Source organism: Chrysochloris asiatica, unplaced genomic scaffold (genome assembly GCF_000296735.1).
Source record: "Chrysochloris asiatica unplaced genomic scaffold, ChrAsi1.0 scaffold00076, whole genome shotgun sequence".
Lineage (NCBI taxonomy): Eukaryota > Metazoa > Chordata > Mammalia > Afrosoricida > Chrysochloridae > Chrysochloris > Chrysochloris asiatica.
In genome coordinates this window covers 3,025,580-3,087,671 of record NW_006408594.1, presented here as the reverse complement: position 1 = coordinate 3,087,671, position 62,092 = coordinate 3,025,580, and the positions used below count along the sequence as shown (strand labels likewise).

General features: G+C 51.7%; 2 protein-coding genes across 2 annotated transcripts in view; one reads left to right on the top strand and one right to left on the bottom strand.

The window, feature by feature from the left end:
- Window positions 1-14,438: 14,438 nt before the first annotated feature.
- KCNJ4 (potassium inwardly-rectifying channel, subfamily J, member 4) lies at window positions 14,439-45,194 on the bottom strand. The gene is made up of 2 exons (XM_006865187.1): window positions 44,977-45,194; window positions 14,439-15,812 (listed from the first exon to the last, which is right to left on the bottom strand). The coding sequence occupies exon 2, from the start codon at window positions 15,771-15,773 to the stop codon at window positions 14,439-14,441; it is 1,335 nt and encodes a 444-aa protein (XP_006865249.1). The 5' UTR covers window positions 15,774-15,812; window positions 44,977-45,194.
- Window positions 45,195-58,094: 12,900 nt separating this feature from the next.
- Window positions 58,095-62,092, top strand: part of KDELR3 (KDEL (Lys-Asp-Glu-Leu) endoplasmic reticulum protein retention receptor 3) — an 11,719-nt gene continuing 7,721 nt past the window's right edge. The window contains exon 1 of the mRNA XM_006865186.1: window positions 58,095-58,351. Within this exon, the coding sequence (XP_006865248.1) occupies window positions 58,261-58,351 (91 nt within the window). The 5' untranslated portion in view covers window positions 58,095-58,260. The remainder of the gene's footprint in view (window positions 58,352-62,092) is intronic.

The window sequence follows — 62,092 nt, the reverse complement described above, 5'->3', positions numbered from 1 at the left end:
AAAAAAAAAAAAAAAGAATAACGAAGCAAGAGATCAGGCTTATCACACAAGCAAAGAATTTATTAGTAGGAGTGATGGTACCCTGGCAAGGGGAGACACAACAACTCAACACAGGATTCACTTTAGCAAGTTTTAAACAGTTAAACTCTTTACTACGATAATGGGAGAGTGAGGGAACAAAGAAACTAGTCAGCTCTTTCTGAAATTTGCCCAGTTGGAAGGGTTATGGTAAGTGAATGTGTGCACAGCCTTTTTGCAAGATGGGTTCTGTTGTAGAGGCTTCTGGGATGCTGATCACCACTCATTATGGGATGTATTTGACAGGATCCTCTGCTGGGATGTTATATCTTGGTCAGGGTTGGAGATTCTGCACATGCAAAATGATCAGATTCAAGTTTGTTCTGTCTTCATAAGCTTCTGAAAGACAATTTGAAGGTAGTTTTACGTGAGGACAATGGATATGACAACAGTGGTCCAGGATGCAGGCTCCAGGATGTGGGCAGGTGGTTTTGTGAGACATTCTCCCCACCTGGGAAAGTCTCTGTGTCTACAGCAGTTGTCTATTTCACTTTGTTCTAGCAGACCTGCTGGGCATACTGTTTTCACTCTGGGTTCCTTATTTTAATTAATTTCTTTTTCTGGTGATTTTCAGTGACTTCTACCCTGCTTCACCGCCTTTCATAAGGCCCTGATTCTACATATGCTGGCCACTTGGGATGCTTCCAGAGTGTCGAATCCCAGCTGGAGATGAAGGAGACGGACCTTCCGGGCAGGGAAACCACAGGTGTGAAGACTCAGATAGGAGGCAGGGAGAAGTTTCTGTGGAATTGCCCACATTAGGCTGAGGGTTTGGCCCCACTGCAGCCGTTACCAGCTCCGTCTGTCTGCCCCCTGGAAGAGCTTCCATTCCTCTGGGTTGGGATTGTGGAGAGGGGAACTGGCTGGCATGGGGGTCCAGGAGACCTCATTTGAACAACACATGGAGAATTCCGAGATCCTGATTTGCATGGTTGTCCTGGTCCGATGGGAGAAACGGTGTCCATGTAGAATTAATAGCTTGAGCCCAAACCAGGAGGAGCGGGCAGCCCAGCCTCAGTGGAGGGCCCAGGATAGGAGGCAAGTGAGGCTTGGCAGAATGGCCCTGGGAGGGTGGGTGACGGTGAGTGGTGCAGACCTTCAGCAGCCAAACGCCTTCGCATCATGGAGGAGCTAGAAGCTAAAATAGAAGCTGGAACCGCTACCCTGCCAGACGGGAGAGGCTGTCTCAGTGTCTTCAAGGCTAGGCTCCTCACCCACACAGAGCAGCAAGGTGTGGGCCCTGGTGGTGGGCTGCGAGACAGAGGGCACAGGCCGAAAGGACAGCAGCTGCTGAGGGCACTGGAAGCCTTATGACACATATGTTAGCTCCCTCAACTCTCACAGCCACCCTGGGAGGTGGGAGCTGGTAGCTGGGTTTTCCCTATGTTACAGAGAAACAGACTGAGGTTCAGAGAGGCCAAGCTACCTATCCAGAGTCACTTAGCCGCTAGTGGCAGTGCCAGGATTTGACCCAGGTTTGGGTGGCACCAGAGACTGTGCATCCCAGCCTCCCAGATAAACCAGAGGAGCGGCTTTTTCCTGAGTTCTGGCAGGAGGCTGTTGGCATCCCCATTTCACAGACTTAAGGTGAAGAAGAGTCAGGCTAGGCTGTTCTGGCCCCATTTGGGCGTCTGAGTTACTGCACAACTTGGGTAAGCCCTGGTCTTCGCTGGACCTCAGTTAGCCCATCTGTAATCCCAGAAGCCAGGTCCCACAGAGCCTGCAATTCTGAAGCTGGTGACATATCTTCCTGGAAGGTCTATAATGAACTGGGGACCTGGTGGTTAGAATGACAGACACGTTTCCTGACTGTCCTCGTCCTGGCCACTCGGCCAGCAGCAAACTCACTCTCCAGGCCTGGAAGTCGCCCCCCTCTCTTCCCCCAGGGCCTCGGGAAGAGAAGGAAGGTGTGGACCTGAACTCTTCCTGATGATACACCCACTGAGGGCTCTCCATCCAGGAAGCCATTAGCCTGTGGGCCTCAGCAGGAGGACCTGTTGTTACCCAAAGCTTTGACAAGGAGGCCCAGCATTACCCAGGGAGGAAGGGACACGTGGGACAGGCCAGGGCATTCCTTGGCCTGCTGCTGATTTCTAGTCTCCTGAGTGTGGTTCTTTGGCAGCCAGGCAGCAGTAAGTCCCCGCCTCACTTCTCCTCTCCTGCAGAGCCTGGGCCATAAATAGCCCTGTCCACTTGCTGCAGGTCCCCACCTTGCCATCACCGTGCTCAATTGCCTGTGTCCTCCCTCCTCTCACCTGTCATCAAGAGGAACCACTTCATCCTCCCATTTTCAGTCACTAATCTGTCCCCGAGCTGCCCCCTCTGCTGTGGCTCAGGGTCGCCTGCCTTATTACTGAACCCAGAAGGCAGTCCCTCCTCCGCTGGGGCCCCAGAGGCCTCAGTGGTCTCATGATCCCACAGAGGCAAGGCTGCAGGAAGGCCCAGCCCTCTCCTGGCTTCCCTGCTCACCTACTCTCCACCAGCCCACTCAGACTCCAGAATGCCACCTCCATCACTTACTCCTCTGTCCTAACACCACCCGTGGCTCCCTACTTACTTACTACCTGAAGGACAGAACTCTGGCTCTCCCAAACAGCTGCCCTCACCGCCTCACTGGCCCACCCCCACACCTATCACTCGTGTCCCTCCTCCTCCACCACACACACCATGTACCCCCTCCCCCAGCCTCACTCTCTGATCCACGAACCTCCGCTGACACTCAGAAGTTGAAACCCCATCAGCCAGAATTCCTCCGGTAAAACACTAGTTCTGATGTAGATTTCCTGTGTGATTTGACATGTTTCTGAGCCCCCTAATCTGTAAAATGGGGTGATGATAGAATCTACCTCACAGGGTTGATGAGAAATCAAAAGTGAAGGGTCTTAAAACAGCAATGAAGTGGCGAGCTAAGCCCTACAATGTGGAGAGTGAAGCGTTCAGCTGATAAAAAAAGAGGGCATATGCTCAAGAACACACACACTTGCAGACACTACCCACTTGACCTGGCTTCAATGACCGGATGATCAGAGCTCAACCAGAAGAAGAAAGAAGAGGAAAAAAAGAGTAATCTGATACAATTTGATGAACTTGACCTACACCTATGGATGCAGTAACTCAACAGAGGGAACAAATCTTTACAGCAAGGATCACTCCCACCCCCTCCACACACAGAGTTGACAGGGATGGGCAACGTGGACATTGGCTACCCAAAATGGGGGAGGGGGGGAGAGCTACAAAGGCAAGTTTACAAGCTTTCAAGAGGGAACCTAGAGCCAGGGAGCATGGAGGAAGGCAGAATCTCCAGTGAGTACTATCCAATCTGTCTAGGCGGAGCTGATGAAATGAAATGCAGACGGGTCTCTTGTGACACAATAGTGAATAATTGTGATCAGGACTAATTGTGAGGGTTGGAAATGTAAAGGTAGACGTTTTATAGCAAGGAAGGGAGTGATTAACTTTCCAGTCTAGAATCGGAGGTCCCTAGGACCATCAATGGAGAAGAGGCGAGAGTGGGACCCTACCCAGAGAAGCAGTGATGCCTGAGATGGAGGCAGAGACAATGACGTGGAGCGATGGAGCAACTGGGGACTTTAGATCCAGAGAGGGAGAGCGACTGTGTGCTGAAGACCTGGGGCAGGGGTGGGGTGGTGGTAATGTAGGAGGCAGGCTTGTAGGGTATACCGTTTGGTTGGTTGATGATGCATGGAGGGGATTGTAACCATGACAATGAAACGATATACAATAGAATGAATGTAAAACTAATGTTCTCCCATGTAAACTATCACATAATTTACAATAAAACATTAAAAAAAAAAAAGTGAAGGGTCTTTGTAACTTATGAAGTGCAAACATGCAATTGTCACTGTGTGGAAGAAGGGTTTGTTGAGATTAACTTCACACTATAGCAAACAGCTGCTTGTCTCCACCCTACTGGGCCTTGAGCACCAGGGACAGATACCAAATCCTCACCTCTCAGACCTGTCTTCTGCCCCCCACCCCCACCCCACCCCCCACGGAGCTGGGGAGTGGGCTTCTTGGTCACTTCTGGTTTCTGGAGATTTCTCCATTTCCAACCAGCTTGCGTTTCCAGTAGCTTCGTGGTGGACCCCCTGGCAAATGCTTCCTCAGGGAGTGAGGGCCACTGCAAGAAAGCCCCTAACTGCCCCCTCCCCGCCCTGCGCCTGCTCTTCATCTACTGTGTATTTGGAGAGCTGTCTTAGCCCCCAAGTTCTTGTTAGCTCCCTCAGATTTTTCCAGGGGTACCCCCACACCACTGACTCCTCCCAAGAATTCTCACTCAGCTCCAGCCTTCCTCTCCCAACAGTCCACAGGGAGGGGTTTCCCAGCTTCCCAGCCCTCTCCCTGCTGGAGCCCCAGGCATCTAGCTTCTTGGAGCCACACCAGGCTTGCAGGAATGGGAATAAGAGGTTCCCAGCCACATTGCACCTCCCAACCCAACACGCCTCTTACTGTCCACCTCTGACTTGGTGTATCTCTGTCCCACCAAGCCAACATCTCTGTCCTTTCAAATTCTGGGTGCTTTGTCTCTGTGTCTGTTGTGAGCTGTCCTTTGACTCCCTCTGGCTTTCTCATGACCTCCTTCCTCCATAGATACCTCTCCATCTCCCTGTCTCTGACACCCTCTCTGTGATCCTTCCTCTTTCTCCCCTGCTCTCACATTCTCTCCGTCCCTGTCCCCGTACTGCCACCTCTTCCTGACCCCTCCCACCTCCATGGACCCACCGGAGACCCAGGAGACAGAAGAAGGAAGGAATAAGTAAGTCCTGGAGATGGGAAGAGAGCCCACTCTGGGCTTGGCAGGGAGCCCCCAGGGAGCATGGCAGGCAGGGCAGGCACTGGCTTCAGACCCTCAATACAGGGGCCTGTAGCTCACGGTGGGGGCTGGGGGCAGTTAGGAGCCTGGCTCCAGCTGGGTCCCTTCTGTGTGACATCTCCAAGTCCCCCCAACTCTGGGTCTCAGTTTTCACCCTATACAGGGGATGGCCAGGGCCCTCAGACTCCCTTCCACTGTGGGGTCTATGAGAGCTTTGGCCTCCCCTCTGTGTTGCTACGGTTTCCCTAGCTACAGATGAATGTGTGCTGACAGTAACCAAGGACCCTCGTGGCTGTTCCGGCCTGAGTAAATGACAGAGACTTGTCTGAGGTGAGGCTTAGTGGTGGCAGAGGAGCTCCGGGCAGAAGCAGATTTCAGGACTCCCACCTGAGTCTTCCCAACGCCACATTGCAGGGTTGTAAAGTTGGGTGCCCAAGCCTCAGTAACATCATTGTCTTTTCGGGTCACTGCTGAGTTCCCCAGCTCCTACAACAGGGCCTTCTCTGCTCATTGTAGGTGCTCCACAGAGCTTTGTGGAATTAAGGAATGCCAGAGAAGCCCTTTGAAATCTGTAATGAGGGGGCTGATTTCTGAACTGACCACCAGCAGCTAGGCAGATGCCCCCTGTTTGGGGGATTCCCATTGGGACTTGCATAGAGAGTTTTACATCAGATTTGAGGCGTTTAGTGAATGGAGGGGGAAGGCTCCTGGAGGTCACTGGTGATGGGAAGGGCCATCCTGTCATTGGGTTAATCCCTTGGCTGCTGACTAAAAGGTCATCAGTTCAACTCAACCAGCCCCTCCACAGAAGAAAGATGATATGCTTCCACAGACCCCTGGCCTTGGAACCCCCAGGGGCAGCTCTCCTCTCTTCTATAGCATCAGAATCGACTCAACAGCAGCTGCTGTCTTTTAGACGAAGAGACATGCTCAGAGACATACAGCAACTTGCTCAGAGTCACACAGCTAGTAAGTGGCAGAGGCAGAATTCAAACCTAGGACCCTCTGGCTCTGGCTCTCAAGAGTTTTCTATCTGTAAATATGTACATAGCTGCCAGCCCTGTGCCTCATTGCCCACCCTCCTTCCTCCCTCATCTGTTCCCACCCTCTGTTGGGAGACTCTTGAGGAGGAAGTTGGGTCTAAACTTTGAAATACAGGACTACTCTGTTCTGCCAGAAAGACTTGGGTGCCGGGCACTGTCCCTTAAGAGTCTAGACTTGGGTGCCGGGCGCTGTCCCTTAAGAGTCTAGACTTGGGTGCCGGGCGCTGTCCCTTAAGAGTCTAGACTTGGGTGCTGGGCGCTGTCCCTTAAGAGTCTAGTACATGTGCCAAACATTCTCTTGGTCTTTTTTACTTGGTGCTTTGTCTGCTTAAGAAGCCATGAGGAGGAAAGAAAGGAAAAAACTGCACAAAGATGTTCATGGTCGCATTGTGTCCCATGGAGAGAAGTTAGAATTCATTCAAATACCTAACAGGAGGGAAAGAGCAGACCAACAGGGCTTCATGGGAGGATTGTGAACTTGGTATAAAAGGTCTATGACCTCTGTCTGGACATTCTTTTTTTTTTAAAATGCTTATTTTGAATTATGTGATAGTTTACATGAGAGAACATTAGTTTTTAGCTTTACATTCATCCTATCGTATATCGTTTCATTGCCATGGTTACAATCCCCTTCATGCATCATCAACCAACCAAAGGATCTACCCTGCAAGCCTGTCCCCCAGTCATCAGCACACAGCCCCTCTCCCTCTCTGTGTCTAAAGTCCCCAGCCGCTCCATCTCTCCACGTCATCATCTCTGCCTCCATCTCTAGCATCACTGTTTCTCTGGGTAGGGTCCCACTCTCTGCTCTTCTCCCTTGATGGACCCAGGGACCTCCACTGCTGAACTGCAAAGTTAATCACTCCCTTCCTTTTGCTACAAAACATCCACCTTTACATTTCCAACCCTCGCAGTCAGTCCTGATACCAATTATTCACTATTGTATCACAAGGGACCTATCCCCATCTCCTTTCAACAGCCCCACCTAGACAGATGGATACTACTCAGTGGAGATTCTACCTTCCTTCACGCCCTCTTGAAAGCTTGTAAGCCAGTCACTTCTTGCCTTTGTAGGACCCCCCGCCCCCATTTTGGGTAGCCAATGTCCAAGTTGTCCATCCCTGTCTACTCTGTGTATGGAGGGGGTGGGAATGATCCTCACTGTAAAGATTTGTTCCCTCTTTTGAGCTACCGCATCCATAGGTGTAGGTCAAGTTCATCAAATTGTATCAGATTACTCTTTTTTTTTCTCTCTCTCTCTTCTTTCTTCTTCTAGTTGAGCTCTGATCATCCAGTCATTGAAGCCAGGTCATGTGGGTATTATCTGCAAGTGTGGGTGTTCTTGTGAATATGCCCTCTCTTCTTATCAGCTGGACACTTCATTCTCCACTGTAGTCCTCTGTGGCTATGTCTCTGATTCTGGGCCCAAGAGTTCCCAGGTCTTGCCACACTGCTGGCCAACCAGGTCTCCACCCGGGTTCACAGGAGTCTATTGAATGTTGTAGGGCTTAGCTCACAGCTTTATTGCTGTTTTTCCCTCACTTCCCCTTATCGGTGACAAATGTGGTCACCAATCAGAGTGCATGTCTGCTCGTGTATTCCCATTGAGTGTCTTGACATTCTTTAATTTTGTCTTGGAACTTGAGTTTTATAAGTGAAGTTTGATGAGATAGCATGCTCTTAAGAATATCTGGCAATCAGAAGAAAAGAAAAGCTGCATCCATTAGTATCTTTAATGGTTTCCTTGTGCTTTATTGACTACACTTAATTGTACTTTATTGACTATGCAAAGGTTTTCAATTGTGTGGATCATGACAAGCTATGGACAACATTGTGAAGTATGAGTATTCCTGAACACTTAATTGTGCTCATGAGGAATCTGTACCTGGACCAAGAGGCAGTTGTTCGACCAGAACAAGGGAACATTGAATGGTTTAAAATTAGGAAAGGTGTGTGACAGAGTCGTGTTCTTTCACCCTACTTATTCAATCTGTATGCTGAGCAAATAATCCAAGAAGCTGGATTATATGAAGAAAAACATGGCATCAGGATTGGAGGAAGACTCATTAACAACCTGTGATATGCAGATGACACAACCTTGCTTGCTGAAGCTGGGAGGACTTACAATATTTATTGATGAAGATCAAAGACCACAACCTTTGGTATGGGTTACACCTCAATATAAAGAAAACATAAATCCTTCCCACTGGACCAACAAATAACATCCATATAAATGGAGAAAAGATTGAAGTTGTCAATAGCTTCATTTTGCTTGGACCAACCATCAACACTCATGGAAGCAGCAGTCAAGAAATCAAATGATGTATTGCATTGGGCGAATCTGCTGCACAAGACCTTTTAAAAGATGTCAGCTTGAAGACTATGGTGCGCCTGACCCAAGCCATGGTATTTTCAATAACCTCATATGCATGTGAAAGTTGGATAGTGAATAAGGAAGACTGTAGAAGAATTGATGCATTTGAGTTCTGGTGTTGGAGGAGAATATTGAAAGTACCATGAACTGCCAAAAGAACCAACCGATCTGGGTTGGAAGAAGTACAGCCAGAGTGCTCCTTGGAAGCCAGGATGGCGGCCAGACTTTGTCCCTCATATTTTGGACATTTTGTCAGGAGGGACCAGTCCCTGGAGAAGGATATCATGTTTGATAAAGTGGAGGGCTGGAAAAAAAAAGAAGAAGACCCCCAATGAGATGGATTGGCACAGTGGCAGCATCAATGGGCTTAACCGTAGCAATGATTGTGAGGTTGGCCCAGGACTGGGCAGTGTTTCATTCTGTTGTGCATGGGGTCACTATGAGTTGCTACTGACTTAATTGCATCTAACAACAACAACAACATGGTAAGGAGCTCTGGTAGCATAGTGTTACAAGTGGAGCTGCTAACCTCAAGGTCAGCAGTTCAACACTACCAGCAATTCTATGGGAGAAAGATGAGGCTTTCTGCTCCCGTAAAGATTTACAGCCTCGGAAACCCTATTCAGGGTCGCTATGAGTCAGAACTAACTCCAGGCACACCATCACATCCTTAATGGTACCTTGGAGTCCCGGGGTGGCACTGTAGGATAAGCATTGGACTGCTGACTGCAAGGTCAGTGGTTTGAACCCACTAGCTACTCCTTGGAAACCCTATATATGGCCACTGAGCCGGAAATGATTGGACGGCACTTAACAACAACAATGGTACATTTCCCCCTTATTTTTGAGTAAAAGACATTTTTATTTCACATATCCAAACCCAAACCAAACCCAGTGCCGCTGAGTCATGTCGACCCATGGTGACCCAGAGAACAGCCTAGAACTTCCTTATGGGTTTTCCAAGGCTGTAAATCTTCACAGAAGTAAACACTCATACCTTTCCCAGAGTGGCTGGTGGGTTTGAACCATTGACCCTTTTGGTTAGCAGCCAAGGGCTTTAACTGCTGTGCCACCAGGGTTTGCACTGGACCCTATAAATGATGTAGCTGGTCTTATGTGAAGTGGTAGGAAGGACACTGGACTGGGATCTAGAGCTACGGATTCGAGGTTACCCTTCCCCACATGCCTGCTTCCCCGCTGTAAAATGAAAGGTTGGATCCGATCATCTGTGATTTTATTAATATTGTGGAGCCTTTAAAATGGAAACTAGATGTGTATTCTCTCACACTGTAGAAGTCAGTGTCGGGAGGAAATGGAGACTCAGGCAGGAGGGTCGGGGCACACAGCTGAGAGGAGACCGGCAGAGCAGCTCTCTCTCGGAGGTGGAACAAAGAGGAAGAGGGCTTGACAGGGTGGGAGAAGGGAGTTGAGTGCCTCCCAGGCTCTTCCCTACTGCTCTTGAAGCTACTGAAGTTCCTAAAGAAGATTTTCCAGAAGTGAGCAGAAAGGCAACAATGGTGAACCCAGGAGGGTTCTGCCGGAATGGGGGGCAGGGGCTGAGGTAGGCCTGTGAGGCACGAAGCCTGCAGCCACCAGGTTTTCAGCTTCCATTAAAACCACACCCTCTTACTCCCTCTCTTTCCTCTCCAAAGCTTCCTTAAAGCCTCTTCCTTCCTTTCTCCTACCTGCTACCCTGTCATCCAGCTCCTTCCCCTCCCTGTCTGCCACCCACCCCCACTTCATCCCTGCATCCTCATCCCATCCACTGCATCCACCCCACCCCATCTCCTCACCTCCATTCCCTGTATGCCTACCTACCCCCTGCACCCTAACTACTCCATCTCCTGCATCCACCCCACCCCATCTCCTGTACCCCCAACCCCTGCACCCCCATTCCTTGCATCCCCATCCCCTGTACCCCACCCCATCCCTTGTACCCTCACCCTATCCCCTGCACCCCCATCTCCTGTACCCCCACCCCATCCCCTGTACCTCCCACCCCATCCCCTGCATCCTCCATTCCCTGTACATTCACCCTATCCCCTGCACCCCCATCCCCTGTACCCCTTACCTCCTGTGCCCCCAACCCCCTGCATCCTCCATACCCTGTATCCCCCATCCCCTGCACCCCCACCCCATCCCAAGAACTCAGCCTCCATCCCCTGAACCAACTACACCCCATTCCCTACAACCCCCATTCCCTGCATCTCTACCCCACCCCCTGCACCCACCTCCACCCTCTGTAATGAAGGGTGGGGAGAAAGAGGCAGGATGGATATGGTCTCTACCCTGGCTCTCTGAGAAGATGGTGTGCGGTGAGGTAGGACTGGGGGGCACCTCAGCCAGCCTCAGTTTCCACAATTCCAAGCTCTATCAGTGACATCTGAGTTTCTGACAGTCCTCCACGACTCCCCTATCTCAGCAGCTCCCAGAGCCCTGGGTGGGGTGGGAGCGATCAGAGTTGCTGCCTGCAGGCGAGTAGGGAGGCAGGTGGGAGGGCTGTAAAAGGGGAACAGGTGGGAGAGGGAAGGTGAGTCAGCAGGGTGCAGAGTCATCAGCCCTGGGGTCTCTCCGTACCTGGGGCTGGCCCCACCCCATGCCCCCCTGAGCCCACCCCACCATGGATTGTACTGGAGCTCCAGGTGCGCCCTCCAGGACATGCTGGCCTTGGGCTCTTGTCAGAAGTTGCCCACATTGTGTCTCACAGGTTGCTGGCAGATTGACAGAGAGGAGCAGCCCCTCCTAACACAGTGATTGTTACAAGTGTCTGAGCAAGTGGAAACTGGTGACAAAGAAGGTGTTTGTCACCTCCATCATGTCACCACATCATCCCAATATGGGGGTCCTTGTAGGATGGGCCCTATGTGTATCCCTTCCCCCACCCTGTGCTCTAGTCATCCTCGGTGGTGGAAGATTGGGCAACCTCTGAGATGTGTTTCATGTCAAAGTTTCCGAGTCTAAGTGCCTGAAACCAAAGGTCTCATCAGCCACTCCATGAGTTACTCCTCATTGCCTGGGATGTCATGAGAACGCAGCGGCCGGACAGGATGAAACCTGGGCTGCTTCTGAGGTGTAGGCAGATGGGTCACTGAGCTTTTGTACTGCTCAATGGCCCCAGAAGTTCCCAGGTCACTCTGGGAAATCTAAGGCTCTGGGTAAGGGCAGGAAGGAAGAGGCAGCCCCTCTCCTTTATTTAATCCTCACCTTGGAGAGAGTGGGAGTGAAGGGAAAGCAGTCCCCTCGACCTCTGACAACCAGGGCCTCAGTTTCTACATCTCTAAAATGGGACCATGACCCTATCCTAACTACCCCTTGGAATTTGGGGCTGGGTTCAGAGAACTAATGTCAAAAAGTGTCATATAAAATGAAAAGCATTGTCATATCCAAGTAGGAGGAGAACTTGGACCCCAAGCCAGTCTTTCTCCAAGGGAGAGATCTCAGTCTAACTGTTAATAAAACACATAGGATACCCAGTGATTTAGCCACAAGGCAGGAGTTGCTGGTGCTGCCAAACGTGGTAATTCACAAAGCAATTCACAGCCTTCACAGTAGGTGAGCCTATCTGCTGGCGCCTCAAGTTTCTGGAGCTAGCTGTACCTTTCTCTAGACACTTCCTGGGAACAGGCAGGGAACCCTCTGCTTCCTCACCACCCCCCAAGTGCCAAATACACAGTTGGCATGTAGAATGGAGGTCCATCTGGAAGAAACTCACTGGGTCTCTGATAGGTCGGCAAACACAGCCTCAATTCCATCCTTGTGTGTACGCCTTCTGCACCATGTCTGTATCAGTCCTCTAACGTAATTTAATGAACCAGGTATGGTACTTTAGGATCAGCACTGGACTGCGAGCTACAACGTCGGCAGTTCAAACCCACCAGCTGCTCCTTGGAAACCCTATACAGGGTCGCTATGAGTCGGAACTGATTCAACAGCACTTAACAACAAATGTGGTTTGTGGAGTCCTGGTGGAATCATGGGTTATGTGTTGGGATGCTTACCACAAGGTTAGCAGTTCGAATCCACCCGCCACACCATGGGAGAAAGATAGAGGCTCTCTGCTTCCATCAGGGTCTCTGAGGCAGAACCAACTCCAGGGCACACAACCAGCGGCTATTTCTCCACCTTTGAATCTGGGCTAGCCTCGTCACCTGGATTGGCCAATAGAATGCAGTGAAACTGACAACATACAATCTTGAGACTAGGCCTTGAGAGACCTTGCAGCTTCCGCCTTCTCCCTTCTTAGGCTGCTGCCTTGAGGTCCAGGTCAGGATGCTGGTACAGCTGCAGGAAGATGAGAGGACTGGGGAAGGGGACACAGGTAGCCCACTGTCAGACATGTGGGTCTTGAAGTCTAGCTGATGTTCCCATCCTAGCCCACCCAGTCCCACCCTGAATCATAAGAAATAACAAAGCACTGTTGAAACCACTAAGCTTGGAAGTGGCTTGTTACCCAGTGTAGGCTAGCTGATCCCCAGAGATGTGTCCCAGAAGTGTCTCAGGGTCTCACAACAGGGAGACAGAGTAAGCCTGGTCTAGAATCGAAGAGCCCTTCCCACCAGCTTCACCAGCCCAGGGAGTGCATGTGTGTGTGAGGGGTGGTGTGTATGTGAATCAAATCAGGGGGGCCCTTCCCACTTCCACTTGAGTGGTTGGTTAACGTCCACAGAGTTCTTCCTGCCCATCATGTCTTGGGAGGGAGGTATGGTTAATCCCATTCTACAGATTATAAGACTGAGGCCACGAGTAGATCATCTGCTGACAGTCATACAGCTAGTAAGTAGCAAAGCTCTGACTTATACCCAAGTCTGATGTCAACTCTGAAGTGGGTCCTTCCCACTGACTCCTAGGAAAGAGTGAGAGTCCCCTCACAGGGTCCTTTAAGGGGCAGTATCTCAGAACAGGACACACACACCCCACAGACTGCGCACACACAACACGCACACACCACAAACGCTACATATACATAGCACTCACATCACACACACAACATGCACACACCACATACACAACACACACAACACACTCATATCATACACACAGTACACTACACACACAACATGCAGAGCACACATGCTACATATATACCACACACATACCATGTACACACACACATATAACATACACATACCACACACTACACAACACACACAATACGCATGCCACACACACGCTACACATACACCACACATACCACCTACATACTATGCACACATCACACACAACATGCACACACTACACATACACCACCACCAAGCCACATGCATTTATACACCACACACTTAACAGTCACACATCAACTACATATACTACACACACCATACTACATAAACATCACACCACATAAACACACACCATACACACATACCATACACACCACACCATACATATTCTCCCTCCCGCCCTCTTTCTTTCCTACCCTTCACCGTCAACCAGCCTACCCCTCCTGGGCCATATACTTTATTAAAAAATAAATCATTACAAACCCCTCTGTCCATCTGGCTGGGGCTGGGGGCCGGGAGGGACTACAGGGAGGGCCAGGACCTCATCCTGCCCCTCCAGGGCACCCAAACCCAGCTCCATCCTGGGGTCCACACGGCTGGCTTTGGTAGACTGGGTGGGGGAAGGCAGCCAGCTGGGAGGGGAGGGGTGCACAGCCAGGACGGCATCCCCTCATTCTGCAGGTAACAACGGTAGAGAGTGGCTGTGGTGGCCCCACCCCTCTCCATTTATAGATATTTACAAAAGAAAGTCATGAACAACAGGTCATCGTCATGCAAAGAAATGCGCCCCCCTCCCACCTCCCCTCACTAACCCCGGCCCACCCCATTACCCTAGGACGCCCACCCCCCCCAGCAGTCCAGCCACCTTCCCCAAGGTTCTGAGAGCAAGGGGGCACGTCCCTGAAGGGTCGGTGAAAGGGTGGCAGCCTGGGGTCCCAGAGCCTCCTGTAAGTAGGGGCTGGGGCACCCGGGCTGTGTTCTGCAGCCCACAGGAAGGGGTGTCCCAGTCCTCGAAGTCCCCTGAGCCAGGGTCCGCTCTGTCCTGAGTGTGGGTGGGGGTGTCCTGGCATCACACCCCCGGCAGAGGCTCTCTCGGGTGGGCCTGGAGGTCAAATGGCAGACTCCCTTCGGTAGGAGATGTTGTCCAGTGGGAGTGTGGCTTGCATCCGCTCCAGATCTAGGTGACTGCCAAACTCCAGCATTCGGATGATGCCCGCCTCCTCCTTGGAGCCTGCCTCCAGGCCCAGGCCAGCGGCCACAGCGGCGGCAGCTGCGGCCTCCTCTTCCATCTCCTCTTCCTCCTGGCTCATGAGAGCCAGCTCGTTCTCATAGCAGAAGGCACTGGGCGGGGGCGGCGGGGCGGGCAGCACGGTGATTTTACTCTCCTGCAGTTCCCGGGCTGAGCAGCAGGGTGTGCCGGCCACCTCGTAGGTCTTGTGGAAGCGCGAGTAGTCCACCTTGTAGTGGTTCTTCTCCTCGAAGACCACGGGCTCGAAGCGGTGACCCCACAGGATCTCACTGGCCAGGTAAGAGCTGCGGGCCTGGGTGGTCATGGCAGTGGCTTCCACCATGCCTTCGAGGATGACCACAATCTCAAAGTCTTCCGACTCCAGCTCCTCCTTGCCCATGCCATAGAGTGGGCTGTCCTCATCGATCTCGTGCACTATGATGATCGGCGACACCAGGAAGATGCGGTCCAGACCGATGTCATAGCCCACGTTGAGGTCCCGCTGGTCCAGCGGCAGGTACTCGCCCTCCTGGGTCATGTAGGGCTTAATGAGCTGGGCCCGCACGTGGGCCTCCACAATGTGGCTCTTGCGTAGGTTGCCCACCCGCCACATCAGGCAAAGCTTGCCATCGCGCACCGAGATGACCGCATGGTGGCTGAATAGCAGCGTCTGCGCCCGCTTCTTGGGACGTGCCATCTTGGCCATGATGGTCCCGATCATGAAGGAGTCGATGACACAACCCACGATGGACTGGACCACCACAGCAATGACTGCCAGCGGGCACTCCTCTGTCACGCACCGGAACCCATAGCCGATGGTCGTCTGTGTCTCCACAGAGAACAGGAAGGCGCCCAGAAAGCCATTCACATGCATGATGCAGGGCTTGGGAGCCACTGGGGCCGCCCCACCACTGCCCACCGGGGCCCCCGCCGCAGGCACCGCCGGGCTGGCCTCTAGGTCACCGTGGAAGAAGGCAATACACCAGAAGAGGAGGCCAAAGAAGAGCCAGGAGACGAGGAAGGCCGCGGAGAAGATCATGAGCATGTAGCGCCAGCGCGTGTCCACGCAGGTGGTGAAGATGTCCGCCATGTAGCGTTGTGACTTGTTGCTCAGGTTGGCGAAGTAGACGTTGCATTGGCCGTTCTTCTTGACAAAGCGGTTGCGGCGTTTCCGCCGGGGCACGTGGGCCTGCCCGTTGCGGCTGTGTCCGTGCATGTCCTGACACCGGCGTGGTCACCTGGGAAGATGCAGGGCCTGGGGAGGAGAAGTCAGACATGTGAGATGCTGGGAACAAGGGCTATCAAAGCATCCGGGATGCTCAGAAGGGAAGAGCCTGGACTTGAATCCAAGCGTCCTTCTACCCAGGCAGGCAGGAGGGGACAGGTCAGGTGGATGTGAAAGCAGGGAGGGAGTATAAGAGCGTGAGCCAGAGCCACTGAGGCGGGCATGCTCTGGGATTGGGTTCTGCCAGACCATCAAGTCTTAGTCTCAGCCCCTCAACACTGCTCTTCCGGCCCTCGTTTACCTGTTGTTTCAGGAGCTTCCTGACACCATCTTAGCTCTTCTCATCCACCATTCTGTCCTGCTTGTCTCCCTGAGCTCAGGCCCCGTCCTTTAGGGTCCCTCAGGGACCAGACATTCTCCTGTGCTGCCCAATAGGTAGCTGCTAGCCGTCTGTAACTCTACCTTTTAACTAGTTGTTGTGGCAATGAAATGAAATTGAAATTGAACTTCTCAGTATGTTAAGTAATTTCAATAGGTTGAGGTTAGTGTGGTGCTGTAGGATAAACACTGGACTGCTAACTGCAAGCTCTAAGATGGCAACCATGGTGAACACGGAATGGCATCAGGCAGTGTTTGTGAGTCAGAAGCAACTTGACGGCACCTAACAATAACATAAATGCAATGTAACCTCTACTTTCTCAGCGGCACTAGTGTATTTCAAATGTCCAGTGGTCCTAGGTAGCCAGAGGTTGCCACACCAGCCAGCATGGATGCAGAACATTTCCACCACCACAGAAAGCTCTGGTGGGCAGCGCTGGGATCCACAGTCCACTCTGGCTTCTCTTTGACCCTTTTCTCCAAGTGGGACTGAGTCTGGTCTCAGGTTCCTGTCCTGTCCCCAGACTTGTCAGGAGCAAAAGTGTGTGGAGACTCCAACGGTAGAGGACGGGCGAGCCCCTGCATGTGACCTTGCACACTGAACATTGCTCCCTCCCGTGACAGGTGAGGAAATAGGGGTACAGGCAGGGGAGTGAATGGCCCCAGGCCATGCGACAGATAGGTAGGTAAGTGGACCCAAACCCAGCTGGTCTAACACTTCAGTTCCCGGTGGATGTGTTCCTGGTGCGGAGGGCCAGGGAGTCAGGGAGGCAGACACACCCACTGTCTAGCTCATTTCACCATTCAGAGTCTTAGTTTCCTCATCTATAAAATGGGGCCCCAAATCCCTTCCTGCTTCCTGAGAGCTGGAGGAAGCCAACAAGAGACCTGACTCCCTGTCATCGTCCCCAGCTGTTTCAGCGGAGGCGGCCCCACACCCTACCCAGCAGCAGGCACACCAGCTGGGCCTATGGAGGGTGGTTCTCCCTCTTCTCTCCCTTCCACTAGGGCCCCAGGAGAGACGGTGCTGCCGGGGGGCCCCAGGACTGGCAGGGCCAGCCCAGGCTTGAGCTGCTGGTAACGTTTTGGCCCCAAATTATATAAGGCTGGAAGTTTCTATTTTCTGTCCTATTCTTCTTCCTGATCTAATTGTGCATCTGTGGTAATGTTTATACACTTCCCTGGTTCAGGACAACTCAGTTGCCGTAGCAACCGGTGCGCGCCAACGCTGTAATTTGGAGATCAGCAGCTCCAGAGCCTGCGTCTTCTCCTCTGAGAGCCTCCCTCTCCCGACCCAGGGAGAGTGAGCCCTGCCCCCACCTCCTTCCCGCGGTCACCCCACCCTGATTTGGGGTGCTGCTCCCTTCCCCGCTTGACAAGACCTCCCTGGCTCCCACAGTCCTGGGCTGGAATCCCAAATTGGCCATGTGACTTGGACAATGTACTTGATTCCTGTGAGCCTCAGTTTCCTCATCTAGAAAGGGGATATACCCATTGTTTGGGTAGAGCCGCTACTGCAAAGCCTGTCCCTCAGGTGGGCTTACCTGTAGTCAGGACATCTCCAGCCCCTCAGCTGCCTCCCACAGAATCCCACCAGGCAAGATACCAGGCGACAGCATCTACTATTGTACAAATAGAGTTTTCTAGAAGGTCTTTAAACTCTCCCTCTGCTCAGCTGTGTTGCCTCGAATGCCTCCACTACCACCACACTGTGTCTTTCTGTTGGAGCCCTTGAATGACTTGCTGAGGGTCCCGGAGACAAGCTGAGTGGGCCAGCCCTTGCTCCCACTCCTGAGCTCCCGACCCTGGAGGGGGCTGCGATGGAGTGTGAGATGAGGGAAGGCCGAGCACCTACCCAGCACTTCACCCAGAGCCCCAGCGGGTCTCAGGCAGAGAGTTAGAGGGAGTAACTGGGCACCGAACCTTTGGTGGGAGGACACTGAGGCTCAGAGAGGGTAAGGGACCTGCCCAAGGCTGAACTTGAGCTCGGGGTGCTAGGGAAGCCCTGGTTCTCTGCCCAAGAAGACTGCGCTCCTGAACTGAGGGCTCATCTAATGCTGCATGAAAGAGTTCTTCATGGGGCAAGGGACTTGGGGTGAGGAGGAGGGAGATGACCGCCCCATGGCCAGAAGACAATGGAGACTCCTTGGGCCTCCCCTCACTTGTAATGTCTACTACCCCCATCAGCGAGCCGAGGTGACCGGAGCTTCAGTCAAGACTCTGAGGTTCCACCTACGTACCTCCATCCCTGATACTCACCCCTACCTCAGCATTATACCTCAACACTCAACCCCCAGTCCTGCCATATCCCAACCCCAGGACTCGCTGATAACCCCCATACTTACATTCACCCCAACCCTAACATTCATCCTCAATTCCAACCGCCTAACCCAAACATATCCTAACGATTACACTCACACATACCCCAACCCTAAATTCACCTCCAACCCTAACATTTACCCCCAGTTCCAACACTCATTCTCACCCTAACACCAGCATTCATCCCCAACCCTGTATACTTACCCCTAGCCCCTGTACCTTCACCATCCTGACCCCCAGCCCCGCCACATCACAGCCTGGGTTAGGGGCAGTGTCCTTGCTCACAGCTGTGCCTCAGGGCCTCAAGGTCACTGTTTCCTGAACCCCTACTATGTGCTGAGCCCTGTGCTGGCCACTTGGCCAGTGTCACCGTGGGCGTGAGCTCCCCACGTTCCGGACACATCCTAGTGCTCAGAAATGGAAAGCTGCCTCCGAGGCGCAGTGCTCTCCGGAGACCCGTCAGCCTTGTCTGTCCAGTAACCTGCTCAAAGAAGGACTCCTGCCACATGGACTCAAGAGGCAGGAGAGAAGCTCACCTTCAAAGCGTGGGCTGCCCTGCAGTGTCGCCACCAAATGAGTACAAAACCACAAAGGTGCCTTTGTGTTTTCATTGTCAAGCCCTAGGAGATGGTCAGGTTTTCTTCTTGTTTGTCTCCTGGGGCTTCCTGAGGTGGGCATACTGCAGGGAGAGAAGGGTGAGAGCAGGGTGGTCCCATGGCTGAGGGAGAGGGACCAGAGACGCCAGGAGCACCATCCTCCTCTGGAGATGAACATCTTATTCTTGTTTAAAATGAGACCTGTTTATTTAAGTGCCCACAGTCCAAGGTAGCGTAGTGGTTACGAATCGGGCTGCGAACCTTAAGGTCAGCGGTTCGAAACTACCAGCCGCTCCGCGGGAGAAAGATGAGGCTTTCTACTCCCGTAAGGATTTACACCCTCGGAAACCCTGTACAGGGTCGCTATGGGTCGGACCCGACTCGATGGCACTTAACAACAACAACAACAACAGTCCAAGGAGCTCTGGTAGCGTAGTGGTTACAAGTTGGGCTGCTAACCTCAAGGTCAGCAGTTCGAAACTACCAGCTGTTCCGCGGGAGAAACATGAGGGTTTTTGCTCCCATAAAGATTTACAGTCTCAGAAACCCTATATAGGGTCACTGTGGGTCGGAACTGACTCGATCACACTTAACAACAACAACAACAAGTGTTGGTGTGGTGCTATAGAGTAAGCAGTGAAGCACATAAACCATTTGAAGAGCATGGTTGGCAGTTCAAATCCACCAGCGGCTCCTAGGAAACCCTGCAGGGTCGCTATACCACAGAATGGTCTCAGTGGCACTTAACAACAACAACAATCATATCTGTCAGCTTAGGGCACTGTGGGGGTTTGCGTGCTGCTATGATGATATACCACCGATATTTCAAATGCCAAATACCACTGATGGCAGCAGTCTCCAGGCTACAACATACTAGGAAGGCATAGTGATCTGTTCCTGAGAATTAGCCAGAGATCACACTGAACATTTGTCTGATACTATACGAGGCGAGACACTCAAAATACAATGGACCAAAGGATACCAATGCGCAGAAGGATGGCACCCAAACTGGCAACGTTTTGCCCTGTTGTTCATGGTGTTAGGGATTAAATTGTGTCCCCCACAAATATGTGTTGTAAATTCTAACCCTTAAATGTGAAGTTATAATCCCATTTGGGAATAAGTTTTGTTCATGAGGCAGGGTGTGTTTTGAGTTCATTTCTTACATCAAGCAAGCCCAGACAGGGGGAAACTTGTGCCGATCACAAGCAGATGGCCTGAAGCTGAAACTCAGAAGAGACTGGGAGCTCCCGCCAGAACCCACACAGAGAGAAAGCCCTCCCCTCGAGCCGGACCCTGAATTCAGACTTTCAGCCTCCTAAATTGTGAGAAAATCCATATCTGTTTGTTAATGTGGTGTTTCTGTTACAGCCACACTAGAAAACGGAGGCAATGGAGCTATTCTGTTGGGCGTGAGTCACCTGGAGTCGGTCGGAGCTATGTGGATGGCAGCAAACAACATTAAGCCTGTACTTTTCTGGAAGGGAAGGAATGTTCTAATCTTCATTGCAAAGAAGGGTGTCCATTAATGTGCACTTTCAGGCCCCACCCCAGCACTTACATGCCAACCACAACCTAGTCCTTGATGCTGCCTTGTCGCTTTGCTGCCCTGAACAAATCATTACACTTCCTGGTTCAGTTCCTCCTGTTCCTTCTATGCAGTCTCCTTCTCAGGGCTTCATGTGGGTCTTAGAACTCAGCTTATAGAGCCAGAAGGGTAGCTGTGGTATCCCAGGGTGTCCCAGACTCTCCAGTACGGGCGGCTAGCCCATGGCAAAATGAGGACAAGGAGAACAGTGGAGTTTCTGTGCTGTATTCTACGATTGCATCTTTTGAATGCTAAAGGTTCCTTCTATTTTGAAATGGTGGGCATGGGAAATGCTGGAGGCTTTTACAAAAGTGAACGACTTTTTTTAAATTCTTGGCACAATGAAGAACTAAGGACAGTAGGCCAGTTATGAAACTTCTTTTTCTCTTAGTACTACTATTATGTTAAGGAGCTCTGGTAGTGTAGTGGTTACGAATCAGGCTGCTAACCTCAAGGTCAGCAGTTTGAAACGACCAGCCGTTCCATGAGAGAAGATGAGGCTTTCTGTTCCTGTAAAGATTCGCAGCCTCAGAAATTCTATGCAGGCTCACTATGAGGTGGAGGCGACTCCACAGCACACCACCACCACCGCCACCATGTTCTTGTTAGGTGTCCTTGAGTAGGTTCCCACTAAACACTGCCTGATCCATCATCTGCCTCCCAGTTACTGCCATACTGGAACGCATTGTTGCAGACTCGGTGTCACGATGCTGTTGTGCCTCCCAGAGACTCCAAATCGGGGAGTCCCTAAGGCAGACTTCATGTGGCAACTAAGGAAGCTGAGGCTGAGACGTGGCACCGTGAGTCCGCAGCTGGCAGAAGGAAGCTTGGGCCTCAGGGAAGAGAATGAAAGGGACCAGCCAGCTCCCCTGCCCCTTCCTGGGGTGAAGGACGGACCAGTGAAAAGGTCTAGGGTTTTCCTATCGTTTTATGACATGAAATGCCCCCTTCTTGCCTGTAACTCCCTTTGCAGAAGAAAAGTCGATAGATGGGGTCTGAGCAAAGATGTCAGCTTGAGGACTAAGGTGTGCCTGATCTCATATGCATGCGAAAGCCAGACAGTGACTAAGGAAGCCCACAGAAGAATTGATGCTTTTGAGTTACGGTGTTGGAGGAGAATATTGAAGGTGCCATGGGCTGCCAAAAAACCCAACAGATCTGTGTTGGAAGAAGTGCAGCCAGAGTGCTCCTTGAAGGCCAAGATGGCCAAACGTCGTCTCTCATACTTGGGACATATTGTCAGGAGGGACCAGTCACTGGAGAAGGATATCATGTTTGGTAAGGTGGAGGGTCAGAGAAAAAGAGGAAGACCCCCAGTGAGATGGATTGGCCAAGTGGCAGCATCAATGGGCTCAAGCGTGGCAACAGTAGTGAGGTTGGCCCAGGACCAGGCAGTGTTTCATTCTGCTGTGCATAAGGTCGCTATGAGTCGGTACCGACTCAATGGCACCTAACAACAACAACAACAGGCTCTATGGGCAGGCAAGTATTCCACTGCCTACCCTGGAACTCACAGACATGCACCTCCCTGCACTCAGCTCCCGCCCTGGGAGAAGGGGCATTTAGCCTCACCAACCATCCTGGCCATTGGCCATCTTATTGTACTCCCACCCAGAGACTTTGAGGTCGGTGTGGTCGTGGGACCACACTGCTCAGGTCTGGAGGACTGACTACTTAGTCAGTGGCTGCTCTCCACATAGGAACCTTCTGGAAGCAGCGACTCCACACAGGCACTACCTCATCTAGGGCATTGAACTTGTGCAGCCCCTTTGTCTAACTTAACAATGCTTACGAAGCACCTACAACAGCAACTGCAAATCACAAGGCCAGCAGTTCGAAACTACCAGCTGTTCCGCAGGAGAAAGATGAGGCTTTCTGCTCCTGTAAAGATTTACGACCTCGGAAACCCTGCACAGGGTCGCTATGAGTCAGAACTGACTCCACGGCACATAACAACAACAACAACAATAATCAGGGTATTGCTTTGTTTCCTGCTAAGGAGCTCTGGTGGCGTAGTGGTTACGAATCAGGCTGTGAACTGCAAGGTCAGCAGTTCAAAACTACCAGCTGTTCCACGGGAGAAAGATGAGGTCCTCTGCTCCCGTAAAGATTTACAGTCTCGGAAACACTGAACAGGGTCGCTGTGAGTCGAAACTGACGTCACAGCACATAACAACAACAACAAGAAGCAAGCACAGGCTGGTCTCAGGGCTGTGCAGAGTGGGGGCTGGGTGGAATCCTGGTGTGGCGCTGTGGGTTAATGTGCTGGACTGCAAAGTCGGTTTGAACTGCAAGGTAGGCGGTTCAAGCTCACCAGCCACTCCTCTGAAACCCTGTACAGGGCTGCTATGAGTTGGAACCGACTCAGTGGCACTTAACAACAAAAACAAGAAAGTGCAGGCTGGGGTGGGGGCTGGGCAGGGGGGGCTGCACTGTAGAAGTGGCAGTGCTGGGGACCCCCTCAGGCCCAGCTCACCATGGTGCCTGCTCACCCCTGACCCCTGGTTCCCTTCACTGCTCAGGATGTTCTGCTTGTCGCTCCAGCTCCTGTGACCCAGAAGAAGGTCCCTCTTCCCGGACTTCCTTAGCTGTGCTGTTGATTGTAGCCCCTCCAGTCCCTGAGCCCACCCCCCAAGCCCTCACTGTCCATCTGCTCCTGAGACTCAGCAACCTCGCAACTTTATGAAACAAGCGTGCTGGCTGGGTTCTTAAGTCTCAGCTGTGTCCACCTCTTTTGACCTCAGCTCCCTCATCTGAGTTATGGAAATGCCAACAGAACCTGCCTCACCAAGCTCACCCTAAGGTGCACATAACCACTGCCCAGAGTAACACTGGCCCAGGTGAGAGTTAATTAGGGTGGTGGGATGCTGTCAAGCCAGTTCCGACTCGTAGCGACCCTGGATAGGGTTTCCAAGGCTGTAAATCTGTAAGTCTATACGGGAGCAGAATTCCTCATCTTTCTCCCATGATCGATTTGAACTGACCTTTCGGTTAGCAGTCCAACACGTAACTTACTACACTGCTGTTGTTGTTATTAAATGTCGAGTCAGTTCCAACCCACAGCAACCCTGTATGGGTTTCTGAGGGGGAGCTGGTGGGCTTGAACCGCCAATCTTGCAATTCAAACGGCTTTGCAGTCTGGTGCATTAACCAACAGTGCCACACCAGGACTCCACCACGACTCCTTTAATTAGGGTTGTTGTTATTAAGTGTTGTGGTGTCAGTTTCAACTCATAGTGATCCTGCATAGGGTTTCGGAAGCTTTAAATCTTTTGCAGGAGCAGAAAGTCTCATCTTTCTCTCCAGGAGCGGCTGACAGGCTCGAAACACATATCTTGTGGTTCGCAGTTGAGTACTTATCTTATGATGCTACCGTGCTCCTCTTAAATAGGGTGTTGTTGTTAAGTGCCATCAAGTCAGTTCCAACTCATAAAGATCCTGTATAGGGTTTCTGAGGAGCAGCTGATGGGTTTGAACCGTTGACCTTGGGGTTTATAGTTCAGAGCCAATCCTACATCATCACACCAGGACTCCTTAAATAGGGTTGTCGTTGTAACATAAAGTGGGGGGAGTAGTTAATCTTACATTCCAGGATCAGAGGACCCTAGCACCAGTAAGGAAGAAGAACATGACCGAAACATGGGATTCCAACCAGAGAAGCAGCAACACCAGAGATGGAGGCAGAGGTGATGGCTTTGAGAGATAGAACATCTGAGACTCTAGACTCATGCAAAGAGAAAGGCTGTGTGCTGGCGGGCAGGGGGTTGGTTTGCAAAACGTGCCATTTGGTTGTTTAAGCAATTATATTCCTGCATGTTTTTGTGTATATCAACCAAAGAGAATTGTAATCGTCTCAATGAAACAAGAAGCAATTGGTAGAGTGCAAAACTGATGTTCTGCCAGGTAGACTATCACTGAATTCACAATAAAAGCTTTAAAAAAGAAAAGGGGGATTGTTGTTGTGTTAAAGAGCCATCAAGTTGGTTCCGATTCGTAGTGAATCTCTCTCTATAGGGTTTCCGAGGAGCAGCTGCTAAGTTTAAACTAGCGACTTTGTGGTTCGCAGTCCATTGCTGGTCCTACTGTACCACAGCAGGTAAAATGGGACAAAATGATTTGGTGATGATGCTGCTGCTACTGCTGAAGACAATAACAACACTGGACGGGCTTCAACTCCACCACCAGCGAGGTCACTCACGTTCCTTTCTTATTTACAGCATGGGCATCCACAAAGCTCCCCTGTGGGAGAGTGGGATGATGCAATCAAACTTAAAAAAAAAAAGGAAAAAATTGTGATGTGATGAAATGAGGTGCCCGTCCCAGACCAGGAGAAGCAGTGACCGGGTGATTGTGGCTGCTGCTGAATCTGATCAGCCCCACTCATCCCTGGCCTCCTAGATCACCCAAAGGGAGTAAGGCACAGGGCAGTGGGGCACAGTGGGAGGAGGGGAAGAGTCCTGGGGTACATGGTTTCCTTGGGGGAAACAGGAGAGAATCAACACCATTACCCTATTTCTATCACCTCCCACCCCAGGATCGCAGCGCCTGCTCTTGGCTCATCTTCGGTCTGAGCTATCAAGTTTGGGTGGGCAGCTCTTTCAGCTCTAACACTCGGAGCTTGACAAAGAGGGAAAGGGCTCAGGCCCCCAGGCATCTGAGCTACGTCCCTCAAAGGGGAGCTGGGGTCTGGCTTGGCCGCTGAGGCAATCGTGGCTAAGTGTCCCCACCTGCCCATGGCCCCGTGCAGGCCCCTTCCAGCTTTCTCTTTCTTCCTCACGAATCATGAGCGCCTTTCTGCTCCCGTAAAAGATTCACACCTTCGGAAACCCTGTGCAGGGTCACTGTGAATCAGAACCGACTCCCCGGTACTTAACAACAGCAACGTCGTCCACCTCCAGTGCAACGCCTTCAGCTCTGGAACCTCCCAGCCATACCACTGTGCCTGTGTGACCTTGGACAAGTTATTTATCCTCTCTGGTCACTTAAAGTCCTCTGTAGCTTTAAGTGGGACTAATAATTGTGCTTACTTCATAAGATTGTAATGAGGAATTGATGGGATAATGTAGATCACGTGCCCAGCACAGAATAAGCGATCGATAAGTGGTACCCATTGCTCTGAAGCCTGAGCAGCTCTTTCTTTGATCTCCTGCCCTGATTTTAGATGCAGCATCCCAAAGCCCACCCTGTACCCATCTATCCTGATATTATGGACGGAGTGGGTAAGGGGGTCAGACAGACCTGAGTTAGAATCAGGCTCAGTCCAGCTTGGCTCTGTGACTTCAGGGAGGTTCCTTGAACTCTCTGAGCCTGTTTCTTCATTTTCAGGGTGCCCCAAGGTCAGATGGAGACTATCACAAAGTGCAGGCCACAGAGAAGTTGTGCTCAGCAAATGCTGCTCCTCCCCGACACGTCTCCTGGTGCCTGGAATCCTTTTGCTCACCACAACCCCTCCACTGCCAGCTACCCTAGGACACTGGAGCCTGTACAGAGCATTCCTGCTGCTGGCTCTGACCAAGGTGCTTCACGCTGGTCAATTCTTTACAATGATTTCAGCACTATTTTAGAAGTAAACCAAGGCACAGAGAAGTTGAGTAACTTGCTGCAGGTCACACAGCTTATGAATGGGAGAGCCAGGATTTGGAGCTGGTCAATTGTAGCCAGAGCATGCTCACTAGGCACGCTACTCTTCTGCCTTACTTGGCACATCTACTACCATTTAATGAACCTTCCTGTGGGCCAGGTTCTGTGAAGTCAGTCCTATCAGGAAAGGAGAAACGGGATCGTAGAGCACGTTGGAGCCAGGACCCAGGTCCCCGACTTTAAGTCAAACATGGGCTCCAGAGTTGCCGGGAGCAGTCTGAGGTGAACTGACCCTCTCTCTGAATCACTCAACCAGCCAAGGCTGGGCAGGTGAACAGGCCTAAAAATCAAGTTCTCAGAATGTCCAGTCAGATCTTCTAGTCACGGCGAAATCACAGGAGCTCGGAGCCCAGAGCTTACCTGCTCCAACCTGCTCCTGAAATGCAGGTGTGTCCTTTGCCACATCTGTTGTGGCAACAGACTCACAACAGACCTAAACGCTGCACCACCCACACATTTGTTACCATGTTTGAAGACCCTTGTTGCCGCCAGATATCAATCCATCTTGTTAAGGGTCTTCCTCTTTTTCCCTGAAGCTTACCCCCTACCCACCACCCACTGTCGCCCCTCATGGGATAAAGGACTTTGTTTATATCTAAGTAAGGTGGCCTTTGTCTTTGGCTCCAAATGATCACAGATTTGTTATAGCCAGAGGATACAGCTAAAGAGATGCGAAAGGCAAGTTCTGGGCAGGCTCCCAACACAGAGCTTCTATGGTCCAAGAGACACAGTGCACGCCCCACCTCATCACCAACAGCTGAGGCTCTCACCAACCAGGACTCTCTGAGGCTCAACATGCAGGGTTTTTTTTTTTTTATTAGGGGTGGTTTACCCAGTAAAAAAAGTAAGCATGGGCTTACTTGTGCTTACTTACTAATCTGTAGTGAACAGTAGTTTTACATCTTTCAAATTCTGAAACTGTTCACTACAGATTAGTAAGTAAACCTGTGCTTACCTTGTTTATTAGGTAATGAGACATTGGTCATAAATGGCAGATTCCCCATGAATTCTGTTCCAGCCAACTAGGGAATCCAAAGGGGCAATGGGAGCTAGCTTGCGGCTGTTAGCCCAAATTTATGACCATCATGTCAGAGGTAGGGGAGTCATGTGAACCCTCCAAATTTACAGCTGGAATTTGTCTATTTGGCAATCTGAAGAATAGTGTCCTTTGAACTGGTGAACTCTGGCCCAGCTCTGGGTGGCTAGGGTCAGAGAGAGAGAGCATGAGGGTGGCTGGAGGTAAGGAGGAGGACTGGCTCAATATCTACAGTTGGGAACTGGGATCATGTTGATCTTTTCCATGCATCCTTCAATTGGTCAGACAGTCCCATCCCTGGGGCTATCCCTCTTCCCTACTGGGATTGGTTGGCAAGAAAAGGCCCCAAAACCACCTGAGCCCAAAGGTGGTATGGGTTCAGTCCCCACTGCCTTGCTACGGCTGTTGGAATCAGTTTCTGTCTGTCCCTCTTCCTTGTTCAGATGCTATTCATCACACGTTTGCTGTGGATCAGGCCCAGCCTTGGCCTCATCCAGTTTATGGACCAGCAGAGGAGAGATTGCTATACGCATAACAGGCCTGAGGGTTGTTAGCTGCTCTCTCATCATCTCCCCCTAGTGGGGACCTTATGTACAACAGAACGATGCGCTCCTGGGCTCCATTTTTGTGGTCATTGGAAGGTTTCTCTCTAGCTTGAATTGTGTTGAATGCTTTGAAGGAAAAGTACAACTTGGAGTGAAAGAAAGTCTCTTTGAGAAAGTGAGAGTACTCACTGACTTGAGAATAAGTGGGAGTTGGTCAGGAGAATTTTGTCTATGCAGAAGATGGGGTGTAGAACATTCCAGAAAAGGTTTGGTGTGTCAACAATCTGCAACAAGGCTGGGCAGGTGGAATGAAGTGAGCAAGGGAGAAAGGTACCCAGGATGAGGTCGTAGAGGGAGATTTCTGGAAAGGTCTGGATAGGATTGTGAATTTCATCCCCAGAGAAATGGGAAACAGTGGGCAGGGTTTTTGTCTGGCTTGGCCTTTTACATTTTCGTGTGAAATCTTTAAGACATCCAAATGTGCATATAAACCAGTTGCCATTGAGTTGACATGGCTGCTGGGGGCTGGGTAGACAGGACACGGTGGAAACAGGAGGCCTGCGAGGAAGCTATGGCTGTCGTTTAGGCACCGATGGTGGCTTGGAGCTGCCAGGGCGGTGGCAGCGTGACCATCAGGACCAGCTGTTGTCAAGTTGACTCTAACTCACGAAGACCACACAAGGTTTTAAATAATTGAGTTTTCAGAAGGAGACCGCCAAGCCTTTCTCCCAAGGCACCTCCATGGGTACTTGAACCCGCAGGCTTTCATTTCTGTTTTATTTTTCTCACTATTTTGAACCTCCAGTTTTTGGGTTAGCAGTTGAGCACATGAACCATTCGAATCACCCAGGGACGACAGTGGAATTTGAAGGAAGTGAACAGATTCGGGATAAGGCCAAGACGGGAAGCCACATTCTGGTGGTTGGCTGACAAGGGAGGTCCAGAATGATGGGGTGAATGATGTGCTGAAATGGGGAGACTGAGGAAGACCAGGTTTCTGAGGGTTGTGAGGTGCCATCGAGTCAGTTCTGACTCACAGCAACCCGATGTACAACAGAGCAAAACACTGCCTGGTCCTACGCATCCTCACAGCTGATATATTTGAGTCCATTGTTACTGTCACAGTGTCAAAACATCTTGTTGAGGGTCTTCCTCTTTTTTGCTGACCCTCCTCTTTATTAAACATGATGTCTTTCTCCAGGGACTGATCCACAACATGTCCAATGTATGAAAGACGAAGCCTCATACATCAAAGTTCTAAGAACTTTCTGCTTATACTCCTTCCAAGGCACATTTGTTTGTTCTTTGCAGGGTGTGGTGGCTTTGGAATGTCTAGGTGGAGGCATCCACCCTTGGTCAGCTTCTGAGCTCCCAGGAGATCTGGGAGGAGTAAGACATGTGAGGAGGGCCTTGGTCACATGGAAGTAACTTGAAGCCCTGAGAGTGGATGAGATCGCTTGTTGCAGGGTGTTGAATGAGAAGGGAAGAGGTCTCAGACCACACTAGGGCAACATCACATAAGGAGCAGAAACTGATGCAGGCTGAGCAGCCAGAGGAGTAATGAGCAAACTCAGGAGAGTGTTGTCTCCGGAAGTGATGGGAGAGTTGTCTATACCACCTGACAACAGGAACCCCATCCCTCTTCGCCGCAATATTCTCTCCCTTCTCAGTCTAACGGAGCCCTGTGGAGTAGCGGTTAAGCGCCCAGCTGCTAACTGAAAGGTTGGTGGTTTGAATCCACCAGCTGCTCCGAGGGAGATTCCGGTCTTGGAAACCCTTTGGGTAGTTTAACTCTGTCTTAACTGGTTGCTGTGTGTTTAGAATAGACTCAACCAATGGGTTAGGTCTCTTGGTTTTACCAAAAAGGGTATAAACTCTTTACAAGTATAGAAGGGAAGGTGCTAGGGAGGGGTTGGGAGCTGAGGTGGTCTGGGGGAGCTCACTCTACATGCAGCCTGGGGTGGAGGGGAGGGAATGAGGGAATGAGCCAGTCCCTGCCCACACAGCTGGGTCACCTTGACCTTGATGCAAATAAGACACTAGGAGCTTGGACTGCTGGCCTGGAGTCTCCTAGAGCTTTGGAGGGTGGACTGATGTCTTCACTCACACACCCAAAGATGGCCCTCAACCTCTCTGCTGGCCCAAGCTAAGCAAGTGCAGTTATGGGGAGTCACAGTCATGTTCAAGTCTTGCCCCACCGCCACTTACTCTGAGGACTTAGGAGCAGAGACCACTAGGTGCCTTCCAAGGAGTCCTAGTGCTTCCTTCCAGGACTTGGGCCTGAAGAGAGAAGAGTCATGAACGTGGATCGTGGAGACCAGCTTGCGAGCACTCCAAATACCCCTCCACTGAAGGGGGAGCACATCGTGGTTCAATAGGAGGAGGGGACTTGTGAAGGAACAGTGTGGGTCTTCAAGATGTATTTTTCATCCATAAAAGGCAACCGTGATGAACAGCGAGTCTAGTGCCTACCATTTGTGTAAAAAAAGGAGAGAAAGAGAAATGTATAGACACACATATGTGCTGGTCTGTGGCTGCGGACCCCAAACTGGTAACACTGGCTGGCTCCCAGGAGGGAGCAGGTGCTGGGGACGGGGTGGGAGGGAGAATGCTCACTGTATTCCCACTTGTGCCTTTTTAATTTTAGAACCATGAGTGTAGTACCTACAGGAAAAAATACACAGAAAAAATTTTTTAAATAGTGTGTTTTTGTTGTTAAGTGCCATTGAGTCAGTTCCGACACTTCATGACCTCTGTGTAGGGTTTCCAAGGAGAAGCTGGTGGGTTTAAACTGCCGACCTTGCGGTTAGCAACCCAGTGCTTATTCTACAGCGCCACATCAGGAGTCCACAAATAGTGAATGTTATTGTTGTTAAGTGCCGTTGAATCGGTTCCGACCCATAGCGACCCTGTATAGGGTTTCCGAGGAGTGACTGGTGAGCTTGAACCACCGACCTTGCAGTTCAAACGGCTTTGCAGTCTGGTGCATTAACCCACAGCGCCACATCCGGAGTCTACAAATAGTGTATATGTATGTGTATTTTTCCTCATATGGATGCGAAAGCTGGACAGTGAATAAGGAAGATCGTAGAAGAATTGATGCCTTTGAGTTGTGGTGTTGGAGGAGAATACTGAAAGTGCCATGGACTGCCAAAAGAACCAATAGATCTGTTTTGGAAGAAGTGCAGCCAGAGTGCTCCTTGGAGGCCAGGATGGCTAAGCTTCATCTCTCATACTTTGGACATATTGTCTGGAGGAAACAATCACTGGGAAGGATGTCATGCTGGGTAAGGTGGAGGGTCAGAGAAAAAGAGGAAGACCCCCAACGAGATGGATCAGCCAGGTGGCATCATTGATGATGTCAAGTGTGGCGGCAGTAGTGAGGTTGGCCCAGGATCAGACATTGTTTCGTTTTGCTGTGCATGGGGTCGTTATGGGTCGGTTCCGACTCGATGGCACCTGACAACAACAACAAATGTGTATTTTTCTGAGTACAAGGGCTGTAGCCTTCAAAAGGTCCTCAAGAGGGACTGTGGCCCAGAATGTCTGAGGATGCCTCACTTATGGGCTGTGTGAGCCTGGGAAAAGTAACCTCTCTGAGCTGCATCCATAAAACATGGAGGCATTCAATACCCACTTACCCCATGCATTTACGCCCTGAGACCCCATCCAGAGATGTAGCTTAAAATATCTCCCAGCCTGCATCTCCCTCCTTGATAAGCATCCAGTATATTTGGTTCCACGTGTCCAGGGATATCAAAGTGGAATTACAAATCAGCACAGAACGATTCACCACCCCCAAGTTCTAATCCCACACACTCACTTCAGCCTAATACCTGAGCCTCCTCCTTCAAACCTCCCTAAATTCATTAACAGTAGTAGTCTTATAGTAACCAATCTACAAACCGAAAGGTCAGCAGTTTGACCCCACCAGCTGTAACTCAGGAAAATTCTGTGGGGCAGCTCTACTCTGTTCTATAGCTAGCTCTATATGAGCCGGAATCAATTCAACAGCCGGGGTTTTGCTTTGGGACCCATATGCAGGAGTCCCTGGGTGGTGTCAACAGATAATAAGCATTCAGCCCCTGCTCAAAGATTGGCAGTTCAAATCCATCCAGAGGTACCTCAAGACAGGCTTGGCATTCTATGCCTGATAGAACACAGCCTGGACAGTCCTAGAGAGCAGTGTTACTCAATCACAAGGGGCCGTGGACTCCAAGTACAATGGACAACAACGACTACAAATATTACACATCAGACAATTGCTGCCATTGGACAGAGGGAGCAGCTGAGGACTCTAGATTCATGGAAAGAGAGGGACTGAGAGCTGGTGGCCAGGAGGTAGACTTGCAGAATGTGCCCTTTGGTGGTATAAATTATTATATATGCCTGAGTGTTTTGAAAAAAAGAGTTAAAATGAATAGAGAGAAATACTGTTAACTGATGGCACACGGAGGGGATTATAATCATTGTAATGAAATAAAGTATATGATTTGTTGAATGTAAAACTGATGATCTGCCCTGTGAACTTTCACTCACTTCACAACAAAAGCTTTTAAAAACACGTTAAAACAACAGTTGCCGTTGTTACCCTCTTACAGGGAGCTGAGGAGCCTGCCCCAAGTCCTGCAGCAGGTGAACAAGCAGCGATTTCTGGGTGCTCCCTACTCCTCCCTCCCGGAGCATGCTACATCACCACCCACAGCCTGTTCTGTTCTCCTCATCTCCCCAGGGCCAGTCTTCACATGGCGCTGACAATTCACGTCACTCCTCAGCTTAAAGCTCTTGAGGCTCCGCTGGCTCAGGATAAACTCCCAGCCCTGGTGTGTTCCTGCCCGTTATGACATCATCCTTCCACTTCCTATCCCCAGCCTGGCCACACTGGCCTTTCTCCCTGTCCCTTGAACATACCACGTTCATTCCTACCGCAGGGCCTTTGCACTGACTGATCCTTCTACTGCTCTATCCTTTCTACCAATTAGGACATGAGTCCAGGACCTCTTCCCCTATTTCCTCCTACTCTCCATCCTCCTCCAAGAAGTCCTCTCTGATCAGCCCAGCCAAAGTGGCTCCCCCCCCCCCGCCCCCCAGTTCCCTCTGAGTTTCCTCAAGCATTTACCCATCTTCACCCATCTCATGTGCAGCCCTCTCAAACCCAGGGACGTTTTACCACAGTGCCTGGCACACAAGAAGCAAACATGTGCTACCAAACACGTCACCTCTGACTCAAGGCAAATCCATGGGTTTCAGAGTAGAACCCTTTACCTAACGTTTTCAGTGGCTGGGACTTTTGGGAAGTAAATTGTTAGGACTCCCTTACAGGCCAACATTGGGTGGATTCACATCAGCAGTCTTTATGGTTGGTAGCCGGATACTTAACTGCTGGTGCCACCCAAAGACTCCTGCCTGGCACGTAAATCAAAAACCAAACCCGTGGCCATAGAGTCGGTTCCAATTCATGGCAACCCCATGTGTTATGGAGCAGAGCTGCTCCACCGGCTTTTCTGGGCTGCAATCTTTATGAAAAAAGATCACCAGGTCTTTCTTCCACAGTGCCGCTGGGTGGGCTCAAACTGCCAACCTTAAGATTAGAAGCTAATGACACATGTTGTTTGTTGAGCAGATTCCAATTCATAGCATCCCTAGAAAACACAGTAAAATTTCCCCAAGGGGTTTCCTTGGCTGTGACCTGTATGGAAGCAGATTGCCAAATCTTTTTTCCCGCAGAAGTACTGACTTTTCAATTAGCAGCCCAGTGTTTAAGCACGGAGCCATCAGGGCTCCAAAAACCAAATTCATTGCTGTCAAATAGATTTCAACTCATAATGACCCTATGTTGTTGCTGTTGTTAAGTGCCGTGGAGTCGGTTCCAACTCATAGCGACGATTCATAACCACTACGCTACCAGCGCTCCTTAATGACCCTACAGGGGAGACTAAAACTCCATTGGGTTTCAAGGCTGTAAATCTTTATGTAAGCAGACTGCCACACATGTCCTTTGTATGGTTGGTGGGTCCAAACCACTGACCTTTTGGCTAGCAGCTGAGTGCTTTAATCACTGTGCCATTGGGACTCCTTTTCCTTCTACCAAACCGCACACCAAACCGCCTGCCAGTGAGTCAATTCCAACTCACAATGACCTCATAGCTTTCCAAGAGCATGCATCTTTACAGTATCAGACAGCTCTCCCGTGGAGCAGCTGGGGGGTTTGAACAGATGACCTTGTGGTTAGCAGTCTAGTGCTTATCCACAGTGGTGGTGGTTATGTGCCGTGGAGTCGGTTCTGACTCAGAGCGACCCTGTACAGGGTTTCCGAGGCTGTAAATCTTTATGGGAGCAGAAAGCCTCCTCTTTCTCCTGCAGAACAGCTGGTAGTTTCAAACTGCTGACCTTGAGGTTAACAGCCTGACTCATAACCACTACGCTACTAGAGCTCCTTATATCTATAGTAGTTACTTAATAAATACTTCTAAGTGACAAAGAAATGAGATCATTCTAGTCCTTTGTAATCCCCTTGAAGGTCCTTAAGCAGGGGGATGTGATAGGGCATGGTTGAGGGCAATCAATGGAGGTGGCCTCTGAGTTGAGCCCTGGACACTCAACATAGAGGCCTTAAGCTGGGTGTGGGGACAGGTTGTCTGAGGCCTCCTTCTCCCCGCAGAGCCCTGGTTCCTCCCAGGAGGTCAGGGAGTCTTGTCTTCACACAGAGAAGCCCCAGGGGCTATGGTAGACAGCCCCCCACCCCCGCTCTCCCTGAGAGGACACACAGACAGATCAGGAGGATCCGCCCCTCCAGCACCCCTGCTGGCTCCTGGAACACGAATGGCATGCGGGGAAAGTTCTTGGGCTTCACTCATCATTTCTGAACAACTCCTCCAGCTGGGTCCTAGGATCAGAGACTCTCAGACCTCAGGCAAGCCCCTGGTTCCTTCATTCACCTATTCATCACCCTGAATGTGCCTTCTTGCCTACTGTACCTCCATCACAGCACAGTGCCTTACTTCTGGGGGCATTCTATAAACAACTGTTGGATGAGCGGACATTTATTGAGCATCTACTATGTGCTGGGGAAACGGATGAGTAAGACACAAGCCTACTTGGCTGAACTCTGTGTGTAAAGACAAGAGCAAGGCAGAGGACTTTGTGGGAAGGTCCCACAAAGCTGTGGGAGAGCAGGACAGCCAATGCTGGCAGATGAGACCCAGGCCCCACAGTGGAGCTGAGTGGGCAAGGGAAAGAAGGCTGTTTCAGAGAGAACCCTGGCATTCTGGGATGCCGCTGTTGTGAATTGCTGTGGAGCCGATTCTGACCTCATGGACGTAAAACAGAACCACTACATAGTGTTTTCAAGGCTGGGACTTTTTGAGACGCATCTGGGAGGGTTTGAATTACCAACGTTTCAGTTAGTATGTTGTTGTTGTTTTGTGCCATCGAGTCGGTTCTGACTCATAGTGACCCTGTACAGGGTTTCCGAGGCTGTAAATCTGTACAGGAGGAGAAAGCCTCATCTTTCTCACGCAGAACAGCTGGTAGTTTTGAACTGCTGACCTTGAGGGTCACAGCCCGATTCGTAACCACTACGCTCAGTTAGTATAGTCCAGCAAATAACCATTGACACCACCTAGCATCCTGGGATACTCAGCACTTATTTTCTTAGGATTCAAGCAGCATGGGCAAGAGAAATTTGCACATCCAAGCCTCTATCAGTGGCAGCTCCATGCAGGGTAGGTAGGTTGGTAGCTGCAACAGTTAAGGTTCTCAGTCCACTTGGCTGGACCCGGGTTCTCAGTGGCTTGGCACTCATGATGTAATCAAACATAATGTAGTCACTCCCATGGTGTCATTATGCTATGTGGTCTCAGTCCTCACTCCTGTGATGTTAGGAAGCCAGGTGCATGTTGTTATGAGTACAGGACGAAGTTGTATTTTGAGTCAATGCCTTTGGAGATATAGAAGAGATGAAGCAAGCAGAACTGAGAGGGAACCACTGCACCAAGAAAGAGCTGAGAGTGGACCTGGGCTCCCTGCCCTGTGAAGCTTCTAGATCCAGGGGACGTTTGATGCTAAGACACATGGAGAACCCCAAGGAATTCCAGGCCCATAGATGCTGACTGGAGACAAGGATCTTTCTCCAGAGCTAGGGTTCTGAACTTGGCCTTCTAACCTCCTAAACTGCCAGAGAAGAAATTGGTTTGTTAAAGGCATCCACTTGTGGTGGTATTTCTATGGTTGTTATTGTTGTTGTGACGTGCCGTCGAGTCGATTCTGACCCATAGCGACCCTGTATAGGGTTTCCAAGGAGCAGCTGGTGAGCTTGAACCACCAGCCTTGCAGTTCAAATGACTTTGCAGTCTAACGCATTAGCCCACAGCGCCATGTGCTGTTAAATGCAGTCAAGTCAGTTCCAATTCATAGTGACTCTGCAGAGTTTCCAAGGCTACAAATCTTTGTGGGAGCAGAAAGCCTCATCTTTCTCCCACAGAGCAGCTGGTGGGCTCGAACTGCTGACCTTGTGGTTTTCGGTCCAGTGATTATCCTACAGAGCCACCATGCTCCCTCAGCTCACATAGTGGCATTAGGTAACTAAGACAGTAACTTTTAAGCATTTTGACCACCACCCAAAGTAGAAGCAAATATTCTGTACATTTGCTGCTCATTATACAATCTGCATTTTTTCAGAGCTGAAACAAGAGCTTCATAAAACAAGAAACAAGGGTTACATGAAACAATACTGACCCTCACTACAAGTGAAATACTTTGATGTTTTCTACTTTATCTGCTTTTTAAAAATTATGTAGTGCACATCACTAAATCAACGTCACCAGCCACACTGTTGGGCCAGTTTACGGGGCATTGACCTGTATGGTGCGTAGGGTTGTAAGTGGATAAGAAGGAGGATCTGAAGCTTGTCTTGAGGCTGCATCTGGTCATGTTTTGCTTATGGGCTTTTGGGAAACACAACTGTGAGGGAGAAGCCATGGGGGACTTAAGGTCACATAATCCCCATATTGCAGCCCAAACAACAGAGACTCGTTGGGTTCTGAGTCCAGTCCCCTCCCTGGTCCTATGCTAGAGCCACCACTGCCCACTGGCAGGTGCCATGCATCCAGCAGTTTCTCACATACCTCCTCAAGGAGCCCAGTGGATTTTGGGGGAATAAGGCTCCCCCTTGCTGGTCTGTGTAGCGGCGCACTGTGGCTGGCTGTCTCTCTGTCTGTGCCCTGATCTCTGATCTTTGGGGCAGACCATTGCTGATGTGGGTATCCATGCCCCTTTCTGTGCTTCACCCTGGAGCCCCTTTCCTTCCTGCTCCCCAGCCCAGCCTTGCTGCCTGGGGGACGGCCTTGAAGCCCAGCCAGAGAGAGACTTGCCAAGGTCAGGTGGCCGGGTCTGCAGCTGCACAGCATGGCGCCTGGCACTTAGCCAGTCCTGCCCTCCCCAAGCAGGTCTCCGGGGCTAACGGAGGAGGGCAGGGTTCAGAGAGGGGCAAAGCAGGAGCCAGGGTGCTAACATCCAAGATACTCAGAGAAGCAATATCTGAAGGTGATGGCCACGGAGTGTGTATGCCTGGGGTAGGACAGGGGAGCTGGGATCACCACTGGCCACCAAGTAATTCATATCAACTACAGGCCACCCCACACTCAGGCTCACAGGATCCTCTCAGCACCCTCAGATGTAGAGGCCCAAGGCCACCTTTCTGGGTCAGGGTGTGGAGGCTCAGAGAGGTGCAGTGACTGTCCAAGACCACACAACCACTCAGGGAGCTGTCATTGATTCCAGACCTCCTGTCCCTGTAAAGGGCTTCAAATGGGGCTAAGTTAGCAGGAGAGGAGACTCATGGAAGCGGCAGCCACCACTCCTGTTTGAGACAGTCTGGGTTCTTCAGGCCGCAGAATGCAGCGTGAGGGCCAAAGTGGGAGGCAGAACCTTCCAGAGATAGAAGGCGCTGTCCAGGAGATGGTAAGCTCCCATTATGAGGATGTGGGGGTTCTTGTGTCCATTTGTTGGAGTGACTGGAGAAGGAAGCTTGCGTGGGCAGGAGATTCAAAGACCTTTCTACTCACCCCTCAGCTAGGTTCTCTCCAGCTCTTGCCTGCTGCCTCCACCTCTAAGGCTGCACAGAGTCCTAGAATCTGTTCCCATGTCATCTGACCCCTACCTCCAGAGTGAGCAACACTGTAACATTGCAGGGCAGAGGGCAGTCGGGACACCTTCTCAGGCCTACAGGGCAAGGGAAGAGACCCTAAAAGCAAATTTGTGGTGGGGGTTGGCAAGAAGCAGCAGGATGTGGCATGTCGAGCAAGAGACTTTGCTAAGGTGTCCCAGAGTTCAGACAATAAAACCCAGTACCAATTCTGCCACTAACTCAAGGCTGAACAAGCCTACTCTGCGAGGCCTCAATTTTCCCATCAGTTAAATGGGTATCAGTGTCCACAGTGCACAAATCTCTGGTCCAGCGAAGGGCCCCTTTCATCTCTGCAGCCCAGGTGGAATGAGGTGGACTCTAGAAACAGATGGGGTCACAAAAGAAAAAAAAACAAAAAAAAAACTGGACATATCCCAACCATCATCTCAGGTTGTCCCTGGTTCACAGAGGAGCAAAGAAAAGTTCCGAAAGGGACAGTGACCTAGTCAATGTCACGTCGGGTGAAGCAGTAGCTGAGCTGAGACGCAATTCCAGGCAGCAGGACTCTTTCGCCTTGGCACCAGCTGTGACAAGGGGCTGCTCTCCCTTACTCCAATCTAGGGATTTTCTCAGGGAAGTGGGGGATAAAGAGATGGAGCTCCTCCCTTCCTCCTCCAAACCCCAGAGCTGGAGGGTGTGCCTTAGAGAGAGACTGGGTGTCAGCAGCCCTGGAGAAGGAGAGGCAGAGGCGTCAACGAGCCCTGTGTGACCTTGGATAAGTCACTGTGATCTCTGGGCCCAGAAAAGAAGGCAGAAACAGGAGCAGACTAGGGGCCAGATAAAGCTTGGGAAATTGTGTCCATCACCCCAGACACATGAACTCCTCTGCACTCCATCCTCATCTTCCCAGGAGCCCCCTCAGCCCTTCTCAAGCCCCCCACTGGCCCACCTAGAACACAGCCCCAGCCTCACAACATGCTGCCAACCCTGCTGGTCTGGACCATCTGCCAGGTTACTCTAGGGCCCTCTCCTGGACCTGCAATGCCTGCTGATGCCAGATGTTCCAGCAACAGCGAAAAGTGATAGGACTGTCCCAGGGAGAGAAAGGAGAGTCTGGGCTGGAAAAGACATGCCCTCCCTCCTTCAGGGAGCCAAGTGCAGGGGGAGTTCAGAATGACTGGACCCGTCACCAAGGTAGGAGAAGGAGGGATGTATGTTTCCAACTGCAGAAGCTTCCTGCTTGACAGACTCTGAAAAAGTGGTGGGGGTGGGGTGGAGTGGGGTGGGGGGAATGGTCCTCATGGAGCTAAATCATGGCATTCAGGCCCAGCACAGCACCTGGCACACAAGGTTCATCCCCTGTCCTGCAGAACATCTCTGCCATTCAGATGCCAGGCAGTATTCACCATCCATCCGTGTGGCGTGTGAGTGTGAACTGTGTGTGTGTAAACTACAGGGCGAGGCTCAGAGACATAAAGGGAGGGGACAGAACCAAACGCTAGCGTTTCTCCTCTCCAGCTCCCCTATTGCCCCAGCAATGAACAGTGGCAGAAATCATCCCTTCAAATCCAGGCACATTCTGTTTCGAGCCAACCACTCCCCCGTGTTGATCCTCAGTTTCTCCTTCTGTAAAACGGGGAGAACCACTGATCCATAAGTCCCCCCTAAACTCACCACAGGGACCAGATGGCAAGTCACAGGTACAGAACTGGTCAAAGTCTTTGGGAATGGGAGCCAAGACTAGGTTAAGCTGGAGCGTGAGCCCACCCCTATCCCCCACGCTGCACCCCACCCACCACCCCGTGAGCGCCGTGTGCGCGCCTGCAGGAGCGCGCGCGCGCAGCGTGTGTGACTCAAGCTCTATTCATAGCTGAACTCCACCAGCTGCAGCGTCACAAGCAGAGGGGCCTCAGCCCATATGATTATTTCAATTACCATGTGAATTAAAAGTTTGAGCAGCGATCAGCCCACGTAGCGAGGGGAAGAGGGAACAGGAGAAAAATAAAGATGAAAAGGAGAAGAAGGGCTGTACCCAGAGATCCCCCCACACCCCGAGGAGCGCTGAGTCGCCAGCCCCGAGGAGGCTTAAAGGTTATGCCAACCCCCAGGATTCAGGCCCGCCCCTTGCCCAGGGGCCAGGGTCTGCGTGAGGATGGGAGGAGCACACAGAGATGACAGCCCAACAGCAGCTACTTGGTGGAAACAGATAATTCAGCCCAGACTCTGCTGTTTGGGCGTGCTAAGCTCAGAAAGGGTGAGAAACTGACTTAAGGTCACACAGGAAACCACCCTTAAGACTTCTCTCTCCAAGCAGCTCCTCCTACCAGGCAGGTCCCACTCATAAAGGGTCCCCTGACCTGTTGTTGTTGTTAAGTGCCTTCGAGTCCATTCCCACCCATAGCGACCCTGTACAGGGTTTCTGAGGCTGTAAATCTTTACAGGAGCAGAAAGCCTCATCTTTCTCCCACGGAGCGGCTGGTAGTTTCGAACTGCTGACCTGAATCACAGCCTGATTTGTAACCACTACGCTACCAGAGCTCCTTCCCCTGACCTGGCTAGAGGGAAATTGCTCACCAGCCAGCCAAACGTGACTCCATGCAGGCTGTATGATGCTGACATGTGTGTGGCCCTGGGGCAGAGGTAGGAGGACCTGCTGTCTCCCCGCTGGTTTCTAACCCCCTCCCTGTTCCCAGAGCCTGAGTCCTTGACCCTCAGCCAGAGCTTTAACAGCACAATCATCGGGACTGCCTGCACCCCCAATCTCAGACCTCAAAAACCATCAGCCCAAAGGCCCCTCTGTGCCTACTAGTACAGAGAACAGTCCCAGACCAGGAGCGAGGCAGCCTGGCCCCAATCGAACTCTCAAGGCCACTTGGGCCAAGTTATTCCTCATCTGAGACTGTTTTCCCGTCTGTAAGAAGAGTCCCCCTGATTTCTACCCGTCTGCATCTGTGTCTTCAGAATTGAGCTCCAGAGGATATCTAAGGGGGAGTTGAACTGTGGGGGCAACCAGACCATCTCCTGCCAACTTCCAACCCAGGGAAAGCACATTTCCCTCTCTTCTCCTAGGAAGTCATCCCCTGAGAATCCTCCACTTCCCTGCTGGGTAATCTTGGGCAAATCACATAGGTTTTCTGAGCAGGGGCTCCCCCTGCCCACCTTTAACATAGGAACACACATATCAACCTCCCAAGGGAGGATTAGAGATGGCAATTGCAAAAGACCCTAGTTCAGGGCCTGGCAAGATGAGGTGAGCTATCTTGCTGGGAAGCGGGTAGGTGATGGAGGCTAATTTCAGCTTTTCCTTGAGGGATATGAGAGAAGCCTGAGATTCAGGAGGTGGGATGTCATTCAACCTCGCCCATAAACTGGCTCCTGGCAGGTGATCATCTGGATCTGCTTGAATAGCTCACTGCTTCACAGAACACCCTTCTCTGTAACTCTGGGAACTTTCTAGAAGGAACCATTAACCATCCAGCTTCACCCCAAATCCACACTGTCCAGGCCTGGGACTATCTACAACCGGCTTCAAAATGAGTGTGAAACGTGTCTCCTGGAACATACCAAATAAAGGGTAAGGTTCATGTCCAGGGAGGGTGGGAGTGAGGGAGCTAATGAACAAGGCAGGGGAAGAGAGGAGGCCAAAGGAATCAAAAAACTGGCCTGCAGAGCTCCTGCCTGGGTCCCAGTCTAGGGCTTGTTACAGTTTCCCAGGATGTGTGGGCGTCTGCCTTTCTATTCAGCTGCCTCCAGGCAGGGTTGGGAGCCAGCAGCTCTGGGGTTAGGTCCCAGCTCTGCCTCCTCCAGCCCCAAGCCCTCATTAGGGCCCTGTGGGGAGTCCTCTTCCTAGTTTAAGCCTCAGTTTCCATTTTGTAAAATGTGGGCATCAGACCAGTGATTTAAGTCCCAAGCCTCTGTCTGGTTGAGACAACCCCAGACTTTCTTTAATGCCTGCCCCCTACCTCCAGACACACTCCCGGAGTGTCTGTGACTTGGAAACCAGAAACCATCTCTCCCTGGTTCCTTGCCTTCTTGTCTAGTGCCTTGAGAGTTCTAACATCCCCATTTTACAGGTGAAGAGATGGAGATTTAGGGAGGGGAGGCTACTTGCTCAAGGTCACATAGAGGGATGGCAAAATCAGGATCCCTCTCCTGTGCCCAGTAGAGCAGTGGACACCCCGTTTCAGGATTGTCACCCAAATCCCGTATGGCCAGCTCTTCTCTACACAGATGTGTACTCTGCTCAGAGAGGGGAGGGAACCTGCCCAAGGTCACAACGCAAGGCAACAACAGACAGGTTATCCAGTCAGGTTCCTGCTTCCTGGCCCTCCTAACCAGTGTGGGCAGCAAGGGCCTGACTTTCTCTTGGCCTTAGGACCTCCCCAAGATTGGAGCCCTGTGTCTGGCTTCCAGGTCCTGCTTGGCTGTCCCCAACCACTGAGAGCTAGAGAGAGGTAAGTGAACAGGAAAGAAAGTTGTGGGTTGGCTGCTTGTGTGACGTCCCCCCCCCCCAGCCCCTCTGTCCCTTCAGCCCTCCGGCTCCCTCTCCCCTCGTGCTGGGGGAGCGGCGGTGATGTAATGCACTTAGCTTTGGTCCTGGTGCCAATCTCAGAAGAGAGACGACAGATTGCGTGAGCCAAATTTGGCATCCTAGGGGGAGAGGCATGAAAAGTGGAGATGTGGAGGAGAGAAGCGAGCAGCCTGGGGAGGTGCAGGAGAAGCCCCCTGCCCGGCGGACCCTGGAGGTCCCTTTTCATCCTCTATAGGGATCATCCACCTAGCCCCAGCCCACCTGACCTAGGTCCTCCCCTCCGGACTCTGAAAGTCTAGCCTAGCTCTTTCACCTTCCACCCCAATGTTGCCAGTCTCGCCACCCCTACCCCCCAACACACCGATCCAGCTCCGTTTCCCACCGTCTCTAGTCTCCTGGTTACCATGTTGCCGGTTGTCATGTCGCTTACAGGTCCTCGTGACTCAGTGGTCCCTGCAGAGGGGCCCCCTCCTCCTCACACCCCCCTCAGCACTCGCCCCCGCCTCCCCCAGATCCACATTAAGAACCAGCCCGCCCTGTAAGCCTACACTGTTCCTCCTCCCCTCCCCACTTCTCCCGTCTAAGCAGCATCTTTTTGCAGCATCTGAGTGCGGCTTCATTCTTGGTTCCGCAAATCTCTCTTAAGAACCTACTATGCTGCAGGCTTGTGCAAGCTGCTTTCAGACATCTGATGGCAGCTATAAATGGCTCAACAACCCCAGGAGGTCGATACCATCACCCCCATTCTCCAGGTGAAAAAACTGAGGCTCAGAGAGGTCACACCAGCTGCCCAAGGTCACCCAGCAGAAACTCAAGGCCAGCTCTGCTGTCCCAGTGACTTTTTCAGAGGAAGCTTCCTTTTCAAGGGTAATCCAAGGGGCTCTCAAGCCCCAGATCCTCACTAGTTCTCATTCATCCTCAGTGGGTTCTCTATTTCAGGCCAGATACCCCCCTTTACCCAAAGATAAAAGGAGTCCTGACTTCCAACTGTCCATTCTACAAACATCCCCCCCCCCCCCAGCTCATCTGAGCCCTAAGGCCCATCTTGAAGGTCAGTGTGGCAGGAACTGATGTGCCCATTCCACAGATGTCGAAATCGAGGCTGGGGAGGGAGAGTGCCAATGTCTTGGCGAAGGGAGCTGATTTCTGAGAAGCTGAAAGGCTGGTCCCATAAAGATACAATCTCAGAAACCCTCTGTAGGGTCGTTATGAGTCGAAATGGACTTGATGACAATGGATTTCAGTTTTTGGTTTGAATGGCTGATATATGAGGCCCACAGCCCAGTCATGGAAAACCCCAGAAGGAGCTCCTTCTCCCAATGGAGAATAGATAGAGTGGAATGTTCTGGGTTCAGCCCTCTCTACCCCAGTAGTAGTTGCCACTGGAATGTTGTACCCCAGCCATTATCCCAGTACCCTCTCCCACCACCTGCTAACCTCAACTCTCACACAAGGTCAAGTCAGGGCCACAGTGTGGCCCTCGGGCCCTAAAGTCCTGCTGACAGCACCCCTAAAGGACCCAAGCCTGGAGGTCACAAGACTGGGGGGGAGTGGATAGTTTTTACACACATACACTCACACGGGGAGCTCTGGCCCCCTCTGTGGCTTGCATGCCTGGCCCTCAGTCCTCCCTCCCTGAAAATCTGCTTCCTGCAACCTCTCTCGGCCATTCTTACTACTCTTGAGCGCCTCACCTGTCAGTCTAGCCACCTGTGCCTCCAGCCAACCCCCATCTCACTCCCACCTACTGTCTTCCTACATCCCCTCCCCACCTTGCACTTAGGGCAGAAGAGGGGGTGGGGGTGGAACAAATGGACGCTGATGAGGGGGGCATGAAGCAGGTTGCAGGGGAAGTTCTCCCAGCTCTGAGGCTCCTTCGGCCCTCTCTTCCCTTGCGGTTCGGTTCGCCGAGCATGGGAGAAAAGCAGACCCTGCCTGGCTCTCCAGCCTCAGTTTCTACGACTATGAAACGTGAAATCCTCAGAGACTCCATCCCTAATCACCTGTCCTAAGGTTGACTGGCGTTGAGCAACGTTGGTGCTCAACACAGAAGTGGATTTTGTTCTCGGTCAGATCGCGGGGCCATTTTCAAAGAGGCTGCAATTGGGGGATAGACAGGCGACCCCCTCGCCTCACGTGACCCGCCTTGAACGCCTGTGAACGGCTGGGCTTGACAACTGAGGGTGGGTGGAGGCAGGGAAAGGTCGTGGCCAGGGCAAGAGGTCAAAGCGTCCTTCTACCCCCTCTATACGGTCCCTGGCCACAACCCATTTCGCTACGCTCGGGATGAACAGACGGACGGAGTCCTCCCGCGGCTAGGGAGTCACGAGACCGCGCCAAACGCGCTCCGGGCGGCCGGGCCGCAGAACACACAGACAGCATGCGGCCGGACAGACGGATGGACTGAGCCCGAGGTGGGCGCGCGTCCGGCTTACCGCGGGGCAGAGGGTCCGACGGGTGTCCGGGAGGCGGTGATCGGGCGCTACATCCCACGGCGCAGTCCGGCTGGCGGGCGTCCCGAGCGGGGAGAGGGGAACCCCGGCGCCCCCGTCCCGCAAACTCGGCCAGCGGCCCCCGCCCCTTGCCCGGTTGCAGGGTGAGCTGTGCGTCGTTGGTCCAGGGGTCTTCGCGCTGTCCCGCGCCGCTCCCCGCGGGCCGCCCAACTTTCAGCGCTGGCCCGCGCCGCGCCCTGGCCGCCGTCTCGGCGTCAGCATTGTCGGCCCCGGCCGGACTCAGAGCGCGGGGTTCCGGGGACCCATCGCTCGGCCGCCCGCGCTCGCGCCCCCCGCCCCCGCCGCAGGTGCCTGCCCGCCGCAGCCCCTCGCTGTTCCCTCGCTGTCACTCCGCTCTGCTCGCGTGCTGGCCCCCGCCCGGCGCTCCGTGCCCTGCCCCGCAGGGAGCGTTCCGTCCAGCGACCCCTCCGCCTCCGGCCCCGGGTAGCTCTCCCGCCCCCGCCGCCCGGCGCTGCCGGCACCAGCCCCGGGCGCTCCCCGTCTTGTTCCCGCGCCCTCTGGCTCTCCGCCCTCTCCTGGTCTCGGTCCCTCTCTTCGTCTCTCCTGCCTCCCTCGGTCTCTTCGTCTCTCCCTGCGGGCTCGCAGTCTCAGTCTCGGTCGCCCTCCCGGTCTCTCCCCTGTCGCCCTCAGTCTCTACCCCAGCTCTCTCCCTGCGCGCTCTGGCTCCCTCCCTAGCTCAGTCCTCAGTCTGTCTCTCTCGCGCGCTCTCGGTGCGACCCCCTAGGTCTTGGACCCCGGCCCCCGCCTCCGCCGCGTCCCCAGCTCTCCCGGGAGCCCGAGCTCCCGCCGCCCGCGGCGCGCCGAGAACTCCCAACTCGCGGCACGCCACCCCGCTTTCCGCGACTTTCGCCCCTCCTCACACGTGACCCGCGCCCCACTGCGGAGGCCGCGCGCCTCCCCAGCCCTGGAGGCCCGGGAGGCCCGAAGGGCCCGGTGCTGCCTCTTTCTCTCTGCCTAACCGACTATCAGACCCTCTCCCTCGAAGGCCGTCGCGCCCCGCAGGGGCAGGGGCTGGGGGTGGGGGTGGGGGTTGCGTGGCTCCAGTCCGGCCGTGCTCCTGCCCAGGTTTTCGTCTTCGCTCCAGGAGCGCTCCTCCCAGAACCCGTTCCGAAGATCCGCTCCCGTGATGTGAAGCCCAACAGGGGCAAGTGGGGAGGTTTCACTCGTGCAGGTTAGGAGTGGGATGGGAGCTGGTCGCTCCAAGGTCCTTTGGTACCTTGCTTCCCCGATCCCTCCCGGAGCAGTTACGGACCCTCCCACCCCGCTCCAGGAGACCGAGATGATTCTGCTGGAGGAACCCGAAGAATCATACAATTAGCACCGCCCCATTTTACAGACTCGGAGACTGAGTACCTAAGGAGTCTGAAGCTAGTCCAAGGTCATCCGGGGGTGGCAGAGCCCAGCCAAACAACAGTCATTTGCTTTCTGCTGCTTCTACTGCCCCAAGTTGTGTTAAGAATAGATCCAAACCCGTCTTCCCGCAGGGGGAGTGGGGAGAAACCTCCCAGGCCCCACTGTCCCAGGGAGATAGCCACTTCCATGGCCATAAGGACACTTCACTGGGCCCTTGTGGAGGCAGCAGAGAAAGTGCCCCTCCTCTAGGGTGGTAAGACACTTAGAATTCCCGGGGGTTTGGTCATTTCTGACTAAGAAATCCCAGTCCCAATTCAGAGAGGGATAGACGCAAGCACCCCAAAGTCTGGATGAGAATTTTTGAACCTGAAGTCTCCTCCAGCGTCTCTTGCAAGTGGGTCCCAGAGGCGCATCTCATGATGTTTTCTTTCCCCGTGGGCCCTCCTCAATAAAAGGAGCCAGTCCCCACCTCACCCTGCAGCCCACATCCATCTTACACTCCCATTCCAGAACTCAACAGATGCTTCCGCCACTCTGCCTTTGTTCATGTTGTTCCTCCAATCTAAGTGGCCAGAGAATTCCTGTTCTCCAAGCCCAGTCTCAACCCCACCTCCCTAGGAAGATCTCCTGACACCCTTTGTTGCTGTTGGTTCCAGCCTATAGTGACCCTGTACAGAGTTTCCAAGGAGTGACTGGTGAGCTTGAACCTCCGACCTTGTGGTTCAAACCCACTTTGTAGTCTAGCGCACTAACCCACAGCACCACACCAGGATTCTTTAGCAGAACGCATTTATTATCCACTCATTCGTTCACCCAGCACTGGGCACCCACCACGTGCTCGTCCCAGAGCTGGGCACAAGCATGGCTCTTGTTTAATGGGCTCAAAAGCACTTATGATCTGGGTAACTGTGAGCAAGTTCTTTGCCTCTGTAACACGTGGACCCTCCCAGGACCATACTCACATAGACAGATTAAATAAGGTGCTGTTGTTGTTGTTAAGTGCCATGGAGTCGGTTCCAACTCATAGCGACCCTACACAGGGTTTCTGAGGCTGTAAATCTTTACGGGAGCAGACCGCCTCATCTTTCTCCCGCGGAACCGCTGGTAGTTTCGAACTGCTGACCTTGCGGCTCACAGTCCGATTCGTAACCACTATGCTACCAGAGTTCCTAAAATGAGGTGTCGCAGATGTCATATATAGTTGTTCTTGTTGTTAAGTGCCGTCGAGTTGATTCCAACCCATAGCGACCCTGTGTATAAATAAGGTTTCCAAGGGGCAGCTGGTGAGCTTGAACCACCAACCTTGCAGTTCAAACAACTTTGCAGTCTGACGCATTAGCCCACAGCGCCACACCAGGACTCCATCATACACAGTAGGTGTTCAATAAACTCGGCGACGTTCCCCTCTGGGTCTGCCCTGCAGACTTCTCTAGCATACATGTTCATCTTACCATCCTCTGCGTCCTCAAAGGCAGGCAACCAAGACCAGTGTCCTGTTGCCTGAATCTTTGGTATGCAATAGGATGAGAGGCTCAAGCACTTGTATATCTGGTCAGTGACAGGTGTGTGCTTGTTAGACCTTCTCAGTGATTAAGTGTGGGAGATGCAGGTGAGACAAATAACCTGTGGCCTCTTTGTCTGGTCAGAGGTCCAGCCTGGTGACTGGCCTGGGAGTTTGGAGTGCAGGGAAAGCAGGAATAGAGGCAGGGGTGTTTGTAGACCCAGAGCATGAGGAAGGGGTGGAGGACTTCTTGGGAGAGGCGGGAAGGTATGGTGGTTGAGAGGAAATAGCTGATAACGGACACAGTACTGGGCCTGGGGCTACAACCTAGGGAAGGTGGAACTAGGACCCTCTGGAAAGGGTCCTGTAGAGGCCTGGGATGGACAGGGAGAGTAGAGGTTCAGGACCCCTGAACTTCTGCCATTTAAACTTCTGATGACTTTGGGCAGCTTACCTCTCCTTTCGGAGCCTCAATTTCCTTGTATGTAAAGTGAGGAGGGTAAGACTCATTCTGAGGAGCTACCCAGAGTAAGGAGCTCTGGTAGCGTAGTGGTTACGAATCGGGCTGCGAACCTTAAGGTCAGCAGTTTGAAACTACCAGCCGCTTTGCGGGAGAAAGATGAGGCTTTCTGCTCCCGTAAAGATTTATAGCCTCGGAATCCAGGGTCGCTAACAATAACAACAACCCTGAATAAAATAAAACTAACAATAAAGGAAGAAATTGCTGTTGTTCACCCCAGGTTTGAGCAGCTTCCAGCCGTGGGCAAAGACGGTGTGTCATGGGTATGTGGAGGCTGGGGGGCAGGATGGGTGGGGGGTGGGATGGAAGGAAAACTTGATCTCAGTATCTGTGTAACTTTGGGCAAGTTGCGTGTCCTTTCTGAGCCTATATCCTTTCATCATCTGTGATGGGGTAGTCTGATCTGAGTCTCCAAAGGGCAAGTAGTCTTTGTCCTAACTGAATATGCAATCCAGTTAGATAACTTTTTTGTGTGGGAAAGCCTTAAGGGGCACCTATTACGGGCAGAGGGAGGACAGTCATAGTCCCCTGAAGAAGCACCCCAGGAGCACTAAACACTTGCCACTAGTCCAGCACATTCTAAACCCTTCACAGGCATCATCTCATTTAGTCACTGTGAGAACGCCATGAGACAGGCACCTGTTACTAATGGGGAAACAGAGGCAGAATGTGTATTGTTGTGAGTGGCATGGCCTAGCTGGCCAGGGATTGCTCCCTGGCAGAGTGAGACTTGCTCTGAGGCATGTCCTTCTATACAGGATTTTGCCAAAGCCTCCTGCCCATTGTCTCATTTGATCCTTACCAGGGCTCTATGAGCCAGGCTGTGATTATTCTAGTGACTGGCCCAGGGTCACTCAGGGAGTAATTAAATGTCTAAGGTAGGATTTGAACCAGGCTTGACTCCTAGTTTCTGGGACAAGGTCATTCCAGGCCAGTGAAGTGCTCACTCACCCCATCACTCTGGGAGCCCACTCCAGCCTCCTGGGTCCCACAGGGGTGCTGAGAACCTGTGCAGGGGTCTGGGAAGAGTAGAGGGGAGGAGAACTTGGGCTGGGCAGGCAGGACAGCTGAGGAGGGGCAGGGGTGAGGAAGGGCCACTTCACAATGCCAGAGTCACAGAGTCCTGCGGTTTGGGCCTAGAGAGTTCCTGGAAGTCAAGTCATCCCATTCTGCAGATGGGAAAAACTGAGGTAGTCCAGACGCCTAGGTTAGAAATCATATCAGGGCACAGCTGGCCTGCCTCAGAGTCCCCAGGTTCCAGCAGTCCAAAGGGGTGAGGTCCAGAAGAGGAGGAGGAAGCAATGGCGGGCCAGTGGGCCAGGCCCATCCCAGTAGGCTGTGCCCTGGGGATGGAGAACTATAGGGGTCTCCCTTGTCCCTGTCCCCACCCCTGCCCACCCCCCAGCACTCAGTAGTCACCAGGGTGGAATATTTTAGCACCTATAGAAAAACCGCCACAGACGGCCGCGGCAGCTGTTGCTAAGGAGACGCTCCCAAAATAGCCCCCCTCCGCCAACCTTTCCCGCTGCTGCTCCTGCTGTGGGGAGGGGAGGAGGCCAGGCGGAGGGGGGTGGCTCACGAACCCTGGTCCGAGGCTCACCCACCCACCCTTGCCCCTGGTGCTACTTTGCCCTGAAGTCAAAGACCTAGGTTAGTCACAAAGACCTGCACAGCCACAGAGAAATCTGTGCAGGGGACAGGAGCTGGCCTGTGTATGCCTCCTGTGACCTCAGCCACAGCCCTAAGCTGAGGGAAGAAGATCACCCTGGTGAGGGAGAGAAGAGAGTCCCACATCCAAGACCCCCAGCACTCCGCCAACCACATGCAATTCCTGATCTTCACAGTTAAACACATCCACTTCTGCGCTGCACAAATACAACTGCACAAATGCCCACCTAGACATGCATAATCACCAACAGAGACACAAATAGATGCATGTGTAAACACATATGCCACAATTACACAACATACACCTGTGTGCGCACACACCAAGTAGCCACAAATACATTTACACACGTACAAAAATACAAATTCTAAGTATACACATACACCAATGTGTGTATGCCTGGCACATGTACACACATCTCATATGTACACCTACAACACTGTATATATACCCTCTGAACACAGGTACACACATAGTTGCAGACACACTCGGCTGTCCAAACACATGCCCAACAAACACATGTGACCTTTAAAGAACATTAAGTGGCATTACTGATGGGTTCTGTTCAGGGGACAATGACACATCACTTTGTGTTGTTGTTACATTGCATTATGTTGGTTCCAACTCACAGTGTCCAGCAGAATGAAACACTGTCCTGTCCGGCATCATCTTTACCATTGCTATGTTTGAACTCATTGTTGCAGCCACTGTGTCGGTCCATCTTGTTAAGGGTCTTACTCTCTTTTGCTGACCCTCCACTTTACCAAACAGGATGTCCTTCTCCAGGGACTGGTCCCTCCTGATAACACGTCTGAAGTACGAAGGATGAATTCTAGCCATCAGTACTCCTAAGGAGCACTGTATTTCTTCCAAGATAGATTGACTTGTTCTTCAGGCAGTCTTCTCCAACACCATAATTCACATGTACCGATTTTCTTCTGGCCTTCCGTAACCATTATTCAACTTTTGTATGCATATGAGGCAACTGAAAATACCATGGCTTGGGTCAGGCACATCTGTCCTCAAACTGACATCTTTACCCTTGAATATTTTAAAGAAGTCTTTTGCAGCAGATTTGCTTTAAAATGCATTGCTTGATTTCTTGACTGCTGCTTCCATGAATGCTGACTTCCTTTTGTGGAGAACCTCAAAATGGTAGAGGGTGAGGAGGTGTACTAGCTCTTCTTTTCTTGCCAGGACGTAAGAGGGTGAATTGAAGATGATACCTTTGTGAAATACTCTAAGTCTGTGGGTGGCCTGGAGACCAAGTGGTTTTGATGTCTGGACTCTCCCGCTTCCTAGCAAACGTGGACCTCTCTCTTGAGGACCTCTCTCTTACAGAGCCCTCCCTGTAAGCATAGAGAATTTACTTGTGGCTAGATGTCAGAGGCTGGAATTGGGGTGATGAAGAGTACAAGGCAACAGAGTGGAACTGTGAGGGTTCTTGACACAAATGCATTGCAGTTTACAAACCATTTTTACAATCTCACCTTTGTGGCAGCTGCTTGCAGATATTAAAGCTGTCCTCCCCATCTCTGAGACCCAGAGAAGAGGGCTTCAAGATCACACAGCAAATTACTGGCAGATTTGGAATCAGAACTCAAGGGGGTCCCAGCACCCAGTTCTGTGTGCCTGCCACTCAGCTGTGCTGAGAGCTGGGAATCATGCCACCAGACCCCTTTGCCCCTGATTTATCTTGTGATCTTGGGAAGCAGCCAGCCTTTCATCTCCCCACCTGAAAAGCTGAAAGTGAAACTCCAAGAACAGTATTCAAAAAGCAGTTTGTAGCCAAAGACAGGGTGGTTGCTTGCTGAATGCCCACAAAATGCTAGCGCAAGAACGCAGACTGAGTTGCTCCCCTCCATGCTTGGCCAGCGGCGGCCTCGCTACAGCCTCGCTCCATAGCTCCGATTTTATATCCGAGCTCCGGATCTTCGCTCGCGCCTCGTCACTCTGGAAACGCCGAGAGCGGCTTGCGGTTGCCGTGGGAACCTCGCCCAGCCCCAGCGCGCAGCGCACGACTCTTTGCGCCGCGTAACAGCGCCGAGTTTGGAACTCTAGAAGACACCTGTCGCCAGCAGCAAGAGGAGGAGGCGTCGCGGCCAGTTAATATTTATTTCCTTTTTCTTTTAATTGAAATGTAACTTTCAAACAATCGTGCATACGCTTTAAGAGTATCGCTGGATGAATTTTTACAGATGTATAAATTCGTGTAAGGCGTCGGGATAAAGATACAGAACATTTCAGCGCCTCAGGCCTGGAGGATATTTTTAATTGTCTTTTTTGCACGTCTCCGGGAATAAACCGGTGAGGGAGTGATCGTTATTGTAAGACACGCGGATTTCGTGTTTTCTCTCGACATAGCTTTGCAGGGCCCTCTTAGGGCTTTAGTTTCTTATAAAAGAACAAAGGACCAGCATTTATTATTCCATTAACTCCTTGCAAAGTGCTCCATGGACTTGACTCACTTTGGCTCTGATAATCACCCTTCATTGTCTCCAGGTTACCCTGAGAAAACGATGACACAGAGAGATGGAAAAAACAACAACAACAAACAAAATTATCTATATTCGGACAGCTACTCTGGGTTGGAGTTTGAGTAGACTGAATCAAGTTTTTCTAACTCTTTCATCCTTTTGTTTTGATTCGCTGGTCTCTTTTTAAGACCCGGACAAATAGAACGCGTTGGGAGAATGGATGATATTACATAATTTCTTGGTGCCTGCAGTTCCTTCTACCTAGGACTTTCCTTTCTTCCGCCAGGCCTAGTCCTTGAGGCAAACTCCTACTCATCCTGCAAAACTCACTTCTGCTGCATCACTTCCTCAGTACAGCCTTCACAGCTTCAACCCACCCCCAAGCTCCATCACCACCCAACCCCCCGCTCGTGAGTCTTTCCCACCTCTCCCAGTGCTCCAAGCAGAAGTTTCCTCTTCATTCACTGCCCACAGCTGGTCTTCAAATTTGTGACTAAGGAAAGGTTTTGGTGTTCCGCTCTGCATATAGGGCCTGCCCTGGACATGCGCATGTCACTTTTTAAGCCAGAAAAGAACTTTCCGAAGTCCCAGAGTGAACTGACCTCAGTCCACTCCTGTTCCGTTAGGGAAAGGACTCCTCCACTGGGCTTCAGTGCTACCTGGGAACAGTTCACTACCTTCCACTAGAGGGCGTCCACTCGCAAAGGCCCGAATTGGTATAGAGGCCTCTAAGGATCAGAAGGGAGATCCAGGCTGAAAGCAACGAAGACTCCCCCTTCCTTGTAAGAGCGTGCCTGGTGTAAGGCAGCCGATTAAGTGGTGGAATTATATCCCTTCCACACATGTTGTCAGGAGGGACCAGTCGCTGGAGAAGGATATCATGGAGAAGGTAAGGTGGAGGGTCAGAGAAAAAGAGGAAGACCCCCAAAGAGATGGATTGGCCAAGTGGCAGCATCGATGAACTCAAAAGTGGCAACAGTAGTGAGGTTGGCCCGGGATCGGGCAGTGTTTCGTTCTGCTGTGCATAAGGCCGCTATGGGTCGGTACCGACTTGATGACACCTAACAACAACAACACAGAAGGTAGTTTGCAGGAGCTTCAATACTGTGATGTGATAAAGAACTAGGACCAGGAAGGAAAAAGATTACAAGTACTTTTTTCTATAATTAAGTAGCTGCCCCCATAAATTGGATTTTGAACATCCTAGTGGGCAAAGCTGGTGTGGCGCTGTGGGTTAATGCACCAGACTGCAAAGCTGTTTGAACTGAGAGGACGGCAGTTCAAGCTCACCAGTCGCTCCTCGGAAACCCTATACAGGATCGCTATGGGTCAGAACCGACTTGACAGCATTTAACAACAACAAAAAGAGGGCAAAGCAAGAAATGGAAACCCACTAACTGCATTCCTATGACAGACAGGCAGGTCTGGGGTGTCAAGGGAGAGGGGCTCAGCAGGGTTACAGACTTGCCGGACCCAGCCAGTATCAGAGACAAGTAGTGTCTGATGGGTAGATGGTGGGAGAATTGGCATGGGCTCCCTCCAAGTGTTGTAAATGAGGAGGGCATCTTTCTTGCTCCTCATGGTAGTGCTTTGGAAAATGTCCACACATCTTGCAGATGGGGACTGTGAATGAGGCAGGGCTCATTACTAAGGACAAAATGGGAGAACTTTAGGGAGAGGAGCACTGTGTAGCCTGGGGGAATCTCAGTTTCCTCATCTGTAAAATGGGGGTAATTGTTTTTGTTTCATGGGAAGATTGGGAAGTATGAGTAATCCTTTGTGGTTGAGTAGATTCTGACTCATGGAGATTTTATAGGATAGACTACAACTGGTGTGGTGGTGTAGGGTATGCACTGGACTACTAACTGTGAGGTCTGCAAGGCCCACCAGTCGCTCCTTGGAAACACTAAACAGGGTCACTATGAGTCAGAACCAACTTGATGGCACTTAACAACAACAAAAACAGTATTTGTTTCTTGGGGAAATTGGGAATTATGAGAAACTCATGGCACACATTAGATCTGATTCATGACGACCCTACAGGACAGACTATATAACTGCCCCAGAGTGTTTCCTAGGCTGCACTCAACCTCAAGGTTGGTTTGAACTGCAAGGTTGGCAGTTTAAACTCACCGGCTGCTCCTAGATAAACCCTATACAGGGTCGCTCTGAGGTGAAACTGACTCTACCCCACTTAACAACAACCATGGAGTAGATGGTGGATTTAAATTGTAGCAGTCACACGCTTAATACCCACACCACCAGGGCTCCTTGGGAAGCTTGAGGAGCACGGCATGAACCATCAGCAATACTTCTATCATCATTTCCATTTGCAGTTGTTAGGTGCCGTCGAGTCAGTTGTGACTCCGCAACTCTACAACAGAAGGCCTGGGTCTGCGCCACCCTCATAATCATTGCTAGATATATTTGAGTCCATTGTTCAGCCACTGTGTCAATCCATCTCATTGGGGGTCTTCCTCTTTCTCACTGTCCCTCTACTTTACCATGCATGATGTCCTTCTCCAGGGACTGGTCCCTCCTGATAATATGTCCAAAGTATAAGAGATGAAGTCTAACCATCCTCAACATTTATCAGACGGGAAGTTTGAGGCCCAGGGAGGAGATCAATCCAGGCTCCAGGGCCCCTTTCTACCAGCATGGTCGTCATTCCTTAGGCCTTCCCAGAATTGGCCAGTTCTTCCATGGGCTCCTGGGGAGAACTAGTGGGAAGGGGAAGATTCTAGCCCTGTGTCAGCCCCTGCTAGCAGTTGGGGCTGCTTCCCAGGAGGACAGATGTTTTGCCAACTGGTAAATGCACGTGCTTTTTCCTGGCTTGGAGAGGAGGTGGGCGCTGAAGAGGAGATGCCAGCTGGTTGGGCAGAGAGAACCGCAGCCACACCTGAGAGATTTATATAGCCACCGCCTTCTCTGGGCACAGGAGGGAGGGAGGCATCTGGGCAGGGAACAGAGGGGTCTGTCCAGAACCTGCCAGAGTCCCGGGCTGAATGCCTGGCTCCTCCTCTTCCCAGAGAGCACTGAGCCATGCATCAATATCAATCCCCTGCAAAGTGGGGACTGGAATCCTACATCACCGGGCCTGTTGGCACTAGTAGGTGATCAAACCTTGCTGGCTTTTGTTATCCCTACTTCCTACTGGTAGCGTAGTGGTTATGAATCGGGCTGCTAATCTCACAGTCAGCAGTTCGAAACTACCAGCTGTTTCAGGAGAAAGAGGAGACTTTCTGCTCCTGTAAAGAGTTACAGCCTCGGAAACCCTGTACAGGGTCGCTATGAGTCAGAGCCAACTCCCCACAACCACTTTCTACCAGGGCAGGAGTGCCCACTGCAGCATCTCTGACAAATGGGTACTCACCTCCTACTGACCTACCTCACTTGATGGGGCATTTACCCCCTTCCATGGCAACCCACAGTGTAAGGACTGAATAGCATGAGCTGTAATCAGACCATGTGTTGGAATCCAGGATCTATGACTTTGTGGGCTTTGTGACCTTAAGCAAATTACTTAACCTCTCTGTGCCACAGGAATAATAATCATGTTTTTCTCTTAGTGTTGTTTCAATTAGTGTCTCTCAAACTTTCATGTGCTCACGACTCACTGGCAGTCTTGTTTCAGTGCAGATTCTAATTGGGTGAGTCTGGTGTGGGGCCTGAGAGTCTGCATTTCCAACGGGCTTCCAGGTGATACCAGTGTTGCTGGTCTGCAGACCATGTCTTCAATCTCAAAGGCCTGCCTTGTTCTGGAGTCACTGTGAGGGGAGCAGGAGAGGGACAGGGTTTTATCATTGAAAAGGCTCTCTCCAAGGCAGAATGGGGGCAGGGTGGGGTGATGGGAGGAGACCAGATGTTTTGGAAGAGATAAGAAACCCAAGTGGGGAAAGAGCTACAGGGGTCCAGGAGGGGAGAGCAGTTAGAGCCCTCAGCCCATTCCATCCACTCTTGTTAAGTGCCACTGAGTCTGAACCAACTCCAAGTGACCCAGTATAGCGTTTCCAAGGAGTGGTTGGTGAGTTTGAACTGCCAACCTTGCGGTTCAAACCGACCTGGAGGTCAGTCAAGTAATTATCTTATGGCACCACACCCAGGCTCTTCTTGTTGTTAAGTGCTGTCAAATCGGTTCTGACTCATAGCGACCCTGTATATGGTTTCTGACGAGCAGCTGGTGAGCTTGAACCGCTGACCTTGCAGAGCAAACCAACTTTGCAGCCCAGCGCATTAACCCACAGCGCCACACCAGGACTCCAGGCTCTTACAGATGCAGAAAACAAGGTCCAGAGAGGATGGCTAATGTGCACCAGGTCACATAGCATTTGAAGGACTAGAGGGTTTTCACCATCAGAGCACCCTCCCTGCCTCCCTGGCCAGCACCCTGCAGTCCTCTGGGGAAGAAGGAGGAGCTAATGCAGGTCCTGGATCTCCTGACAGAACTAAACTCGTTCATATAGGCACACCTTGTTTTCCTCTACTTTGTTGTATTGAACTTCTCATATATTGCGTTTTTTTACAAACTGAAGGTTTGTAGCAACTCTGCGTGGAACAAGTCTATCAACACCATTTTGCCAACAGCATGTGTTCACTTCATGTCTCTGTGACACAATTTGGTAATTCTCCCAACCTTTCAAATTTGCACAATAGGTTACTGTATAGTGCAAATACAATGTTTACATGCACTGGCAAACAAAAATACTCATGTGACTCGCTTTATTGCAATACTCAGTTTACTGTGGTGGTCTGGAATGGAGCTTGCGATATCTTGGAGGGATGCCTGTACTCACAGCAACCCCATTTTACAGATGTTCTTGACATTAAACATGTCATTACTATTGTTCACTCCCAGCAGGATGGGATCAGGCCAAGTGGGTATCTTAATGAACAGTTCCCAGTTTTTCAGCCCAGCCCACGCCATCCAAAGAGGGAGCATTGATGTCCCAGGATGATGATGACGATACTTTGCTGCCGTCTGTCCATTCTGACTCAGAGTGACCCTATGGGAGAGTAGAACTTGCTCCAAATGTTCCCTAGGCTGTAAATCTTGACTTGAAACTCTGACCCAAAACTTAACCACTGCGTAGCCAGAACTCCTGGTGATGACAATCACAGCGGCCATTTATGGGGCGCTGACCACCTGTTAGTCTCATGTCAAGTCCGAGCAGCCAGGACCCTACTTCTCTCTTGGCAGTGGACAGATATGGTGTCAGAGGCAGGCCAGGGGCTGAGAGGCTTGCCCCAGTCATAAAGAGGGAGGACTTGGTTTTCCGACGTGGGTAGGCTGAGGCTTGGACTCCTGGGCCTACGCTGCCTAGGGTCATCAACAGCGCGGGACGCGGCAGACATGCAGGAGCCGGGACAGCAGCGCCGGGACCGGCCGGAAGCCTCTCTGCTGAACCAGGCCGCTCCGCCCCGGGAACTGGAAAGGCTGGGATAGGCTGGAGGCGGGGTCTCTCTGCAGCGCCTTCCTGGCACCCCACCCTGCAGCGACCGGCCGGCCACGTCACCCGCCAGCCCGAGCGCGCTGGCTGGCGGAACCCGCTGGGGGCGCAGCGCGCGGGGCTCGGAGACGCGGGCGCGGCCTGTGAGCACCCAGACGCTCCGGGGACGTGGGCAGTCGCCGGCCTGCCACAAAGTTTCCTAGAAGTTTGCTGGGTGAGGCCGCGGGGCCACTGGGGTGACCATGAACGTGTTCCGAATCCTGGGCGACTTGAGCCACCTCCTGGCCATGATCTTGCTCCTGGGGAAGATCTGGAGGTCCAAGTGCTGCGCAGGTAGGAGATTCCGGAGGAGATGGAATGAGAGCGGAGGGCAGGGGTCACCTGGCCTTGGCTGGCCAGCCCATGTCCCCTGCCTGCGGGGCTGGCGGGGAGGGCAGTGCCATATAATATGAGAAGCTGGAGCAGGGCGAGTGGGGGTCCTCAGGGTGGAGATTTTGGCTTGGGGCTTCTGAAAACTTTTTTGCACAGCTCAACTTCCATAGAAACTTTAAAGTCTACAAGAAATAAATAAATAAGAAGGACTTCTTAAGATGTTGGTGGTTCTGTGTCTTTTTACAGCACCTGGGTGGGACTTGGTGGGGGCTGGCTGCTAACCACAAGGTGGGACGTTGGAACCCACCAGCTGCTCCAACGCAGACTGGTGGCCGTGAGATGCAGCAGTCTGCTTCAATAAAGGGACCCTATGGGTCAGTTATCCTCTGCCCCTTGAGGTGATCATGAGTCAGAGTCAAGTTGATGGCAATGGGTTTTGGGTTTGGTGCCTCCACTTCCAAGACAGACGGCACTGTTTTCTCCATCCTTACTGATGCCCCAGAATGGGGGTAGGGGATTCATTCAGGAAGCAGAGGCCCAAGCCTCAGGTTCTTTTTCCCTTCTCCCTTCTTTCTGCTCCGCCCTTCCCAGACTTCTCTGCCAGGCCAGCCCTTCCCTCCGCCTAACTGTGTGTAGTCCAGGACAGTGTGATGTGGCAGGAGGGACATCACCCACCCAGGTGGCATGGAGCTGCCCGAGTGGAAGGCCAGAAGGCTGGCTGCCATGCTGGGGTTTGGGGAAAGTCTAAGCATCAGGGAGGGGATGGGGGTACCCAGAGGTGCACTCAGGCCCCTTGTGGGGGCAGAGGAGACAGAAAGTGCCTTAGCAGTAGGTCAGTTATGGAGGGATGGGCCTATTGGTACCTATGTGGTCACTTCTCTTGGTGGATGCCTCAAGATTCTGGCTAGGTGCTGGCTCATGTTCTTGCATCTGTGTGCCCTGGGTCTCATGGGCAGTGTGCTGTGGTGAAAATTGCTGTAAGTGTGTGAACCCCATGATTCTCAAAATCACCAGGGCGCCCTAAGCATGAAGAGTAAATGTGAGTGAAGCCTCGGTGGCCCTGTGGGCTGAGCTTTGGGCTGTAACTGAAAGGTTGGTGGTTCAAACCCACCAACTGCTCTCTGGGAGAAAGATGAGGCAGTCGGCTTCTGAAAAGATTTACAGCCTCAGAACCTTATGAGGCAGTTCTCCTCTGTCCTGAAGGGTCACTGGGAGTTGGAATGGACTCTTCGGCCATAGGTTGGTTTGTGTTTTAGTGAGTGAAACACAGGAGCCTGGTGGACTGAGGATAGAGAGAGGGGAGGATGGGAAAGACTATACCTCTCGCATCCCACCGGATCCTCCCCCATGGGGCTGAGGACCTGCCTGTCAAGGTTTCTGGGAGGGTTCAGCTGACCTTGGCCCGGTACTGTCTCCATGGTGTCCACACCTTCAGGTGGGCTCCTTCCCCCATAGCCAGACTCACTGCAGTCTTCGTCTCAGGGCCCCAGGGAACCGTACACATTCTCATTAGGTCCCAGATCCTCCTTACAGCAGTCCTGCCTGACATGTTTGGGTATACCCATTTTACAGACAAGAAAATTGAGGTACAGATTTGCCCAAGGCTATCCTGATAGGAAAGCGGGCACCCCAACCCAGTGTTCCCCAGAAAGTTAGGGACTTCAGCAGTTCTCATCCTCAGTCACTAGAGTTGTCCCCCTACCCAATGTCTCACACCTGGAAAATCGTTTTTAAAAAGGTCGGGATCAGTGAGGGACGTTAAGGTGGTAAAGTAGAGCTATGAAACATGGAGGAGGGGAGTTGGTGATTGGACATTAGAGACGAAGGGCACGAGGATTCATGGAGGGTTCTTGGTTTTCTGCCTTGAGCAACATGGACGGGGTGCCATTTATGAAGAAGAGGAGACACCAGAGGGAGGCTGTTTGAGGAGGAGAAGATGTGTTTGGTTTGGGCTGTGAGTTAGAGATGCTTATGGGACAGCCATGTGTTACAAGTACTGAGTGGTGTTTTTAGGCGCCATCAAGTTGGGCTTGACTCATAGTGACCCCACGTGAAAGAATAGAATTTCTGGCCCCGTCAGGTTTACTAGGCTATAATCTTTACAGAGTCCTGGTGTGACTCTGTAGGATAAAGCACCGAACTACAAAGTCACAGTTCAAATTCACCAGCTGTTCCTTGGAAAAGAAATCCTTTACAGGGTCGCTGAGTCAAACTTCATCTTTCATACTTCGGACATATTATCAGGAGGGACCAGTCGCTGGAGAAGGAGATCATGTTTGGTAAAGTGAAGGGTCAGAGAACAAGAGAAAGACCCCCCAGCGAGTTGGATTGGCACAGTGGCAGCAGCAGTGGGCTCAGGCGTAGCAGCGATTGTGAGGTTGGCCCAGGACCGGGCAGGGTTTCGTTCTGTTGTGCATAGGGTCGCTGAGTCGGTACCGACTTGATGGCGCCTAACAACAATTCAGAACTGAATCCATGGCACTTAACAACAATAACAATCTCTACAGCAAAAACCCTGGTGGTGCAGTGGTTAAGTGCTCAGCTGCTAACTGAAAGGTCAATGGTTTGAACCCACCAGCCACTCCTCCGAAGACAGAAGTAGCAGTCTAGTTCTGTAAAGATGACAGGCTTGCAAATCCTGTGGGGGCATATCTATCCTGCCCTGTAGGGTTGCCGTGAGTTGGAATCAACTCAACACCAACAGGTTTGGTTTGGGTTTCGGTTTGGTAATCTCGATAGAAGCAGATCACCAGACTCTTGCTCTTGCACAATGACTTCAGTGGGTACAAACCACCTTTTTTCAGCAGCCAAGTGCTTCACTGTTATGTCCTTTGGTATTGGGTTAACAGATGGATCTACGAGGCAGCTTCAAAAAGTTCATGGAAAAATGGAATTTAAAGATAATGGAATTTCCTCCCCAAAATTTTGGAAGCTCCCTCGTATAGGTGAGGAACTCAGGAGAGAGTTTGGAGCCAAAGGTGTGACTATGAAGTCCTGGATCAATTGAGAGGACAGAGTGAGGCAGGAAGGAGCTTCCGGTTCTGAGGTTTTCCAGGAAAGGAAGACAGCTGGGGCGGGGGGGTGCAGATCTTGGGAAGATGTGACGAGGGAGGACAGGATGGACTCTCGGATGTGGTTGGGAGCAGCTCATGGCGTCATGGATGTTGTGTCTAGCCTGTTGGGAAAGAGGAACAGTTCACCTCAGCTCACCCCGGAAGCATCTCTGTGACATCCCAAAAAGTGGCCAAAAGGAGACCAAGAAGCATGGTAGTCCCACAAGGCATCATGGGATAGAACAGGAGCAGTGGGAAAACTTGTTGGCTCTGAATCAAGTTAGTAGCTTAGGTCGCAGTGATGTGCCCATGGTTATTTTTAGTGTCTTGTGTGTGTTACGATAAAAAAAAGATAAAACATTTGTCCTTTCCTTCTTTTTTATATAAACAATTCAGTGATATTAACCAGGTTGTGCAACCATTATGGCTACCTGTTTCCAAATGTAGAAACTTAAAAAACAAACAAACCCAAACCAGTGGATTCTGACTCAGGGCAACCCCAGGTGTTTCAGAGGAGAACTGCCTTCCATAGGATTTTCATGGCTCTGACCTTCCATAAGCATATGACAGGAACGTCCACCAAACGTTCAGTTAGGAACTGAGCACCTTAACCTTTGGCCAGCCAGGGACTCCTAACAGAGACTTAGTA

What these genes read in the sequence shown, in the direction of transcription:
- KCNJ4 (XM_006865187.1), bottom strand. Translation starts at nt 15,773, where the DNA reads ATGCACGGACACAGCCGCAACGGGCAGGCCCACGTGCCCCGGCGGAAA.